The sequence below is a fragment of the Halichoerus grypus genome, chromosome 3 (genome assembly GCF_964656455.1).
Source record: "Halichoerus grypus chromosome 3, mHalGry1.hap1.1, whole genome shotgun sequence".
Classification (NCBI taxonomy): Eukaryota; Metazoa; Chordata; class Mammalia; order Carnivora; family Phocidae; genus Halichoerus; species Halichoerus grypus.
Window position 1 is genome coordinate 122,347,017 of NC_135714.1, and position 72,089 is coordinate 122,419,105.

General features: G+C 36.1%; 1 protein-coding gene across 2 annotated transcripts; it reads left to right on the top strand.

Moving 5' to 3' along the window:
• The first annotated feature begins 408 nt into the window (after nucleotides 1–408).
• Nucleotides 409–32,449, top strand: USP38 (ubiquitin specific peptidase 38). Of its 2 annotated transcripts, XM_036098837.2 has the most exons (10): nucleotides 409–1,694; nucleotides 3,274–3,409; nucleotides 9,915–10,044; nucleotides 11,751–11,852; nucleotides 15,283–15,441; nucleotides 17,743–17,936; nucleotides 20,485–20,578; nucleotides 22,978–23,084; nucleotides 24,258–25,620; nucleotides 30,735–32,449. In XM_036098837.2, the coding sequence occupies exons 1-10, from the start codon at nucleotides 1,013–1,015 to the stop codon at nucleotides 30,894–30,896; spliced, it is 3,129 nt and encodes a 1,042-aa protein (XP_035954730.1). In that variant the 5' UTR covers nucleotides 409–1,012; the 3' UTR covers nucleotides 30,897–32,449. The 2 variants fall into 2 exon arrangements, with proteins under 2 accessions (XP_035954730.1, XP_035954731.1); XM_036098838.2 differs by lacking the exon at nucleotides 11,751–11,852.
• The last annotated feature ends 39,640 nt before the right edge of the window (nucleotides 32,450–72,089 follow it).

The window sequence follows — 72,089 nt, forward strand, 5'->3', positions numbered from 1 at the left end:
TCCTCAATCACAGTTTTGAGTTCTCTTCCTTCCTTTCTCCCCGAAAGTTTTTCTCTCGTTTCCAAAACTTTCTCATTCACAAAATTTTACATAAACAGCACTTCCTCAGGCTTTCACGAGTAACCTGACCTGCACAGAACCTACAGAGGTCGGAAGGTGGGAATACTAAAGTCGTGGCCACTTCCTCAGCGTCCACTCCCGGCCGCGCCTCCCAAAAAACCGCCTGTGACTCGACACACGTTCCCCAATGACGCGAGAGTCGCCGTGCGACTCGACTGGAAGCGGCCACACCTGCGCAGCAGCGGCGGAGAGAGGCGGGGCGGGGCGGGGAGGGGGTCGGAGCGTAGCCTGGAGTGTGGCCGGGAGTTGGGGAGGAGAAGGGGGAGAGGGGTAAGAGGTGGTTAGAGAGTTGGAGGGGCGGAGGACCGGAGGGCGGGCCTTTCCGGAGGGACCTCCGTCCTTCACTTCCTGTTTGCGGGAACTTCTGAATCCGGGTCAAGGGGGTTCACCTCCTTATCTTCTCCGGGGCTGACCCGGCACTTTCAGTGACAGCGGCTTCTGACTCAAGCCAGGGCTGGTTTCATCTTACGACCTGCTGAGCCCGGACGTCCACACCTGCCTCGGGACCCTAAGGCGCGCTTCCTCCACCTACTGGCTAGCAGCCACGGGCCTTGAGTGACCGCCGCCGCCGGGGGTCCTCGCCATCCCCTTCGCGCTGATGCTGAGAGGGAGCGCGGGCCCGGGGCGGCGGCGGAGTGCGAGCCGCTGGCTCCCTAGGCCCGCCGCGGGCGGTGCCGGTTCCGACGCTCCCCAGGCTTGCCACCTCCCGCCCGGGCTTGGATGGGCCCCTCTGCCCGATAAATGTGGCTGCTGAGACTGCGGTGGCGGTGGTCGGTGCCGCTGCTGCTGCTGCGCTCCAAGTTCACCTTTGCCGCGGGACTCTCCTGCCCCACGTCGGGACTGTCGCCCCCCGCTCCTAACCCCCTGGCCCTGGCCTTGCAGTTTGGCGACAATGGACAAGATCCTGGAGGGCCTGGTGAGTTCTTCGCACCCCCTGCCCCTAAAGCGGGTGATTGTGAGGAAGGTGGTGGAATCGGCAGAACATTGGCTAGACGAGGAGCAGTGTGAAGCCATGTTTGACCTGACCACCCGGCTCATCCTGGAGGGCCAAGACCCCTTTCAGCGGCAGGTGGGACACCAAGTGCTGGAGGCCTATGCGCGATACCACCGGCCAGAGTTCGAGTCCTTCTTCAACAAGACGTTCGTGTTGGGCCTCCTTCAGCAGGGCTACCACTCGCTGGACAGGAAGGACGTAGCCATTCTGGACTACATTCACAACGGCCTGAAGCTGATCATGAGCTGCCCATCGGTGCTGGACCTCTTCAGCCTGCTGCAAGTGGAGGTGTTACGCATGGTGTGTGAGAGGCCGGAGCCGCAGCTCTGTGCCCGATTGAGCGACCTCCTGACCGACTTCGTGCAGTGCATCCCCAAGGGGAAATTGTCGATCACCTTCTGTCAACAGCTTGTTCGAACGATAGGCCATTTCCAGTGCGTGTCCACCCAGGAGAAGGAGCTGCGGGAGTATGTCTCTCAGGTGACAAAAGTGAGTAACTTGCTGCAGAACATCTGGAAGGCCGAGCCCTCCACACTCCTGCCTTCCCTGCAAGAAGTTTTTGCAAGCATTTCTTCCACAGGTAAGTGTCATTATATTCCAGAAAAATCTCTCTTGGAAATTCAGTGTGTCTCTTAGACACACATCATATTTGCTTCTCTGCCCTGAAAACATTCTTAATGGAGAACAAATCTTAATACCCTCATCCAAAGTTTAATTCCCATCCACTTCCGCATTTAGGCTGTCCCTTTGTACCTTTGAAAAAAAAAAAGTAGTGTTCCTATTCTAAATGTTGAAAACATTGAGGTCTAAGACCTTTGGCACTAAATAAGTTGCTTAATTACCCAGCCTCTGCTGAAGTTATGGAATGCTTTGAGGATGATAGCTACTAAATAAAGCTTCTATTCATTAGTGACTAATGATAGCATAATAATGTTTACCATATTATTATTGTACTGTGACTCTGTCATCTTGTCATTATAAGTTTTTCCCCTGTTTTTTAATTTTCCCACTTTTTTATTCCTGGGCTGTGTGGTTTGTTTTATTACTGGATTATCACAGTTAACTAGTAGTTTTTGAATACTGACATTTTTTCCTACAATAGTGTACAGGCAGAGAGGGTACAGGTAGAATGAGGGAAAGGAAAGAGTATGAGGACTTAAATAGGTGTTTTTGTACTCAGTGTATAGCCCATGAACTACATCCTTAGAAAGTGGGAAGAAGTCAAGTGATAATTGGCAAGAAAATACTTTCTCACCAGGAATTTTACCTTGCATTTACATTCCTTGTTTGGACTTGGAGCTTTCAGCTCTGTAAATTGTGAAACAATAGACCCAAAACTGTGTTCGCTTCCTCTCTACTTGGTACAACCATTCTCCTTTTCTACTGTTTGAAATTGAACTTGTGAAGGAGGTGTCTTTTATCTTGGGAACCAGAAACAAGAATAGAGTTTTAACAAGCTCCATGTATTCTGATGAATTAAATGTGTTTAGGAAAGAATTACCAACTATATATTTGCAGTATCTGAATTGTTTTAATTTTTTAATTGTAATTTTTCTTGTATTGCCTGTGTTGCTAGAACTGTTAGATTTCCCCAGAACTTTTTCAACAGTGGCAGTAAAGGTGCTTGCCTTGAATTGGCTTAATTATTATATAGTTTAAGCAAAGTCCCCTCAAAATTCACCTTAATTTTTACTTCTTTAAGAGATTTTTTTAAATCTTCCTTAGAACAATGTAATGACTACTGTAATTAATAGTTATAAGTTACTTTGTCTGAAGTGGGAATTTAAATGATACCTTGAATTTCTTTTCTGACTGCTGACTTACAAATGAATATTTTAACACAACAGTGACTTAATATTAATAATGCAGGAAAATAAAGTAACTTATGAACTAAATATGGCGTAGTGAACAGTAGTTTTTATATTGCAGTAGTTCTCTCTATAATGAGCAATCATTGCTACTCACCCTTCATCTCTCATCTCTGTAATTTAACATTCCTTGTATGTTAGAGTCTACCCATGAGGTAGAGCCTAACAAGTGCTTCCTGAGTAACACCTTTGCCGCAAGTACATTTTTTTTTTGTAAATTGTTGTTTCTCTCTAAATACTTCACTTGAACCTTCTTGCCATATTCCTTTTTCTTTTTAATTAAAAAAATAGATACATCATTTGAACCTTCTGTAGCATTGGCAAGCCTTGTGCAGCATATTCCTCTTCAGATGATTACAGTTCTCATCAGGAGCCTAACTACGGATCCAAATGTAAAAGATGCAAGTATGACCCAAGCTCTTTGCAGGTACTTCTTCATGACACTGTAGATGGTGGTGTAGATTTGGGAGGAGGAGATATTTTGTTGTATTTTGTGGGTGATGAAAAACTTAGATGTTTAAAACTGAAATCATAGAATGAAATACATATTCTCCAAACTAATTGGAATGAATTATTTACCTTACTATATAGGTTTGACAGGCCTCCCGGTAATTCAAAGTCCATTTTCAGTTCAGCTTTTTTTAATTCCAAAAATATACACGTGTATACACTTACTGTACAGTAAGGAGTTGGTTGGATTATCAATATGTTTTACTAATTTCCTTACTCATTATGGTTTCCTGCAACCTGTTTCTTCTCCCTGGGTTTTTTAGTTTTTGTTTTTTTAAGCTAAGTACGTACTTTTATGTTCTCTTTCAATCAGAATCTCTGGATAATACACTCTACCTTTGTCTGTTTAAAATATGTTTTTTCTTCCTTATTCTTAAATAGATGATTTGGTAAGATGCAGAATTCTAATTTGATAGTCATTTTCTCTGCATTTTGAAAATAATACTGCATTGTCTTCTGGCATTTATTGTTGCTGATACGGAGTCTGCTGTCAATCCAATTGTCATTCCTTTGTGAGTAGTTAGGCTTTTTCTGGTACTGTTTATGTCTCTTTCTTCTTGATGTCTTTCAGTTTATTCTTATATTTCTAGGTGTAAACTTAATATTTATCCTCAGCATTTTCATGCTTTTATTAATTCATTTGTTCATTTATTCAAAACGTATTTACTGGACACTTACTTACCATGAGTGCTAGGCAGTGTTTCAAAACCTTGAACAAATGGATAAAAAAATCTGTCTTCATGAACTTGCTTTCTAGATGGAGAGGAAGACAGTAAATTAGTAACGTATAAGATGTATCCTGATTTCAGAGATGTCAAAATGTAGAAATATACAGTCACTTGAATTCTAGTTTAATTGGCATGACTTTTCCTTCCTTAGTGGTACATAAACTAATTATACAACCTAAAATTGATTTTGTTTTAGATTTTATTAAATATGATAATTAAAATTATAATTTAGTATTTGAATAGTGATGAGTGTTTTGGAAAAAAAAGTAGATAGGAAGGACATAAAGTATGAGGGAGTGGTTTGCAATTTTAAATAAGATGGGTTAGGAAGGCCTCAATGAGAACATGAAGATGAAGTAAAGACATAAAAGAAATGAGGGAGCAAAGCCTGTGGAGATCTAAGGGGAAGAACATCAATATTGTCTTACAACTCACTAATTTTTTCTTCAAAGGTACCCATTTGTAGAGCTTATTCTAGCTATTGAGTTTCTTTATTTCAATGACTCTATTTTTCTAATTGAGCTTTTCCTCTCTTCCAATTTTTGTTTCACATCTACCTGGGTTTTTTTTGTAATTTTTTTCTACAGTGTGCATGCACATGTATGTGTATATATGTGGCACATCTAAATAAAATACAAGGATTTGGAACAAAATGGTTTCTGTGTACCTGTTATAAAATTGCAGTCATGACATATAAACTTAAGTATTTATGTTGTATTTTCCAAAAGCCACATGTATAAATTTTACTATCTGTAACACAAACTTTGGGGACTTGGATTTTTTTCCACCTTTTCCCCCTTTTTATGTAGTGTTTGAAAAGACCCTTCTCTTCTAGCTTTCCTTCTTTTTTCCTTGTGGTCTTAAATTTAACTGAATCAATTTAGCTGTAAATATTACTTTCAGTTTCTTGTTGCTCATTCTCTCAAAGTTCCACAGATCTATATAAATATTGTTCCTGCTATATGGCCTCTATCTCTACTACTTTCAATTTATGGTTATCTCCTTGCCATATTTAGTGTTCTGTATTTTTGTTTTCATCTTCTTGATATCTTTGTATTCATAGTTCTTAAAATTCTAGAAATCCTGTGACACCATGCTGTTAGGATTTTCTTCATATTGTCTGTTCTTTTTATTTTTCCTTTTCCCTTTATTCGTACCACTTTTTCAATTCTCTTCTATATGTGGTTGATTTCCAAGTCTTTATGTAAAGTTCTCATTGTTCATTTACTTTTAATTTTAAGAAACGCTCTTATCAGGGCACCTGGGTGGCTTAGTCAGTTGAGCCTCCGACTCTTGATCTCAGCTTAGGTTTTCATCTCAGGGTTGTGAGTTCAAGCCCCACATTGGGCTCCACGCTGGGCGTGGAGCCTATTAAAAAAAAAAAAGAAAGAAAGGGCACCTGGGTGGCTCAGTCCGTTAAGCATCTGCCTTCGCTCAGGTCATGATCTCAGGGTCCTGGGATCAAGCCCTGCATCGGGCTCCCTGCTCGGTGGGGAGCCTGCTTCTCCCTCTGCCTCTGCTGCTCCCCCTACTTGTGCTCTCTCTCTCTAATAAATAAATAAAAATCTTTTGAAAAAAAGAAAGACTCATATCCCATCCATCTCTCCATAATGAAATTCCTTATATGTCCTATTTAGCAGTAACACTACTTTATCAGTGTGACCTCAACAGCACTAAAATTTCTTTCTCTTTGAGATGAATGTATCATAAATTATGTTGTCCTTAAGCAAAATAGGAATTCAGAGAATTACATATTTCATAGCTGAAAGTGAAATTAGAAATCAGTTTGTCCGTCACCTTCATTGCCTAGGTAATAATATCTAACATTTTTCATTACATGCCATAAGTCATTGCAGCAGAGTCTTCTAGTTGGTCTTTTTGCCAGCATGACTTATACTTACTTCTCTCTCTTCTCTAAGTCATCCTGATCTATTCAATTTTCCCTTCTGATCAACAAACTGCAGTGACTTCCACCCCTTACTAAATCAGGTGCAAATTCCAATTCTTGGTATTTAGCACTCTTCGTCTTAATTTTTCAACCTTTTCAAAACAGCCATGGTATCCAACTTCTGAATTTGTTTTGTTTTTAAAATATATTTGGTAATTAATTTTTACCTATTTGTTTCTATGGGAAGTTGTGATCCAGTTTTTGTATTGCATTTCTAATTTATCCTGCATGATCCTATTTAACCCATAGTCTATCTGGAGTAATTATTCTTATATTGCAAATGTAACTGAACAGGATAGCAGTGTTTATTTTTATCATACTCCCACCTTCTACTTCCCCATAGTCTATATTTCCCCACACATAGCACTTACCATACTTGAACTGTTATTTTCTGTAATCCAAAGAAATGCAAATACCATACCAGAAACAGATAAATAACATTAAAGTATGAAATTGGCCAGATGTAACTGAAATAATAAGGAATGGGGTACACAAGCACCTTCTAAAAGAGAATGCTGATCCTCAACTCCAGTTTTCTTGTTGCCACAAAGAAATTTGAATTCAGGGGCGCCTGGGTGGCTCAGTCGGTTAAGCAGCTGCCTTCGGCTCAGGTCATGATCCCGGGGTCCTGGGATCGAGTCCCACATCGGGCTCCCTGCTCGGGGGGAGCCTGCTTCTCCCTCTCCCTCTGCCTGCCACTCTGCCTACTTGTGCTCTCTATCTCTCTGTCAAATAAAAATAAAATCTTTAAAAAAAAAAGAAAAGAAATTTGAATTCAGTGTTGCTGATCTGATTTTTCAAAAGAAGCCTATAATCCAGTTTTTTATGTGAAATTTCCCAATTTTTAAAACAGTGGAACAAGGTAAACTGAGGCTGGATCTAGCCATGAAGGTGCCATCTAAAAGTAAAAATTGATTTTATTCTGTACAAATTAAGAATAAATCTATTTTTTTGTCTTTTATAATATTGCCAATTTTAATGTTAAGATTTTCAAGTTGCATTTTTTTGCAACTTGAATGGTTTCATTTATTCAACAAATTTGAACTCCTTCTCAGTGCCAAGCACTGTGCTAAGTACTGGGGATCCACAGATTAAAGATTAAAAAAAAACAACAACAAGAAGATCACTGCTTTTAAGCTCATGGTCTAATGGAGGAAAGAAGATTTCAAAGTACATAAATTACAACTATAGTTAAATGTTCTTTAAATAGTAAGAAATTAACTCAATATATCAGGGTTAAGTGTCCTTAAAATTCATGTAGTAACCAATACATGGTGGACAAGATTAGCGTAGTTAACCATAAAAATAACTCATCCTACAATGCCTGTGCCTGAAAGGATTTGGGCATATATATGCAAGTCCAATCAAATTGAAGCAGAACTGGAATATAACTAAAGTGTAGCTAAAAGCATTGCATTTATACACTAGCAGAGCTTAGTTCAAACACCAGTACTTCTGTTTATTAATTGTGTAACTGTTGACAAATTTCCTAACTTTTCTTACCAGTTTGAAAGCAGAAATTGTAACTATTATGTTTTCAGCACTTAACAGAGTAACTGTTATATAATAGGCACTCAAATATTTGTTGAGTGAATGGCTTCTAATTCATGTTACTTCTGACTTGAAGTTTCTTTAGGATGGTCAGGAGATTGCGTACATATGGGATAAGGTAAAGAGTGAAGGCTTTTGAGATGGGAAGCTAGAAATGGGGAGGAGAGGAAAAAGCTGATTGGGTGATTAGGTATAATGATTAGATATAATGAAGCTGATTGGGTGATTAAGTATAATGAAGATTAGGTATAATGGCCAAGTGGAATTTTCTACTCTGCTCTTAGATCTGAGCTAAGGGAGTTCTAGCCCAGGGCCCCGTGTTCTGGAGAGCCCAGTTTCTTTCTGCTCTGGAGGTACCATTCCCCACAGGGCAGAGTTCACAGAGCCAAGGACATGTGCTCACATATAGTTCTTCTCTCTGAACCACATCTTTTTTTGTGTGCATATTTGTACTAAAAAAATACAAAACGTGTCCTAACGTGATTTTTTTAAACGAGAACAGTTTTTAAAAGACTTATTGTCACTTTTTTTCTTCTTTAATTGAACAATATCTCAGATCTTTCCGTGTTAGATCCTCACGGATAGATTCATATAGATCCATCTCATTCTTTAAAACTCTACATGATGTTCCATAGTATATTTAGCCATTCCCTTATTGATGGACATTTAGATTGTTTGCATTTTTCCATATCCTAGATACAGTGCTACAGTGAACTTACTCTTTATACACAAATGCAAGTGTCTCTCTACTCCCTGTAATGTAGAGTGGCTACAAACTTTTATGAAAATCAGCTTAACAACAGTTAGAATATGTGGAACAGCTGTCAGAGGCTATTTTAATGATTTGTAACCATCATTATTTGAAGAAGATGGCCAGAAAAACAAGAAGGGAAATAAAATATGTGTAGGCAACATAAGGAACATACAGATAACTTGTAATTAACATAAGCATGTGGACTTTGGGCCACTCTGGTTCCATCTGATGGAACATTTTAATCTTAAGAGCAAAAACTTTAAAAAAAGATAACACTCTAGTGTTAATGTAGTTAGTTATAGCATAGCTATTGTGAAAATAACTATATCAATTTTGAACATGTCAATTTTTTTAACATGTTAGTTGCTCTTTTGGGCAGTGCTTTTGTACTTAGTATTTATGTTTGACATTTTGTTCAATTATTTATTTATTTATTGCCACATATGTTGATATTTGGTAGAAGAGAGGCATTCACAATGAGTATTTCCGGTGTCATATATTAACTCATGTAGTCTTCAAATCAACCCTGTAAAATAAACATGTTTATCTATAATCTACAGATAACGAAACTGAGACACAGAGTTTAAATAACTTACATAGGTATTAGGGCCCCCCAACTAATAAATGGTAAGTTGAGATTTTGAAACCAGATCACTCTGATTTTAAAAACCTTTTTTTTTTTTTCCACTACTATTTCTTATTGTGTAATCCCCAAAACTGGATTATTGGATCAAATACTATGAACATTTGACCCAAATGCTTTCCAAAAGGGTTGTACCGCTCTTCATTGTGATTCATATTTAACATTAAGGACAGTCTCCATCACATCCCATATTACTTTGTCTTTATTTCCATTAAACTGAGTTGATATTCAAGAAGAACACTCACTAATTCAGTATGAGGCCATTTAGTGTATTTACACATTCAGTGCCCTTTTATCTATGTAAAGCTTCCTTTCTTGTCTTGGTATAGTAGGATAATGAAAGGGATGAAAAGACCTGTTTCACAACTCAAAATAGTCATTTTTAACGGTGCATTTCATATTTAGACTGCAATCACCAGAAAGGAGAAATTTTGTTTCCATGTATCTTAGCCCAATAGCTACATTTGAACTGTTCTTCTTTCAGTAAATTTGCCTTATAAATTCTAGATAGCAGCACTGTGTAGAATCAACTTAAAACTGCATTTATGTGAAATGACACTTTATCAGAAATTCTTTTTATTGAAATATGTAAGAAACTGTCAGCTTACAAGATTGGAAACTCCTTGATTACAAGCACCTTTATACTCATTTCTGCATCTTGAACAGTGCTTTTCACAAGCAAGCTCAGTAAATATTGAGTCACAAAAGAAGGGGTTATCTACTGTAACTCTTGTTATTCCTAACTAAAAGATGTTGAAAATATTTTCACGACTGATAGTTTTGTTTTTAAATTTTCAGAATGATTGACTGGCTATCCTGGCCATTGGCTCAGCATGTGGATACATGGGTGATTGCACTCCTAAAAGGACTGGCAGCTGTCCAGAAGTTTACTATTTTGATAGATGTTACTTTACTGAAAATAGAACTGGTAAGTGGGAGTATATAAATCTCTTAGAATGAATGGTCTCAATCTTTTAATCTTTGGGTAGTCCCCTCTAAAGCATGTTGAATATGTTCTTGTTTTTGGTTTGGTTTTGAATCATAATTTTGAAATAGAAATTAAGAATGGTATTTAAGTATAGGTAATTAAAATAATTTTGCTGTTTTCAAGTATCTAATATGAAAACCTATTCCTCCCATTATCTCTTAAATCCAACTAATCAAGCTTTTACCACCATTAGTCTACCAAAACTATCTTTGACACCAGTGCTTTCCCGTATTGCTAACCTCAGGAGTTACTGCTCAGGCCTCCTCTCATTTGACCTATAAGCAGCATTTGACACAGTTGATCACTCCCTCTTGAAACACTTGCCTCACTTAGTTTTTGTCCTAGTTCTCTTGGCTTTTGTCCTAGTTTACTGGCACCTCAGTCTCCCATGATGGATCTTTCTAACTTTAGAGTGCTTTAGAGTTTCATTTTTGAGCCATTTTCTTCTCAGTCCATTCTCCCAGCATATGTGTCCCATGGTTTTAAATAATGTTTCTAAATTAATGACTGCCAGGTATATATTTCTTGTTCATTATTTTCCCATTAACTCCATAATCATGTATCCAAGTGTCTATACTTAAATCTCAAATTCAACTTATCCACGATCTAATTTCTGATTTTTCCCTCCCAGACCTGGTCTTCCCCATCCTAAATAGTGACTCCATCCTACTCTCCCAGGACAAAACCTGAAAGCTATCATTCTTTCTTTCCATTCTCTCTCAGCCCTTATCCTACAAATCCTATCGACTCCACCTTTAAAATGTCCAGAATCCTACCCCTTTTAACCAGCTTCATCAATACCACCTTGGTCCAAAGCCCTCATCATCCCTTGCTGTACAGATTGCAGTAGTCTCCCTGCTCCTGCCCTTGGGCCCCTACAGGTGTCACACAAGACCTACATGATCTAGCCCACTGCTGCTTCTCTCCTTGAGTCTCCCACTATTATTGCCTCAGTCTCTGTACTTTGCTTACACTGCTCTCTTTGCTCTGTCTCTAGTACACCAGGCTGGAGACCTCAGGGCTTTTGTAGTGCTTGGCCTTTGCCTTGCTTATTATGCTCTTCTCCCAGGTATCTGCAGGCTTACTTTCATTTCCTTCAGTTTTTTATAGTCAGATGTCACCTTTTAAATGACACATTTTTTTAATACCCTAATAAAATAACAGACCCCTTTGCTACTCAACAGTCCCTATTCTTCATACCCTGTTTTCATAGTACTTATCTCCATGTTACATTTTATTGTCTACCCACCCTGGAGACAGTAAGCCCTATCAAATTAGAAATTTTTTTTAATCCACTGTTGTATCCTCAGTACCTAGAACAATGCCAAGCAATAGTAGGTACTCAATCAATGTTTGTTGAATGAAATCGAATGAAGCATGGGCCAAGGAACAATCACTTTGTAGGTAAGGCTTGACAGATTTGTATTTGATCAAGGGGTTTTAAGAGTTTTTTAGGCCACTATATTCCCTTGATCTCTGTCATGTTGTTATTTCCCAACTTTCTCTCCCAAAGTGACGTATTATGGTAGAACTTTCCAGGAAGGGGAATAGTCACATAAATATTTTTGGTCCAAGGAAAATAACCACTGATTGTGTTAATGATTTCCCTACAAACTCATAAGGTGGATGTCTTATCTTTTTTGAAGGTTTTTAATCGACTTTGGTTTCCTCTTGTGAGACCTGGTGCTCTTGCAGTTCTTTCTCACATGCTGCTCAGTTTTCAGCATTCTCCAGAGGCTTTCCATCTGGTAAGTTAGGACACAAGCTTTCTGCACTGAAGAACTTTGTGTTAAAATTTAGTTTAATATGGAGTCACATTTGTATATAGTGAAAAAGATTATAGGTTAGTCCTGAATCTATTTTCTTGTAGCTTTATGATTTCTTAGAAAATTGAGGTTGTGGGGATTTCCCTCTAAAGAATATATTTTCACAATGTTTTGAGTCTCACCAAAACTGCCGCACTTACAACCACTATCAGCAGTTGAATATTATTGCTCTACATGAGAGATATCACGTGTCAGTGTCACTGATGGTTGTCTGTTGCACGTAGAACAGTGTAGAAGAAAAATGCTTTAGAATTTCAGAAATGTGAAAACATCAGGTGTTGTTTTATCGCCCCAGAATTAAGACTTCATTCTCTTCCAACCCATAATGTACAAATGCTATTAACTCTACCTTTAAAATATATCCAGAACCCTACGACTTTTAATGAGCTACATCACTGGTTTTGATCTGATTTGATTTGACTTCAGTTCTTTGATTATCAGTCATTACATGTGGAAATGACAAAATGTTATTTTGAGAACCTGTCCATTTATCTATCTAGTGTATCACAGGAAAGCAGTGCTTTATGTGGTTATTTGCTTCTCCTAGGGTCTGATCCCCAGGACTAGACTCTCATTATTAGTACACCCACAAGGTAAATATCCTAGGAATGCTGACTCAGTACAAGCAAATTCAAGGGAGACTGATGAAGAAGTGCTGAATTCCAGTTGTTGATTATTAGCTAGAAATAGAACTAGCCTCAAAGAACCACATGCATACTTAGGCTACTTAGTGCCTCACTACTACTGAAGGAAAATCTGCAGGCTTTATAGAAAGTAATCCTTATCAACAAGTAATTATATTATACATTGTCACTTAGAATAGGTTTTTCTGAGAATTTCTACAGTTAATTGCATAATTGATGATCTTGACCATCAACCAATAACCTTATATCTGTCACATAAACAAAACTCAAAACTCGAGCTAAGATAGCACGTGTACTAGCTAAGTCTAATAAGATATAGAACGTCAATCATTTGTGTCAGTCTTCAGGCACAATCATGTGTGGGCCATTTGAGAAAAGGTTTATTTTCAGATTTTCTGAGAAGGAGATTCTCTAACCTACTCATCCATTCTAATGTTTATTGCTCTTCACACTGAGGACATTTCTTAATCTCTCTGATTAGCCATTTATGCCATACTCTAAATCTGTTTTTTTTTAAAGATAGAGTTTTTTAAAAGATGGAGGATATCTCCATATGTTGTATTGCTTTTTCTGAAAAAAAAAAAAAAAGATAGTTAAAATAAAAATGGTTGACTCTGAAATATTTGGCTTATTGAAATATTGATATGAAACCATTTATTTAAGGATTAATTAGATCTGAAATTGAAAATTGTCATCTGGCTTAGTAAATTCTAAAAACTAAGATCTAATTATTGCCTACATACTGTGTATAGCCTGACTGGCTACTCAACTAAATTGAACTTGGGCATCTAGTGGTGTGTCATGTAGTAGTTAAGTCAACTATAATTCTCAGTGAAGGACACAGGTTTAGAAGTTGTTAAATATGATCAATAACCTGGAATCACCAACATGGCATTTTAGAGCAAACCAAGATTGATGTTATAATATGTGTTATTATAGACCAAATCGCTTTTTATATGCCTCTTATAAGTGGAAAGAAATTTATTTTAAACAAAACATCAAAGTTTCTAATAAGTTATACACATTTTCTCAAATAGTAACTTAAATTTAGTGAGTATTACAGTAAATGTCCACAAATATTTAGATTTGCTCACTCAAAAAAAATCAACTTTTAAGCAGTTAGAAGGTAATAGCTTGCTTGGACATATATTTATACGCCTGTGAAGAACTTAGTCTCATTTCTATGTTAGTAATAATTCTGACCATATAGGATATAATAGTAGACAACTATATTACCTGATTGCAAAGACCAGATCTATACTAGGAAGGCTTTTGGAAGATTTGGAATTATAAATTAAATAATCATTTTTTTAAATTATTTTCTCTTCTTCTCTTCCATTTCTCTCTCTCATTTCACCTGTGAGGAAACAAAATAATTTTGGATTTCTGCTACTTTAGCAAGAGAGTATCTGAAAGATATGGCTTTATGGAGCAGAACTATAATTCAGCTTTGTTTAGAAATGAGAGATGAGAACAGTAGAGTGAACTTATTAGGAACTGATGGTTTCATGGTCAAATTAATACCTTTGATGGAGGTAAGAACAAAGAAGGTAGTGCAAAAGTTAAAATGCGATTTTAAGACTTCAAGCATAAAATCAGAGCAAAATGAGAATAGCACTGTTAATTTAAGAATATGATTGTTCCTTTTAGGAGGAGGGAAAGGGAGTTGATCATGATGCTACTATAATTGTTGTTACTGCCATTGGTGATAAGACAATAAGCCATAACTTCACTTTTATCACAAGTTAGCAACCAAAAAATGTTCTACAAATAGAACATAATATTATTAGAAGCCTTTTACATATGAAGTATAAATGTGTATTATCAGATTGTGATTAATAATTAATTGGAACAAGGATACCACTGCACTAATGGAATGAGCCATTTCTGCAAAACCAAGTTTATCTTGTTAATAACCTCTTGAATATGTGATGACTCTATATTGACTTTAGTCTAATTTTATAATGAAAGGACACTGTTGTGCTTATTATCAATACTAAGTCTTCTACATGTTTTTGAACAATGAGCATTTTAAATTTCCCTTTTATTTTTAACTCCAGTTTCTTAAAAATAATAGAAATTTCTGATTCCATTTATTTTTAGAACCATCTCCTCCTTTTGGAGGTGGGGAATTGAAGGCATTAATAAGGATAACCATGCTAACATAAGACATCTTCCCTATACTTATCTAAAAGAAGAGCCTGAGCTGTAATTTTAGTTATTTTAGTTACTTTCTTGAAGTAGACTTTAATGTGCAATGTACAGTGTTTAATTCTTTCAAGTGAAAAATCTAAAATTCACACTAGATGGAGCTCTTAAGCTAATTCTAGGTTTATATTTTAAAAGTTTGTTCCTATTAAACAATCTGGTAAATATAATAGTCCTAACATTTTTCGACTTAACATTTTTCAGAATGGTAGAGGTGACTAAGGCTTCTATTTTGTACCTTAGTTTGTGTTTTAGATGGAGTATAAGGAAAAGGGGAGGGGTCTTAATATGGAATTAAAATTATATGTGACTTTGAAACTCAATTTACCTTGATATTCTAGAAATTTTAACTTCATAACTTTTTTAGAAAAAGACTGACTGAACATACGGAAAAGTACTTGCTGATCATGTAACATTTGCATTCCATTTGTAGGCTAGAGAATTTGTTGCCATTTGTATAAATAGAGGGATGTTTGTCTTTTTGTCTTTTTTCTCTTCAGATTATTCCTTACATAGTTAATTTGGTTCACTCCTTCAAAAGTGATGGTCTGCCTTCCAGTACAGCTTTCTTAGTGCAGTTAACAGAACTGATACACTGTATGATGTATCATTATTCTGGATTTCCAGATCTCTACGAACCTATTTTGGAAGCAATAAAGGTATGATGGTAGTTGCACCAATATTTGTATAGCTGCAGACCATGATTTGATAGATGAATGTAGTGAAACATTTCTATAACTATTCAATTTACTATTCTATGGTAATATGCTTTTTATTTGAAAAATGTAATTGGAATCAGGGTTCATTAATATTTGGGAGTAATCTCTTTCTTATTTGTTATAACTAATCTAAATAACCATATTTCTTCAGTTCTACAGTGCCATCAATTATAAGGCATATCTTTAAATTTATAACAGCTGTTGGGGAAATTTGTTTAAAAAGAAATGCTACATTAAGTGAATACATACGATGTCCAGTATCAGAATTGTTAAAATATTTTTTTTTAAGATTTTATTTATTTATCTGGGAGAGAGAGAGAGAGCATGAGCAGGGGGAGGGGCAGAGAGAGAAGCAGCAGCAGACTCCCCACTGAGCAGGAAGCCCAACATGGAGCTTGATCCCGGGACTCCTGGATCATGACCTGAGCAGACGCTTAACGGACTGAGCCACCCAGGCTCCTATAGTAGTGTTAAAATATTTAAAAACATCTTAGAATCAAGAAAAGGCAATTCAATAAAATATTTGACTTTGTTTCCTTACTTGTTTTTATTCCATTTTTGCTATGGACTGTTCATGAAGATCCATATTTTATAGAATCTTTACTTGAGCTCTTTGTGAACTTACCCTGTTTTTCAACTTTGTGTAGATAGTAGACCTAAAAAGCACTGATTCTGTTTGTCTTAAAGAATGGGTCACGATATACATACTTCACTCTTAAATTTACTGCATAATCAGGGTGTCGCAAAAGAATTGGAAAATTTGCCTCAGGCAGACCGAATCAGAAGTTATTAGAAATCAGTTCTATTAATAATGTTCCTTTTTGAGATCTGAAATACAAGATAAGTCTCATTATCTTTATTACCTCTTCTGTATCTGAAATGAATACAAAGTTTATTCTTTTTACTATGTAGCTAGCTAAATCAAACTGATTTTGGTTGAACCCAAAACAAGACTGTTGAGCAATTAATGTATTCCAGTAGTGTGACATTTGACCCTCCAGAAATAAATGTTTTTATGTATAGGAGCATTTTATCTTGAACTTAATAGTAATGTTAATCTCTTTCTACGGTGTCTCTCTGTGAAGATAGATGATTCACCTCTTCCCATTAATTGCCGTTTTTCAGTGCTTTACATGTTGAGAACTCTGACAACTGAAATAGGCTCAGAAGAAGCAAGGTTCTCACTCCTAATCCAAGAGCAACACTTTTCTATTAGCTGTCAACAACAAGAAAATTAAGAGATAAAAATTCCTTCAGAAAATATTTTCTGAGGTCTAAGTACCAGATGGTAGTAGCAGTCAAAAAAAAGGCTTAATGATGTTACCAACTTTCATTATTCTCCATTGCTCTATTCATGCTTGAAATCACTTAGATTTAAAATTTTATCTCAGGGCACCTGGGTGGTTCAGTCCATTAAGCTTCTGCCTTTGGTTCAGGTCATGATCCCAGAGTCCTGGGATCGAGCCCCGCGTCGGGCTCCCTGCTCACTGGGGAGCCTGCTTCTCCCTCTCCCTCTGCCGTTCCCCCTGCTTTTGCCTGCTCTCTCTCTCTCTCTCAAATAAATAGATAAAATCTTTAAAATAAATAAATAATAAAATAAAATTGTATCTCAAATATCATAGAGCAGATAAAAGAATCTGTATCTTTTAATAATTTTCTATATTGTTAAACATGAGATTGAGTTTTATTTTTCGAAGTCAGAGGTCATTGTGCTTAGGTGCTTTCATTTTCATCCCGATTACTTTGAGCTTTTATTTCTAAGGGTTAATACTTAGTAAATAGTAGTAGTGAATGAAAAGGAGATATTTTTTACTTTCACTAGAAAATTTGAAAGCAAATTGTCTAGGTTATTCAGTTGTGTGCTAATTTAAGTCCTCATTCTAGTCCCTTTGAGTAGCATTGCAGTATACTCTCTGACCTCAGTTTTATTCTTAAACATTTTCCTGCCACATTGGAAACATAAATAGTTCAAGTGTGACTTGAATTCCTCGTTCTTGAATATTTCTTAACTTGATAAACTCTACTTTTAGGATGTACTTATTAATTTTAGGAGACAATTATTTTTGCCATGTAATATAATGTAACTTTTTCTGATGACTGGTCAAGTATTGGGGTGATTTCAAAACTAAGTGGAAGAAAAGAAAGGTTAAATGTCAGTGGAAGAATCTTTATGGTGTTAATTAATTTAATAACAAAAATAGTTTATATTTTTAAGCTATTTCTCTTCTTGATGATCTACAGGATTTTCCTAAGCCCAGTGAAGAGAAGATTAAATTGATTCTCAATCAAAGTGCCTGGACTTCTCAATCCAATTCTTTGGCCTCTTGCTTGTCTAGACTTTCTGGAAAATCTGAAACTGGGAAAACTGGTCTTATTAATCTAGGAAATACATGTTATATGAACAGTATTATACAAGCATTGTTTATGGCTACAGAGTAAGTTTAAAATTGAACCTTTTTTGTTAACTGTAGAAATTGATGCATACTGATGAAATGTAAGATGGTGGGATTGTCTTCACATTATTTCTTATAAATGGCAGAAATATTAATATTTGTATATAATTGCCTTATTTAGAAATGAAATTGCTTTCAGTGCTCAGGAACTATTAAAATGTTAACTTACATAAATTCTACTTTGTTTATATTATATATTGCATTGAGAATCTTTTGAATTATTCTGGCTGGATATTTATTAGTGTAACAGAAGGATTAAGTGGGCTTATTCCAAAGAGTTTAAGTGTCCTCAAGTACTAATTTATTATTATCCTATAAGACAGTGTATTTTTTTTAACCTATATATCTTTTAAGGGAGTTACAGTTAGTTTTTTCTGCTTATAGATATTTTGCTGTTCATCAGATTGATAACTTCTTTGTTACTGTGAAAGAAGCTTAAGCTCTGTTTCCCTCCACAAGTTGTAGACACTGAACAAATTTACAAACATATATGTTCCTTTGTCCTCTTACAGATTTACTTTCAAATTCATTTTCTTTTGCAGCCAAGCAAATATAAAATCAGAAGTTGTTAGCTATGTGATTGCTATCTGTAAAAGTACAAAATAATGATAAACTTTTCCTAAGGACAACAACATGGTTGGATTTTTCTCTTCATCGCCAGGAGAGTATTTATGGAACTTGACCAAAGGTCTTTACAAATTGAGTTCCATGGCTTTGTAAGTTTTTATGCCTACCTAGAATCATAAACTAAAAGATGAAGAGTTAGATTTATTTTATTTTCTGGACCCAGAATATACTGTCAACACTAAGGTGTTTTTTTGTTTGGCACAGTGTTTTATTTTTTTTTATTTGTTTGTATTTGAGATTTTTAATTTAAAAAAAAAAAAATGTGTACACTTAGACACAAGTGATACTAAGCATGAAACTAAATTCAAATCTGTATGTCACCACCAGATGTCATCTAGTCCAGCCAGATGATAGTGAAAGGAGAGACCCAAAGCAATTGTAACTAGCAACAGCAATTCAAAGAGTCATCTTATTGAATAAGCCAACGATACTATCTAAGAATAAGCACATAGCATATTTTATTTCTTTGGTAATATGTGAATTCTTTGTGGTTTAAAAAAATAAATTTAGAAGTATATGAAATAAAAATCAGACATAAAAAAATTTTTTTAATCAGACATCCCCATTTGCAAAAGTAATTTGTTAACAGTTTTGTGTGCCTTGTTTCAGATCATTTTTTTACAGTTATAAGATTTTATCTAGAACAAGAAAAAATACATTGTTTTTAAAAAATATTTATAGTCTTATTTATATGGTTTTTCCAGCACTTGCTTTTATCTTTTAATGATTCGTGTTGGAAGTATTCCCATGATAGGGTAGTGACAGAACTGTCATTCTGAATAAATAGATGTACTATATTTTATTTAACCATACACCTGTTGATGAACATTAGGTTGTTTTGCTCATAATTAACGTCTCTCTGCCCATATGCGGATGTAGAGGATTTGCTTTGAAAGGGGTATGCCAAATTGCTCTCCAGAAAGACTGTAGCATTTGAACTTGTATACTAATATGTAATTGTACCTGTGACCCCATACCTTTAGTAGTCTTTGAAATTTTTTCTAATCGGGGGAAAACATCTTTTTGCTTTAATTTGCAATATTGCTGACCATTACAGTTTTCTCTCTGTATTTTTCTTTGTTCATTTGTGTTTGGTTTCTAAATAACGTGTTCTTTCTTTTGTGCACCTTTCTATTGAGTTTTTTTGCTTTTTCATATTGATTTTTATATACGCTGGATGATAATCCTTCATTACATGCTCTCTTCCTGTTAGTGTGATTCAAATTTGTAGAGTGTTTCATTTGTAATTTTTTATTTTATATAGTGAAATCTGCTATTTCTCATTTGTAGTGTCTGAATTGTAGGAAGGCTTCCCCCTCGACATTCCCCCCCCTTTTTTCTTTTAAATACTTCAGTAGTTTTCTATTTTACATTATCTCATTACTCCTGTGTGGCATTTGTAGTAATGTAAAATTTTATTTAATTCCATTTTTTTCCAAATGGATACTGAATTGTTCCTATTCTCTTGTTTGAATAATTTATCCTTTTCCCATCCTGTACTTGTACCATAGTCTTAAAATCACTCTAACGTTATAGTATGTTTTGTTGACAATATATTTTTTATTTCATGCAGGTGTGTGAAAGAATTTAAAAGTTGCTTATTTAAGTCATTAATTAATAGCTTAATCCATTTCTATTTGCTAATCCAGAAAATAGGAATAATATGTGACAGCACATAGGCCGTTGCCTGGTCCCCTAGTAACTGTTTTGTTTATCGCCATTCTTCCCTTCCTTCTTCACTACATTGTAAGTAGTAAATCTGCTAGGTAAAGGGCCATCAGGTGAGTGACGTTTTACTTTGAAGATAACAAGTTCTTGAACTAACTTCCTTTTAGCTTTTAAAAAAATGCATGTGTGTATGTATGTACATGTATACAAGAATCACTGTTTTATTCTCTTTCAGTTTCAGGAGACAAGTATTATCTTTAAATCTAAATGGGTGCAATTCATTAATGAAAAAATTACAGCATCTCTTCGCCTTTTTGGCTCATACACAGGTGAGTGTGTGTGTAGTATGTATGTGTTAAGTTCATTGATAATATTCTTTAAACTTCACATTATACCAAACTTGGTGAATCTTTTTTAAATAATACATATTTGACGCAGCACAACAAATCCACTTAGATATGCTTAAAGAGATTCTGCCTAAAATCAGGATATGCTCTAAGTTTTTATTTCTTCCCCCTGTTTTCCATTCTTGTAGATGAATATTATGCTGACCCTTTGTTCTAATTATTATAGATAAAAGCTGATTTTCTCCCCTGATAAATAAGCTTCTTCATGAAGAAATCTTTTTAAATGCATCTTTAATAGCTTGTAGATACTAAATTGATAGATTTTTCACAATAATAAACAATTAAAATAATCTTGTGGCACATTGGCTTCTTTTTTCTCCTATTTCTTATATATGTGCCCTCTCATTCTCATTGTGACCAAAATTTTAAGCTCTAGAAGTTAACAGATAAACAACTTTATCTGTTAAGTTCTAAGGCTTAAAATTTTATGATGATCTTTTATGTCCACAAATTAATCCAAGAAAATGAATTTATGCTGCTGGCAAGAAAGTCATATATAGTAAATATTCATTCAAGAGACAATTATTGAGAAATACAATGTAGAGTCTGATAAACATTCAAAGGGGAAGGGAATTCTTATGCTCAAGGAACTCTTAAGTTTTGAGCAGTACGTATGAATAATATAAATATCACTTATAAATAATGTATATTATTATTTTCTGGTTTTACTCTGATTGTCTTACTTTTACAGAGTTCTAAAGGAGTAGGTGGGAGAGTCAGAAGAGAAGATAGCTTTAGTGGGATTGAGTTGATAAGAATGCCTTGTTTCTATCTATATGCTGTGAAATAGCTCAAGTATAACTTCTTAAATGGAAAAAATTAACATATGAGTGATAGCCTATAAGTAGTAATATACTCAGATAATTTTCTCTTTCTGAAGATAAATTAAAAAGAGATAATTATTCTCTTTCTGAGGAAAATATGTTCACAAATTAAATTTAACATCTCAGGACCAAGGGAGATGAAATCTCTTCCCTCCAACTGCCAAACATTGTTTTCCTAGTAAATTGATTTCTGTACTTGCTTTATCACTAGTCTATATTTACCATATACTATATAAAATGTATATGTATCTATGTGTGTTAATGTAGATATAAATACATTATATATACTATATTACCTTACTGAATCAGAACTGTTAGAAAAAAACTATAGGAGGGTTCCATGCTCCCAAGGAAAGAAGAAAGGAATTCACAAGAGAACCTAATGAAAGTTATGTCACAGTTGAGACCTTGTCTGATAGCAAGCTAACAAGGATTGTTTTAGGTAGATAGATTTCCCTATATAACTGAAAAGGCTTTTTTTCTTATAATTGAGAAAGCTAACATTTATTGAGCATTTAAATTTGCCTAGCTTCTATCCTAAGTAGTTTACATGTATTATTTCTTAATCCTCAAAAACAATCTATGAACTAATAAGGTAGTATCCCCATTTTAGAGATGAAGAAACTGGGTTTACATTACCTGCTTTTCAGGGTCATGCAAACAAGTGGCAAATTGGGGTATGAACCAAATGACTCTAGAGCTCATGCTCAATTGGTATGTTAAAGTTCCTTCCTTCAGAATGCTATCAACACCCCTATTTTGATAAAATTTTTCTTAACTGAGGACTCTGTTATATACCACAAATATTCAAAATGTCAGGAGAATTCTAAGTTTTCAAGTTATAATCACATCTTTTCAGATGCCTTTTCAGTTCCTTTTTGTTGTTGCAAAATCTAGGATTTGAACCAAGATTGCTTCGAAGTCAGTGAGCAACCACTTCACTAAGCCTCCTCCACACCAAAAAAAAATCAGCAAGGACCCTAAACAATATACTTACATTCTGTGCATTTATGAAATGTGTACCTAGTCAAAGAAATTTTCACTTAAAGTAGATATGCATGGCCCTATACAGTACTCCCCCTCGTTATTTTATCTAAAATACATACTCTTCAGCCTGTCTTTTCCTTATAATTTCCAAAAAATTATGGATGCAAGCATATGACTGTTATAGAGAGATAATGCCAGTAGCATTATATTAAGTGTTCGAGAGACCTAGGTTCTAATGTGGACTCCCTCTGGCACTACTTTAGCTGTATAACCTTGGGCAAGTAACATGTTTCTCTAGATGTTAATTCTTATCTGCAGAATGAGAAGTTATGACTGAAGCTTACCTAAATTTATTTCTAATTTTATCTGTCCCCATTTCTGGTACTTTGTAGTAGGGTTAAGTGCAATGTAATTTTAATTAATCTTTATTAAACATTGTAAATTAAGATTTCAGTTATTTGATTCATGGTGTGAGAATCATTTCCTTGTATTTTCTCTGCTGATATCAAGAGAGAAGCATATGCACCTCGGGTATTCTTTGAGGCTTCTAGACCTCCATGGTTTACCCCCAGATCACAGCAAGACTGTTCTGAATACCTCAGGTTTCTGCTAGACAGGTAAAAAGTATTTTGAAAGTTATGATTTGAATTGTTTTCTTTCATAACACTGTGGCATATTGTTTGTGCCTTTAAAAACATATTTCAAATGTTAATCTTTAAAATACCTTGCATTTACTGTATATATTTAAGTGTTCTTTGTTTTTAATTTGGTGTCTTTTTTTTATTTTCTTACTTTGGACCAGCTGTTCTCGGAGTGTGGTACAAAGACCCCCTAGGGGTTCCAAAACATTTTCAGGGGTCTTCCCTTTTCTAACTGTATATCTGTGTATATGTAATCAAGGCCAGATTTTCTTCATATGCTTCATCCAGAACAACATATCACAATAGATTGAATGCAGAACAGCTATGAGGATCCAGCTGTCTTCTGTTAAGCCAGATACTTGAAATATTTGCAAAATGTAAAACAATGCCATTCTTCTCACTAAATTTTTTGGTTTTAGAAAATATAACTTTTTCATAATGAATGTTATTAATATTAACACGTAGTGGGTTTATTATTGTTTTCAAATGTATTATTTTATTCTTAGTTTTTGAATACAGTAAATATTGATGGATATAACCACATGAATTAAAGCTGTTGGGTTCCTCAATTTTCCTCAGTTACTTTTAAAGAGTATAACGGGGTCTGGAGACCAAAAAATTTAATAGTTGCTCCTTTAGATCAGTGCATAATTAGATGAGTTTGGTATATTTTATTGTGTCCTTACTACTTAATTAATAAAACCTCTATCTTCTCCAGATCTTTGCCTCCCTTCTATTACGTGGATGACTAGTAAAGTTAGTTGAACTTAACATGTGCAATCAGCTAAGGACATGTCGAGTGGCTTCTTTGTACCAGGCTTTCTATGAGATGTCAGGCAGACAAAGATATATAAGATTATTAGCGGACATAAGATAATCACTTACTATCATGTAATAAGTGCTATAAAATAACAGTATGAAGAAAGAATGAGTCTATAGAGTCGTGATAGCCCCTCACTTCTAATTTACATTCTCAAATTGTTCAATATTCCTCTTATTTTAAAAGAGGAAAAACTGGATTTTTTAAAATTAAATCTTATATTTGATAAAAATAATTTGGCTGTTTATATAAGCCACCAATATTTTTAAATAGCAATGACATTGAAACGTAAGTGAAGTAGCGATATAATGGTATATACTCTCCTGCAGGCTACATGAAGAAGAAAAGATCTTGAAAGTTCAGTCCTCACACAAGCCTTCTGAAAGTCTGGGGTGCAATGAAACTTCTTTGCAGGAAATAGCCAATAAGGCAGCTGTACTAACAGAGAGCCCTTGCACAAGTGATGGTGAGAAGACTTTAATAGAAAAAATGTTTGGAGGAAAACTACGAACTCACATATGTTGTTTGAACTGCAGGAGTACCTCACAAAAAGTGGAAGCCTTTACCGATCTTTCACTGGCCTTTTGTCCTTCCTCTTCTATCGAAAACATGTCCTTTCAAGATCCAGCATCATCACCCAATACACCAGATGGTGGTCTAATGCAAGCCGATATACCCGGTCCTTCAGAAGAACCAGGAGTTTATAATCCAGCAAAAGCTGCCTTTGTTTGTGACTCAGCTATGAATGAAAGAATGTTAGGCAGTCCTTCTGATGAGTTTTGCTGTACTGAAAACACCTGTGTCCCCAGTGAATCTAGCAGGATTCTTGTTAATAAAGATGTACCTCAGAAACCAGGAGGTGGAAGCACACCTTCAGTAACTGACTTACTAAATTATTTTTTGGCTCCAGAGATTCTTACTGGCGACAACCAGTATTATTGTGAAAACTGTGCCTCTTTGCAGAATGCCGAGAAAACTATGCAAATCACGGAGGAGCCTGAGTACCTTATTCTTACTCTCCTGAGATTTTCATATGATCAAAAGTATCATGTGAGAAGAAAAATTTTAGACAACGTGTCACTGCCACTGGTTTTGGAGTTGCCAGTTAAAAGAACTACTTCTTTCTCTTCATTGTCAGAAAGCTGGTCTATAGATGTTGACTTCACTGATATTAGTGAGAACCTAGCTAAAAAATTAAAGCCTTCTGGAACTGAAGAAACTTGCTGCTCCAGATTGGTGCCATATCTATTAAGTTCTGTTGTCGTTCACTCTGGTATATCCTCTGAAAGTGGGCATTACTATTCTTATGCCAGAAACATCACAGGTACAGAGTCCTCATACCAGATGTGCCATCAGTCTGAAACTCTGGCATTAGCATCCTCCCAGAGTCATTTACTGGGGAGAAATAGTCCCGGTGCAGTTATTGAGCAGGATTTAGAAAATAAGGAAATGTCAAAAGAATGGTTTTTATTTAATGACAGCAGAGTGACATTTACTTCATTTCAGTCAGTCCAGAAAATTACAAGTAGGTTTCCAAAGGACACAGCTTATGTGCTTTTGTATAAAAAACAGAATAGCACCAACAGTTTAAGTGGTAACAGTTCAACCAGTGGACTGTGGGTAAATGGAGACCCACCTCTACAGAAAGAACTTATGGATGCTATAACAAAAGACAATAAACTATATTTACAGGTAAGTTGGAAATAAAAACTTCATCATTTGTGGAAAATATTTAAACAATTGGTTTAACAGTGGTTAAATGAATACCCTAATTTTGAAATCCAACTTCTGCATTTTGAAGGAAATTTAAGAGTGGCAATTCTGAAATTTGAGTCTGGGTTTATATGAAATGGGTTCAGCCTATATAAATTATCTTACTTTCTAGTGTTATGAATTAATTATGGAAAGTTGCAATTAGATGCAGTATAAAAGACCTCACTTGTTTTTAATTACAAAAGATGTGATCATTATCAAATCATTCCGTACAGAAATATAGGAAGCTTAGTAAAATGGAAAGTGTCTTCCCTCTCCTCTTTAGTCCCACCTACCAGGGGAAACAGTTACTGAATTTGGTGTTTATTCCATTCTAGACTATTTTACAGATATTTTAAGGGCACTTATTAACATTCAGGTGGATAAGATAAAGGACATTGAAAGGTAGAATATATTTAAAAATGCATATTTGTATTCTTTAAGGAACTGAGCAATAAAACCAAGAAGCTAATAGAACAATTAGTAAATAAAAGCCATGGAACAAAGGTTTCATATGAGCTAGATCTTGCTGCAAGTATTTTTCTCTGAAACCTGCCAACTTGCTAATAGCATAAAAACCAACACTAAATTATCAGTGAAATTGTAGGTGTATTAACTGTATAGTCCAAGTGACTTTATGAGTTTACATAAGTAAGTTCTAAAAATTTTGTGTTTGAAAATCACAAAGCTGAAAGATACAGATTAAGAGAAGAAATGGGTCACTATAGTACTGATTTTTAGAAGGAAATTTTCTCAAAAGTTTTCAAATTTACCGTACTATAAAATACTCAAATAATGATACATGATACATTGTTAAAGGAGTGTGGCAATGTTCTAGAGTAACACAAAAATAATGTATTTTTCAGGAAAAAAAAAAATAGAAACAATATTTATTAAACCAGATTCACCACCAAAGATTCTTACATCCAGTCAGAAGGCTTATGATTTAGGTAACAAGATGTATTCAACCATATCCTTCTTGCTAGATATTAAATAAGCACCAGATATTAATAATCATGATTCTTGAAGATTAGAAAGGAGGAGTAAGGGCAAGAGGGTTAGGTTAAAATAGAAAATTTCTGTGATATAAGATACAGATAATAAGGCCTAGTACAATATTGACTTGTGAAAATATGCAGATTATATATCAGTGATTGGGTAAAATAGTATATTTATCAAAGGAGAGAGACATGGGTTTTAAAAAGATGAGGAACTGCTTTATTTCTGTGATTGGATTGCCAAAAGCTCTTGTAACCATAACAACTACTTTATTACAGCCTTCCCCCAAATGATTTTCTCTTTCTTAACTATTTACCCCATTACAATATTTACAATATCTGAGTGTGATAAGCCGTTCTTTTCATTATTGTTTTAAGGCCCGTTGTCACTATAAAGGAAAGCATTATGTACTTTGTTAATTCAGTTTTTCAGTGCTTGCAGTTGTTCTAAATTCTGTCTGAAGTCTCAGATTGGCAAGTTATTGAATGTAAAAAAGATACTGCCAAATTTTACAATAAGATATTTATGTTCCTGTATTAAGACCGGCTATTAAATCAATGCTTATTACCAAACTACCTTTTTGAAGCAAATTATGATAATAAATACTCAACTCTTACTTAAAAACTTAAGTACATTTATACTTTGTATTACTTACTTTTAAATACAATAATGTAATTGATTCATGTTGAGGTTTGAATTGTAATGGTTCTCATACAATTTAACTGAATCATTCTGGTATTTTAAGTTGTGTTAAGAGACTATATTGTTTTGAATACATGGAGCATATATATATATACACACACACACATATATGTATACATATGTTTTCATTCCTATTTTCGTTTTTGTTTTTACATTTTTGAGGTATAGTTCAAAATTTGTGCTCATTTCATAGTAATGCTTTAAAATAGATTGCTATGTCAAGAATACAACTTTGGGGGCACCTGGGTGGCTCAGTCGTTAAGTGTCTGCCTTCAGCTCAGGTCATGGTCCCAGGGTCCTGGGATCAAGCCCCGCATCGGGCTCCCTGCTCGGCGGGAAGCCTGCTTCTCCCTCTCCCACTCCCCCTGCTTGTGTTCCCTTCTCGCTGTGTCTCTCTCTGTCAAATAAATAAATAAAATCTAAAAAAAAAAAAAAAAAGAATACAACTTTAGTTTTAAGATATAGCTTTAAACCTCTTTATAAAACAGTTGCAAAAACTTAACCAAATTTTAGTAAAAGTAAGGATGTGGAGTGAACATTTTGAGTTCCTTTGCTCTTGAGTAGTACTGCAAATGAATTTACCATCATAGTACATATCAGGGTAGCTACTTTCTTTTTTAATTCTTCGTAATCAAATTAGAAATTCATCTTGTATAATTTTAACAAGCTGTTTTGGGGATTCCATTTTTAAATTTTACTAAAATCATATCTAGATTGACCTGTGTTAGAAAGAAACTCTTGCTCTTTCTGGAACTGGTGAGATTAGTGATTTTGAAAAGTCGGCAAAAATTCCCATGTGACCAAACCATTTTCTGCTGTGTATCATAGCCTGACACATAGGACAGCAGTGCAGATTGTGGATCTCAAAGTAAATTTTGGGAAGGGCTTTTTCTTCATTTCTTTCTTTCCCTTCAGTCCAACTTGCATAAGGAATGTCTGTATTATTTTAGTGTCTGGACGCCAAAATTATGCTTTGGGTAGGATCCAGAGAGAGAAAGCTGGTGTGAGTAGCACCAGCACCGCACTGTGAAGATCACCACCTATCCCCACGTGTCCCACATCAACTACAGACAGAGCTTCTGTCCTTTCTTGTTTGGTTTCTTTCCTTTGTTTCTTTGGAGGAGGTGATAGTTTAATGTCTTAATATTTTTCTTCATCGTACATACAGAAAAGTATACATAATATATCTGTGTAGTTTAAAGAAAAATAAAAGATGGATTAATTTAATGTTAACATATTTACTTAAATGAGAGATCTAAATATTCTGCAAGTTATTTGTCCCAAAGCAACAGTAACTCCAGGCCTATAGTCCACTACTGAAATAAGGATTAATTTTAATACTTGATATAAAATTGGGATATAAATTATATACACTATGAGAATCATAATTTTTGACATTATACATCTGTATTAAAAGAAGTAAAATGAGAAGCAGTTTTCCCCGCTTCATCCATTAAGCTTGTCTTCTGAAAATAGGATATCATACATTTTTCTCTGTCAGCCATACATTTATATAAGTAGATAAAAAGCAAAAAAGGAATATTCCTTTCTTGGGAAGCTGTCTTGAAATACAATGTAGCTTTCATGCGTCTTAGAAGCAATAGACTTAATTTTATATTGTGTGTGTCCTTTAACACTGCTTCTGGGGGGGAGTTCCTTTCTAACAAAATTTGCCATATCTTTTGGGAGCAGAACTTCTTGAACTCTACCTTGCATATTCAGTTTTATTTATTTCATTAGGGAACATGATCTATATCTGAAACCAGTCTTAGATACAGAGTCATTTTCGTTGCTTGTTTGGATAGTTTAACAGGTTATAGAGCTAGAGCAATGAGGATTTTGTTTCTCATTTTTGTGTCTATTTCTTACATACATACCTATAGCTTTTATAGCTTTTATTTTCTATCTATAAAACTAAAAATTTTAGTTCTATTTTAATTCTTACTTTAATTTTACAGATTAAAAAATAGATTATATCTTAAAAAACATTATACAAAGGAACCAGCACAGTAAATTAAAAAGTTTTTGAGAAGTATCTTGCAAATTAAGTTTTAAACCTGCCTGAGACTGGCTAATTAGGCCATTCTGTTACAAGGATTTCTTATCTAAGGTCACATTCAGCTATAAAAATATGTGATTCTTGATCATTTTTTTGTATTAGCAATTGCACAGCTGTCACTGTATGTTACTGAGAAATAAGGTATTCATAATGTGAGAAATAGATGTCCAAGTAAGCTTGGCTTTTTACTCCATAATAAAAATTGGGCATCTTGTGAAGAGGGGAGAATAGTTAGCTAAAAAAATTTAGCTAGAAATTATAAAATAACACTACCTTGTCAGTTGGAGCAAAGTAACTGGGCTTTTAGTTGAAAATTGGAAATAGTATAGTTTTTATGATTACTGTTAAGTGTGTTTTTAAAGTTCGTCGGATGATTATGCCTAACAAATTATAAGAGTAGCTTTTAGACCTAATTGGCACGTCATTTGAAAGTTATAGAACCTTTCCCAGAAAAATGGGTACATGCCAGAGTATTTTACATTTTCTTCCAAGGAGTTTGTACCAGTTTTAGAATGCAGTTTGACACCTTGCCAAATGAATTCGCCATTATTTATTTACATTTGCTCCTTCTGAAGCTAAGTAGCTAATAGTGTTCTAATCTGAGATCATTAATATTTATTGAGCACCTAATATGTGTCTGGCCCGTAGACCGGTATGACTGGTTCCTGATAAAAGTTCTGATAATCTGGTAGGGAAACGTTGTAAGTAATACTGTAAGGAGATAGGCACCATTTTCCTTAGCAATGTTACTGAAATCCTACCTTAATTTACTGAGAAGGATTCTGAGGAAAGGGTAGGCAGCATTCAGCCTTCTTTCATTATTTATACCTTTTACTGTATCACCCACATACAAAATAGTCCCACTGGATAAAGAGTAGATGACCCATTGTCATAACCTTTAAATTCTACATTCTGTGTATTAGAAAGGAAATCTGTTCCTCTGTGTGTTGATGAGTATTTACACGAACTATAGTGTTCCTGTAGAGGAATTTTAGGATATGGGACTTCAATATTCTCTTCCGCAAACTGAAGTATTGAAAAAGAACGGGCTTTAGGATCTGTCATTCTGTAGAGTTACACCAGGATTTTGCTCTCTGTATTACTTGCTCTATCTGTGATTATGTACTTTAGTAAGATTTGGTAAGGATTAGTGTAGTCAATATTCTTTAAATTACTGAGATTTGAGGGATGCTTATTAAGAATTAAGTCAGTTTTAAAATATTTATGTAGATGATATACTCATCCATTAAAACCCATTAGGGTTTTAATTTATAAAAATTCTTTTTTATTTTAGGAACAAGAGTTGAACGCTCGAGCCCGGGCCCTACAAGCTGCATCTGCCTCCTGTTCATTTCGTCCCAATGGATTTGATGACAATGACCCACCAGGAAGCTGTGGACCAACTGGTGGAGGGGGTGGAGGAGGATTTAATACAGTTGGCAGACTCGTATTTTGATCCTGAGAGAATCCAAAATGCACTGGTCACAAAACATCTAATACTATGACTGTTAAAATGTCAGACTGTAACAAATATCATACCTATCTTTTATTTTTCTTTTCATTAGACCCTGTACTTTAAGAAAACACACTCAGTGCTTGTTTTTATTTTCTTGACAATACATTTATTAACAAATGCATCATGGGAAAAAAATCTACCTCTTAAAATTCCATTTGCTTTTATGGTTAGACATGCTTGACCAAAAATTTTCAGAGGAAAATGTGTACCCGGTCCCTAATTAAGCTGCATTAAATTTAGCAGAGGCATTTAAATGGTCTTGTCCTCAGTTTACTAAACAAAAAAATATAATTCATTTAGCATCTTTTATAAAAGAATTGATGCTAGAAATGATGGAAATACTGGTTAAAAAGAAAAAAAAATCCTTTATTTCATGCATAGTACCCCATTATTAAATTCAAATCTTTTAAAATGCTAAAGATAATACAGTCTCTAATGAAGGCAATAACATAAAATTTATTAGGCTATAGTACTTTTCAGGTTTTTGTTTAGTGCTATCTTCAGCATCACTGTATCCGCATTTCAAGTACAAAATGTTTTAAAAAAGGATTATTTATACATATATGCTGAACTGATTTTAAGAAAGGTGCATGATCCTGTAGGAACATTTTTACCTAAAATATTGCTAACTTTGTAGTATTTCTAATTGTTTAAGGATTTTTAAATTCTATTTCAGGGAGTATATCTTCTGTGTGTTTTGAAGGAGGTGAGTTCTGTATGTGCCTTGCAGTACTGTAATTCAAAAATAGGAATCTTTGGCTGCGGAAAAGTTTTTTAAAAATGAAATGTTAGGAAGTAATTTTTTTGTGCTAACATTAAAATTATAACTTTTTGAAAGATATTAGATTTTCCTGAAGTAAAATCCAATGGTTCTAAATCAATAAGTGTGATAGATTATTTTTAAATCATAGAAGAATTCAGAGGAAATGAGCCTAGGCAAGTAAAAAATCTTTTTTGATTTTGTTACTTAATCCTCAGATTATTAAACATCAATTGCATATTTTTAGCGTTGGACATTTGTTTGGTTTTTTTTTATTTGAATCTTGTGCTTTGCACAGTTGTTTCTGTTTCATAGTTTCAGATAAAATGGTGAAATGTCAGACCCTACCATCCCGCATTTTCTTTTACCAGGGAGTGGGAAACAAGTCAGTTCTCCTGGGTCTTGATTATATGTATTCTAGGAGTTATCCCGGTTGTCCCGTTTCCTGAAAGTTTTAACTTATCCATGGTTGTACATTGTTCTGAAATCGGTCTCATATTTATTTTGAAAACATTTTAAGGAAAGAGTGTTCTTTGGTGATTTGGAGTTTATCTTTTTCCCAAGCTTTTAACAGTCATAGTTAAAAACAGAACTCCTCATCTTCATTCCACTGTGTCCTACTCCTAACTCGTTTCCAGTCACCGGGAAGATTAGGAAAACTGATTGGATTAAAAGTGGAAATTCTTTGCAGAATTGATTGAGATTTGTCTTTTCTATAAATGAATGAAACAAATTTTTATCACACTGTCTTTCCTGTGTGCTTCCTCTTGTCTTAATAGTGTATTGCTAAGCTACTCTAGGTATTCAGTTATCCCCTGTGTAATTAATGATTTATTATCAGATTATATCAGTGTTAGCATTTATTGAAATTGGTAAAGTCATTTAATACCTGGTACATTAATATTGGGCTCAGGTGTTCCTGGGAACTTTCTTAAAGACAGACCTACACATGGGTTTATCTATGAATACCAAATCATTCAAGGATTTTTATCTGTCAAAGTAATACATACTGAATTTTCAAAATGATAAAAAGATGGAATTCTAGTTATAGAATAATACTGGAACTATTCAGATAATAATTTCATACCAGTAGCAAAGACTTAAAGACTTCCTTTTCAGATTAAAACTATAATAACAATCATTTGCTGAATTTAAAGTATTTATATAAATGAACTTGAAACTTGAAACTAGAATAACCAGAGGCTCCATTTCTCACATTCCTAACCTCTTATAGAGAGGTTTTTGCCTCTTACAGATTCTGTAAGGTCTGACTCTGCTAGGGTACTATTGCTGCTTCTCTTTAGTTCATTCCAAGGTCATCAGTTCAAATGAAGCTGCTCAGTGCTCCTCAAAAGAGCACATTAGGCCCCATCACCAACAAAAATGAAAAATTGGATATCTAAGTCTGTTCCTTTCAAAGATCTTTATTGACACATTGAGAAAAACAGAATTTTTCTTCAGAGAGATATGCAAAGAAGAAAATATATATAATGTGGTCACTCATGCAAGCCCTTATAATCCATTCACTAAGCAGGTGCCTATGCAGCTCTGACTCATGACATTTACATAGTTCAAGTTGGAGAACAGAATCTAATTCATTCTTTGTTCAAGCTTCTTCCCACCATCTCTCTTCCAGCTGAATAATCAAGAGAAAGAGCGGCATTGGGCTTAAGATCCCTGATTTTTGTCTCCATACCTTAAGACTCCAGAAGAATCCTTTGGATGTAGAAATAAAGATTCCTCATGATGTCTAGAGGTATTGGGGATCCTTATAACAGGTTCAAAAAAGCCTACTATTAACTCAAATCTAGAAAGAACAAAAAATATTTCAAAACTAAGTTTTAAGCTGAAATCTGTAACGTTCCTTCTCAATTAGTTCTACTCTCTTTATGATAATGTTATTTACAAAAGTAGTTGTCTTTTCATATACTACCTCTTTAAAAACTTTTGCTACCCTCCTATATGAAGGGGTTGAATGCTTCTTGTGTATGCAACACAGTTGAAGAAAAACAAAATTGGCATAGTCTGTCCACTACACAGATGTTAATGGAAATCACCATTTTGATGTTGTGTACTTTGTTCCAGTTCTTAATTCCCAGTATATCTTTTTCCTGTGATTGTGCACTTCACATAATATACTCAATACAAAGAGAGCTTTTTAAGTGACTATTTCAGAGGAAATAATACCGTACATTTATGTATAGTATCTTTGTCATATGAATGCTATACTTTCTATATCCTTTCATCCTCTGCTTTTCTCTGAGTTTAGATTTCTAAAACTATTGCTGAAGTAAAGAAGGATAAGTTATTTACATTTTATAAAAACATGAGAAGTGTTAACTGACTTCTATTAACAACTCAGTAACGTCATCTGAGGGAGTAAGGCTAAACCTTGGGTAATGTAATATGAGCGCTTAAAGTGCAACAGCTAGCAAATTTAAATTAAAAATTGTCTTAAGGAAGCTTAAAAAATAAATCTAAAATATAAGTTGCTCCATATATACATTCTTAAGTATTTACCAAACTGTCACATACCATCATATTGTTAGCCTTATTTTGTTATTACTAAGTTAATTTTCTTAAAGAATTCTTTATAGGAGTGAGTGAATCTCAAAATGAATGGGGGATTTAAAAAAAAAACAAAGATTTAAAATAAACGGCTTTTTTTTTTTAAAGCACTATCTTGTAAAGAAACTGCAGCTCCCTTATAAAAAGAAATCACTATAGAACTAATTTTTAAAGACATGAAATAAAGATTTTTATAAAATCAACAACCTGGGTTTTACAGATTCAAAGGGATTTGTTATGTAAAACCTTCAGCCCCAATGTTATATAACCAGTGTGGATTTGACATTAAAAATAGAATCTAAGAAGTCAGCCAAGTGTGTTGCCAGCACTCATCAGTGTCAGTTATGGCCTGCAGTTGTTTTTCTCTTAATAGATCTCATGTTTTCACATTTTGCTTTGTGTGCTAGACACACACACACACACACACACACACACACACACACAACGTACATACACACACACGTTGATTTCAGAGAGATGAAAAAGCCTTCCCTAGCTAGATCAGCAGTTTTCAACTTTGCATTCATGTTAAAATCACTCAGAGAGTTTATAAAAAATAAGAGCATATCCAGGCCTCACCCCAGACCAATTAAATTATGTGGGGACCACACATCAATATTTTTTGAAGTTCTTCATGTGATTTTGATGTGCAGCATTGGTTGAGAACTTCTGGGCTAGAAAAGGAGTTTTTTCCTAGGGCTTTTATCCAAGATAACTAGTATATTGACTGTCTACCATGTGCAGGAGACTGGTTGATATTTCTATGTCTTTTTGCTCATAACTTTGCTCTCTCTAACCCCATTACAGATCAATAAAATCTTACTAAGGAACTTGCTCAAAATCATGCAGCTAAAAAATAAAAAATTGAGATTTTTAAAACTAAGACTTGAGATTTTAACCAAAGTCTTAAGAACTCCAGAGTCAGTATTCTAATGGAAAGATAATAACAAGTGGGAGAAAAATGTGAGCTAAAGACTTACGCAAATTACATATTAATAAAGCCTTGCCCAATAAATTTTTTGAAACAAAATTTCTATAATGTTTCACTTCTCCTTGTGCCCTTCAAATATGATTCCAAAAAAATAAAAACATAAAGTGAGATCTGCTTTGTTAAAACCTGTAAGTAATGATCTAAATGGTTGACAAACATGGTTCTTAGCAAACTCATTTGCTAAGCCAGTTTAATTCTGCTTACTTGCCTAACTTCTTCCATTTTTCCCCTTCTGGCCTCCCTCAGTCATATTGGATCTTGCATAGTTCTTATTCAAACATCATGTACTTGTCATCTCTAGGCTTTTGTACATGCAAGTCTCAGTAGAGCATACCATTTCCCTTACTCTACTTTCCCCTCCCTGCTTTCTGTTGACTAATTTCTGCTAACCTTTTACTGTGCTTAAGTCTTCTCATACTACACTCCCAAACTGATTAGTCTCCCATTTTATCCTGGATTGTGTCTTACTGCTTTTGCCTTGAAAAGGCCATGGCCTAGTAGTGGAGTGAAATTAGTCATAGAGTAAAGGCTGATCATTTACACCCAACAAAGATTAAAAGCAGGACTTGAAACAGTCACACTCATCTGTGAGTAATTTAATTGTCGTACAAACTAAACACTTTTTAAAGGAGTACAATAAACCTAGCATTTAAGAAAGTAAAATTTCAGCATCTGGTAAAAACTTATCAGGCATTCAAAGGGGGAAAATATATCCAGGGGGGAAAAGACAATACAAACAGATTCAGAAATTATGAAAGGGAATTGACAAACTAAGAGCTTAAAAGAATGTAAAGAAAAACATGAACACAATGAAGAAAGAAGTGGAAAATTCAAGAAACTCAACCCTAGCAGAATACCATGGAATCACATGATGACATCATAATCAAATTACTTAAACACAATGACAAAGAAATTCTTAAAAGCAGCCAAAGAAACAGAACACATTACATACAAAAAGGTCAGCAAACTATATACAACCCTCAAGCCAAATCTATCCTGCCTCCATGTTTTTCATAAATAAAGTTTTATAGGAACACTGCCACACCTACTTGTTTACCTATTGTCTGTGGCTGTTTTCACACTACAAAGGCAGAGTTGAGTAGTTGTGACAGAGACTGTATGGCCTGCAAAGCCAAAAATATTTACTAGAACACTTTATAAGAAAAAAAAAATAGTGACCCCTGAAAACACAGAAGAAAAACAGTCTTATAAGAAAGTAAGCAAGCTAAAAGGCAATGGAATGACTCAGATCTAAAAAGCACAGAAAGAAAAAAAATTGTGAACCTGTGAATATTCACTGTATCTGTGAAAATGTCATTCAAAATGAAGATGAAATAGATACTTACAAAAGAATTTTTCCTTGAAGTTTGCACTAGATGATATGTTAAAATTCTTCGGGCTGAGGGAAAATGATACCAGATGGAAACTTGGATCTACATAAATGAATGAAGAATACTGGGAATAGATTTCGCACCAGTGACTCAATTTACAGAATATCCAGGAATGGAGGAACAGCTTTGGAAAAGCTCAAGACTCACACTGTGCCCATGAGCAGCAATTTAGATCTCCTGCTGCATCCACCATGCATCTAGCACACACCGTAAAGACAAGAGACTCCCTTCCAGGAAAAGAAGTATAAACATGGACTAGAGTAGGGTTTGGCAAGCTATACCCTGTGAGAGCCAGTCACTTATTTACATAGAAAATCCAAAATAATATAAGAATGTCACATATAACTTACATATAAACTTTTAGAATTAATAAGTTTAACAAGTTCCCTGAATACAAAGCCAATATATAAAATTTAAGTGTATATCTATACATCAGGAACAAGTATTAGAATATAAAATTTAATAATGATAACATATGCAGTAATATTAAAAAGTCCATTTTTTAGAAACCTAACAATAGATGTATAAAGACCTCCACACAGAATACTACAAAACATTTAGAAAATTAAAGAAGACCCAAATAAATCATGGCTTAGAAAGCTCGATAGTATAAATATCTAAATTTTCTTTTTTTTTTTTTTAAAGATTTTATTTATTCATTTGAGACACAGAGATACAGAGAGAGAGCAGGAGCAGTGGGAGAGGCAGAGGGAGAGGGAAAGGAAGAAGCAGACTCCCCTCCGAGTCAGGAGCCTGACGTGGGGCTCGATCCCAGGACCCTGGGATCATGACCTGAGCCGAAGGCAGACGGTCAACCATCTGAGCCACCCAGGCGCCCCAATATCTAAATTTTCTTAAACCGACGTATAGAATCGATGCATTCCCAACCTTAGGATTCTTTTTCTATTTTTTTTTTTTTTAGAGATTATTTATTTATTTGACACAGAGAGAGACAGCAAGAGAGGGAACACAAGCAGGGGGAGTGGGAGAGGGAGAAGCAGGCTTCCCGCTGAGCAGGGAGCCCGATGCAGGAGTCGATCCCAGGACCCTGGGATCATGACCTGAGCTGAAGGCAGACGCTTAACGACTGAGCCACCCAGGCACCCTGGGATTATTTTGTTTGTTTGTTTTTTCTTTTTTGTATTAATTGAGAAGCTGATTCTAAAATGGAAAATTTATAAAAAATAGCCAAGATTCTTGAAAATGAAGAACAAGTTAGGATGAGTTTCTTTACAGGATAACAAGTCTTTTATAAAGCTAAAATAAATACAGAGTGGGCTAATTATTTCTGTTCAGAAGAAAGAATTCAGAAATAGACCCAAAATTATATGCATATATGACTTATGACAAAAATAAGATGACCATACATCCTGGTTGGCCTGAGACAGGCTGTTCCCAGGTCACAGAACTTTCAGAACTAAAATTAGGAAAGTTCCAGGCAAATTGGGATGAGTTGATCACCCTAAGCAACAGTGGCACTTTAGAGCTGTAAGGAAAAGATGGTCTTTATAATAAATTATAAAGTTATAAATTTATAGTGGGGCAATTGGATAATCATGTAAAATTAAAGAAACTTAACCCTCATCTCTGCTATATACAAAATATACTTCAGGTGGATTATAAATCTAAAAGGCAAGATAACACTTCTAAAAGATTACTTAGAATATCTTCAAAACCTAGGAATATGGAAAGATTTCTTAAATAGAACTCAAAAAGCCTTGGTCATGAAGGAAAACAATGATAAAATGGATGACATAAAATGAAAAACTTATGTTCATCAAATACACCATGAAGAATGGGAAAGAAAACCATGGAATGGAAGATATTTGCAACTCATAAGTGAATATATAAATAACTGCTGCAAATCAATAAAAAATAGACAGTTCATAGAAAAACGAGAAAAAGACTTGAGCAGGCACTTCAAAAGACAACAAATTTCTAATACAAAAAGATGCTGAACTTTATTAAACATCAAGAAATGTAAATAAAAGCACTTGGTAATCCTTTAAATGCTCACAGAATAAATGTAAAAAAGGTTGACAAATCAAACATTGATGAAGATGTAGGATGTAAGCTCTCATATACTATTTATCGGAATGTGAACTGATAACAACTACTTTGGAAAACTGTTTGGCAGTATCTTCCAAAACTAGGCATAAGCATACTCTGTCACCCAGTAACTCACTTCTAGGAATAGATCATACAGAAATGTGTGCACAAAACAAAATTTTAAATGTTCTAAGTAGTCTTATTCATAATAGCCTAAAACTTGAAATAACCAAAGGGTCTATGAAGAGTAGAATAGGTAAATAAATTGTGGCATATTCATGTATTAAATTCCTAGACAGCAGTGAAAATGAATGAAGTCCAGATACACATCATAATATGGACGAATTGCCAGACATAATATTGAGGAAAACAAACCAGACACAAAGGAATGCATAATCTTATAATTCCATTTATATAAAACAGGTCATTTGTGGATGTAAGAAGTAAGGATATTACCTTTGGAAAAAAAGGAAGAGGGAAGTGATCAGAAAGGACCATGAAAGGGGAACTTCTGCAGTGTGATTAATTAATGTTAATTAATGTTCTGTTTTTTACCTGCTTGTTCATTTATCAGTCATGTTCATTTTATGATATAACATATCAAACCGTATACTTACAATTTTGTACTTTTCTGTATGTCTTGTATACCTCGAGAAAAGTTTGAAAATTTACTTATAACAGGAAGTTCTTTTAAGACTGGCCTAGCAGAGTTTAAGACTAGAGGCCAGAAAGCAGTTCAGAAGCTACCACAAGAGCCCCAGTGATGAATGACGGGTTTGGTCTAAGAGAGTTGCAGAAAATTGGAGAGGATGAAAATGAATTGTTTACATACAGCTAAACTGAGTATTTTTAAATTTAAATTAAATTAAAATGTCAGTTTCTCAGGTGCATTAACCACATTTTAAGTGGTCATTGGCCCCATGTGGCCATGGCTACCATAATGGACATGATTGAGTGGTGATAAACTACATTTTGTAATTGTATGCCTTGTTCCCAACCTGGATACCCATTATCTGGGTACCCTTTTAAAAAATTAAATACCTATCTATTCTCTAATTCTGAAATAAATGAAAATACTTAAGAAAATAACTCTGGGTACCCATCTTCCTGGAAATTTCAGGCTGAGTCCTCCTTAGAGAATGAACCATACATGACTTTTAAAAGAGGAACTTATGACAATATTAATGACTTGCCAATTATTAAGGCTACAGAGCAATAGACTTAATGCTGTTTCTGTTGACCATTTATTAACCAACCATTCTGCCCATGGCTTTAAGAAAAGAAATAGCTCATAATGCTTGCTTGCCTATTAGAACATCTTGTCCTCTTTTTAATTTTATTTTTATTTCTTGAGCTTGGGGTTATACTGTCTTCCACTTGCTAGCACTGATCCTAGTTTCTTTAAGTGGACAATAACAGATGTGGTATGTGCTCTTGATATCAAAATCACAATATTCCAGTAGAGAGCACTGCTGCCGTTCAGTTTCTCTAGGGTGATCTATATACACTTGGCCAAGTCCAAGGCACATGTTTATAAATACTACTCAGGATGTATTTTTGACAGCTTATATTTCCAGAGAACTTCATCATTTTCAGGTGTGAAAGGCAGGCTTGACCTTCATTTGGTTCCATTTGGAGCAGTTTGTTTTCAAACACTGTCCAGAGTTAATGAGGAAAATATTGAAATCTAGGTTCAAAACATGGAAAAGTAATTTGCTATGGTAATTGATGGTACACTTCTATATGTCTCTGCTGAATAAGTTCTTGCATTGGATAATGCCCACCCTCTTGGTTTTCAGTAATAGCAGAAGCAACAACTAAACAAATTAGCCAATGATCAGAGACAAGTTTATTACTTTCCTCACCAATGGCTAACTAAGATGAGCACAAAACTAAAAGTAAAGCAATAATGATAATAATACAAAACTTGCCTCTCAGTCTCCACTGGCCTCCCTTAAATCCTGCCAAAATAATAATAAAATATTCCTATCTAAACTAAGAATCTTGCTTTGGGAAATGATTGCCCAGGATATTCTATTTTGTCATCAGCAAGGACACTGGCTGCCAATATAAACGTCAGCAGTTTTCTGAAACAGTTACAGAATACTCACTATCCCTTATTGGAATATCATGGTTAGATACTTGTAAGTATATAAAGTATGTAAGGGCGAAGTTTGTATTAAATACTAGAGACAAAATAATAGATTGGTTGCCATCTGGCAAATAAATTATCTTCCCAGATCTATTATTGACTCAGAATAAGTGCCTTAATCCATATCTCCATTTTCTAGGCAACCCAGTGTCAATTAACAACACCTAGTATATTGGAGACTTGCTTTGAAGGAAGAACAACAAGAGAGTTAATAATGTTTTTTATAAAGAGGATCTTCATAAAAAACACATATGATCACAATTGGCAAGACTTCAGTGATAACCCTGTAGTCAGTGGCTTACCTTACTCTCTCCACAGAAATTGAACAGAGCTGCTAGCAAGGAGTTACATGACTAGCATAAGTATACTTGAGCATTGCTCTAACCTTCATTTCCTGTCTCCTCCTACTCATCTTAAGGAGAGATTTTAATTAAAAAATAAAGTCCCCCAAAAATAGGCAACAGAAAAGTGGAAAAATTAAGGATCTGAATCATCTATAGATGCAATAACCAGGCACTTAGAAGAGTGAGTTGGTTTTCCTTCATCACTAGGAAAATCTGTAACAGATGGAGGAGTGTTTTTATGGTTGTCAAATAACTTTAAACATCAATCATTAATATATTGAGTTATTTGTAAACACTCTCCTCTGATTTTTTAAGTTGGGAGTTTGTTTTTAATTTTCAGACTTCAAATAAATTGATTAATGTGAAATTTTTTGCCATTACAGGTTTAAATATATATATAACACAATCCCCATTAAAGTGATGAGTACATGAAGACAGTTGATTGTTAACTCTATTTGAAAATATGACTGTAACTAGATTGAATTCCCTCTGAAGGAATGCCTTCTTCATCTCTTCATCCCAATGTCTACCATATACCTGATATTTAGTGGGTTTTCCAAACCAAAGAAAAATATAAATGTGAGGTAAATATTTTTTCAGAACTGCTTCTTCTGAGCTGATGATAGTCCAGAAATAAAAAGAAGTGCTAAAAAAATCAGACTGGGAAAAGTTAAAAACTATTCAATAATTATATTTAATTTTCTACCATTTATGATATATAATTATATTTTCTGCAAATATATTTAGAATATCTCTGGAAATATACACAATAAACTGTTAGTATTAATGCTTCCAGGGAGAGAACTGGGGGACTAGAGGTAGAAAGGAGACTTGTTTTTACAGTATATTTTTTGTACTTTTTGAATTTTCTCTCATGTGTATATAATTCCATTTTTTCAATTTGTTCTTTAAAAATCACCATTTACTGGGGCTCCTGGGTGGCTTAGTTGGTTAAGCGATTGCCTTCAGCTCAGGTCATGGTCCCAGGGTCCTGGGATCGAGCCCCCCATCGGGCTCCCTGCTCTGCGGAAAGGCTGCTTCTCCCTCTCCCACTCCCCCTGCTTGTGTTCCCTCTCTCGCTGTCTCTCTGTCTCTCTCTCTCTCTGTCAATTAAATAAATAAATAAAATCTTAATAAATAAATAAATAAGTAAAAATTAAAATCACCATTTTACTGCATTTACTTACATCACTGACTAGACAGTAAACCTAAATAAATTCTGCCTCTCCATTCTATGACTTTTTGGTTAGACCCTTTTTTAAACATTTATGTTTAGGGAGGTCTTAAGTGTGTTATTAAATAGAGATGATTCTATTCTATTAGCCTTATGCTATAGAAAAAAATAATAAGATAGTGACTATAATTATTTAAGCATGAATTAGCAAAAGGATAGAATTAGGCTGGTGGCAGCAGCAAAAAAAAAGATGAATGAGAGAAGCAAATTGTGGGGCCATTTTAAAATCGGCAGACCCCATGAACCTCTGAATTCTGATCTCCTAAAGCCTTCATTATTCTCTTGTGGCCTGAAAAAGTACATTATCTCTAGGGGTTTGAATCTCACAGGAGGGAACACAGATACCCAAATCTAACTAAAGACCTCAATCGTGTGAAGAAAACTTTGCTCATAAAACTTGCAAATGTACCATTCAATGAGAATTTTCTCTCCTGCTGGCTATATATGACTTATTTTTTAGACCGGAAAATTTCAAAGATATAAAAAGATAAGATGTATAATGAGCCTCGGTGTACTATCACCACTTCCCCTCTCGCAGGATTTTGAAGCAATCTCAGGCTTCATTTTGTCTTCAAATAGTTCTATTTATATCACTAAGTCCTAAGAATTCTTTTTAAAATAAAATTTAACCAATAAAGATTTCATATATGAAAAATTAACAATTGTTTCTTAACATCATGAAATTTCCAATGTCATTTTCCCTATTGTCTTAGAATGTTTTGTCTTATACATTACTTAGAAATGTTTTGTCTTAGAATGTTTGTTTTTGTTTGAATCAGAATCCACATGTGATCAATACATTGCAATGGATTTAGATACGCCCTCTCAGACTTCTTAAGTCTATAGGTTTCCCTCTCCTTCTCTCTTCCTTTTATTTTCCTTGGAAATTATTTGTTGTTGTCATTGTTGGATAAAACAGTTTCCCTGTTTTATAGTTTCCCATAGAAAATATCCCTCTAGGATTACAATCAAATTACTGCTATAAAGAATCACTTAGAATAGTTACTTACTAAATGGTTATGCCTCTAACTTGATTCAGAGTTAGATTCACTTGTCTTTTTCTTAATTTCTATTTTTGGGAATTGATTTTTAATTTATTTTCTTATTTTATAATTATGTAAAACATACATGAGTCCAAAATCAAAACTATAAAATAAGGTATATTCAAAGATCAATTTCTACCCCTTTCCCCATTCTACTCCCTCCCCCATTAGTAATCCATTTTGTTTAATTTTATAGTTTATCCTCCTGTTTTTTTATTTTATTTTATTTTATTTTTTAAAGATTTTATTTATTTATTTGACAGAGAGAGACACAGCGAGAGACGGAACACAAGCAGGGGCAGTGGGAGAGGGAGAAAGAAGCAGGCCTCCCATGGAACAGGGAGCCCGATGATGCTGGGCTCAATCCCAGGACCCCAGGATCATGACCTGAGCCGAAGGCAGACACTTAACAACTGAGCCACCCAGGCGCCCTATCCTCCTGTTTTTTTAAAGCAAATTTATGTATACATTAGATAAAGATAGATGATAGATGGTAGATGATAGATAGATAGATAGATGATAGATAGATAGATAGATAGATAGATAGATAGATAGATAGATGATAGATAGATAGATAATAGATGATAGATAGATATAGATAGAAACACACTTAGATAAATGGAATTTCACTATCCATGATTTTATCCACCTTGCTTTTTAAAAAGCATATCCTGGAGATCACTCTATAATAGTACAGAGAAATAGTGTTACCTCCCTTTTGGAACTGGAATCATCCCATCATGTGGATAGACAATGGTTCATTAGACTAGTCCTCATTGATGGACATTGTGTTGTTTGCCTCTATTCCTCTTTTCAAAGTGTTAACTCCTTGTGCTCATAAGGAATGCAGAGGGTTCAGGGCCCCACCACGTTACCACAAAGACCGGATGGCAGTTCTTTTGACTCCTGTCATTCCTTCTTAGAGGCCCTCCATTTCTCAGCTTTCTCCTTCTTCTGAGAGAGGCCTTATGTCCTCTCTTTTCTCCTACCTTGCCTATTTTCCCGCATCATCTTCACCTCCACTTGGTGGGTGGGGGGAGGGGGACACAACTGTACTCTGCAACATTCTCAAGAATCTCATCTTTTTGTCTCCTTTCTCTCTTGGTGGAAGGTTGAAGGAGGTCTTTATTTTTCTTCAGAAACCTTGTTATTTTGATAAAACAAGTGGGTTGTGGGCAGCATCACCAGAAAGAAAACCTCCTCAAAAAATGAAACTCATGTCCAGGACTTCCTGGTTTCTGAGAACATAAATCATTAAGCATTCTCATGTCAAACATTTCTAACCACAGCTCCCCAACACACTATGCAGTGTGATCTTCTCTCATGATGCTGGGCAGGAACAACGAGCTGCAGCTCCCAGTCAGCACCGTACTCCCAGGGGTGAACAACAGATACACTTACAGCCATTCTGTACGCATGCAACCCATTCTGTTTTTCACTCTAGTACAGTATTCAGTAAATTACATGAGAACTTCAACACTATTATAAAATAGGCTGTGTGTGAGAGGATTTTGCCCAACTATACGCTAATGTACATGTTCTGAGCACGTTTAAGGTAGGCTAGGCTAAGCTATAAAGTTGGGTAGGTTGGGTGTATTGAATTCATTTTTGACTTAAGATATTCTCAACTTATGATGGTTTTAGCAGGACATAACCCCATCTTAAGTCAAGAGAGATCTGTATTGTTGGGAGCAGCTTACCTCAGTCTGTTCACAGGGCCTGGGGGTCTTCCCTTGATTCTCACTCTTGTTAGAATCTATTCACATGCAAGACAAGAAAGCAAGGCTGTTGAGAATCCAAAAAACAGGACATGGTGGCTGAGCTATCACGCCAGGCCCATGTCTCAGTGAACAAAATAAAGGTAAGTCTATAGAAGGAGACTGAGGTGTGGCTTCTACATCAGAGGTGATGTGACTTGGAAATAAATACTCAGGAGAATGACTTACAGTATTGAGCTGGTATTTGTTCCTCTTTAATCTTCCATCATCTCCTCCTCTCAGATGGCTCAACCTAAATCCAGGGGGATTAGGAAGGGGCAAAATAAGAACATAAATAGGCCACAGTGAAGGTGAGGCACAGACCAAGCCCTCACTCACCTCTTTCCCTCTATTGCTAGTGTTCCTAAGTTATTTTTATATTATTATGAGTCACTCTTTATATATACATATATGAAGAGTACAAAGGAGTATAGAGTGAAAAGTAAAACTATTCTCCTGCCCCCACCCCACAGCCTACACAGGTTCAACTCCCCAGAGAAAACTATTAAGGGAAAAACTCCCCATTCCTGATTTTTCCTTCCATGTGGGGATGTGTCAGTCCTGGTCTCTCTCCATTCCACCATGAAATTTGTTTTTTAAATGGCTTAATCTGAGTGGTCAATTTGAGAAAGAGAAACTGGGGGCTGGAGCTTCTGGGGGAAACTGTGCTCTGCTGCTCATCCAGATGTGGGCTCTGCCTGCATGGAGGAAGGGCTACCTTGGTCCAGGACTTTTATCACTGCATGGATCAAGTTCCTCCTCCTGACATGCATTAAACAAGGCTTTTAGCTCTCACAGCCATCATATACTCCAGCTTAGCCTTTATGAATAATAAAGTAGCATTGGAATCTCCCATCAACCCTACTCCTAGCCTTATTCCCCAATTTGTTCAGAAACTGGTTGGGAAAGAGGAGTTCCATTGGTTAGTTCTCTTCAGAGGCTCCAACACCACTTACTTATGATTCTACTATTCATAATCTTGTAATATTAAAAAACTGTATCTTCTATTTCTCTATCCCCCCACTTCAGATAGTATTTCTCAACTCCCCAATTTATAAAATGAAAAATCAGTTCCCTACATTCGTGCTCCAACTTTCCTTCTACATCATCTTCCAGCTTATCAGCTCTACATTTAATGTGTACACTATTGAAGTTTATGGTATTTTTACTTTATGTGGATTTACATACATGTACATACATACAATTATAATTCAATGTTCTAAACTTTGTCTAAAAGCCAAATTATGAAAACTAAAAAACAATTATAAATATTTAAAACATGATTAAGGAAATGTTATTCTCAGCAGAACAAATGAAAGAATGAAACAGAAGCTTATGTCAATAAACATGTGCTGCTTGAAGGAAACTTTTCCAATGTCGAGATCAAATGAATATTCTTTTCTTATATTACATCAATCATTATCATGCCACATTTTTTGTTTGCTTCATATTTAGACAATGAGTTTTATACAGTTTTTTACAGTTGTAAAATTTCCAGGCCAAATTACTCTTGTCCTTGGAGAAACACAAATTCTTATCTAAATCCTAGAGCTCCCCATTGAATGATCTAGGACCAGACAGTTGTTCTTGAAGACACCGAGGACTATGCCCTCTGCCCCAATCTACTTTCTCCACCTCTCTCACATCCTAGTAAAGTTATTTATAGATACCATGACCTACATCCAGGAATGAAGAGGCAATGACCCAGGCAATCACTCTCTTCATAAAATCATAGAGTGAAAGGCATCTTAGATATCCACTTGTCCAAAGTCTCCATTTTATAGTTGAGTAAGTTGGAACCCAGAAAATTTGGTTGATGTTTTATGCCCAACTTACAGAGCAAGGTATATTAGCCTACGTTGACCTGTTGCAATAGTATAACAAAGAGGTAAAATCCTAAAAAGCATTGGCTCCCTCAGTGTTCTGTTTTTGCCTGTAGGTCAGCTCTAGGTGAGAGCTAGATGTATTAGCACAGATGAGGAGATTGTCTCACTATTTGGGAAGCTCTAGATGGGGAGGAGGACAAGAGTGGAAAAGTACTAAACACTGAGCCAGAGTGTAGAAAAGGGTCTTGAAGTCCCCTTGAGAAGGAGGCCTCCGAATGGAGGCATTTGGACCAGGAATGTCGATACGTGCAACAGCACAACTGGCCTGTGGGGGAACTGAGTGTCTGAAACACCCTCCAGACTGCACCACTGGTGGCAAGGGCAGCTTTCCCCAAGAGGTCTACCAGATAAAGCCTTTCTAATTGCCTGTGATTGGGCTTGAAAGATCGATCACACATAGGATTTGGGTCTGGAGCCAGACTCCTCAATTACATATGCTAACCGCACTTTTTCATGTCCTTAGACATGTTTACAAAAGGTCTCTAACTCCCTAGGTATGACTACTGCTTAATGTGTATTTTGATTATCGCAGTTAACAATAGTCAGAATAAAGCTAATTATCGCCAAATTTTCTCCAGTGTGAAGATACGAAAGATGATATAATTGGACATTATTATGTATTATTATGAGTGCTTTTCTCTGTTCAAATACAGAGCTGGGCACATTGCAAAATCTCAATAAATACATGCATATTTTTTCTTTTCTTGTTTTAGTTACTCTAAAGATCTAAATATAAGCAATAGTCCATTATATTTTCATTTCCTGCACTATATGGCCTTTAAATTTGCTTTCTAATCTTATTATTCCATTCATTGTATATGGTTTTAATTATAATCTCACATCTTTCTTAGTAGAAATAATCTTGGTAGAAATAAAGAAGACATTAAAGATAATGTTGATTGGTATGTAAAAAGTTGTGGATACTGCCTAAGGAGATTGCATCCTAAGAAAAGATACCCGATAGTATATAGAACCACCCTTCCCTATTCTTGCCTCTAGACCCCACCTGCTTCCCTGCCTCAACACAGCCCCTAAATCAGGACAGGAAAATCTGGAGAAAAAAGAGGTGGGAAAGAGAAGAAATTCACAGCCTAAAACAAGCCAAAGCATGTTCCCACCCATTTCATAGGACTTTTCAAAACTTGCTAAAGTAAATTTAGCCTGTAAATGTTTATTTTTAAAGGTTGGATATTAAGTATGGAAGGGAAATTGAACTGCAGAGCAAGATGGAAGTGTTGTGTGAAATTTTGGTAATTGTTCCCATTAACTGAAAAAATATTTGCTTAGGATTTCTTTGCACTACCGCCCTTTGGTTAGCCAAGGGAACTGGAATGTGCTGGCCAGGGGAGCTCCACTGCCATTTTACCTACCACGTTTTCAAAGCTGGAACATCTCCAGCTATGCCTTCCTATATTATATAGTATATTGTTATACCTCCCTCAGTTTGAATAAATAACATGCAGAATGTTAACAGATTGAATTAAAATGGAACTACACTACAAAAGAGAGAGTAATCATTAAGCCTCATCTTTCTGCTTCTTCCAGCTCTGCCTCAGGCTTGGAACACTTTTTTTTCCTGAGTTTTAAAAAACTTTATTATGATTTTATTTATATGACATACAGTAAAATTAATTTCTCAGTTGGTGTACTGTCCTACAAAGTTTGAGGTGTTTTTGTTTGTTTCTTTTTGGCTTGGGTTCCTTTGTTGGTTTAAGACAATTCATAAGCATTATTAAAAGTAAGCCTCTAGTATTTCCTTTCCTTGTATTTTTTTTAAGGATTTATTTATTTGAGAGAGAGAGAGAGCAGGGGGCAGGGCAGAGGGAGAGACAGAATCTCAAGCAGACTCCCCACTGAGCACAGAGCTCTACGCTGGCTAGATCTCAGGAGCCTGAGATCATGACCTGAGCCAAAATCAAGAGTTGGACGCTTAACCAACTGAGCCACCCAGGTGCCACCCAGGTGCCCCATCCTTGTATTTTTTTTTTTTTTTATAACTGATTTATGAGTCTTCCCCACTACCTTGCTCTTTTTTTCTCTGCCTACTCCCTTCACAATTTTTTGGTCTTTTTTTTTTTTTTTTAAAGATTTTATTTATTTATTTGACAGAGAGAGAGAGAGAGAGCACAAGTAGGCAGAGCAGCAGGCAGAGGGAGAGGGAGAAGCAGGATCCCCGCCGAGTGGGAAGCCTGACATGGGGCTCGATCCCAGGACCCTGGGATCATGACCTGAGCCGAAGGCAGACGCTTAACTGACTGAGCCACCCAGGCGCCCCTTTTGGTCTTTCTTCTACCTTGCTCAGTCTGTTTCTATATGCAGCTAGGCAACATGATATACACACTGTAAAATACAGTTGTCCTGACTTGCTGTTTTCTACCTTTATGTCTGGACAGAGAGTAAAAATCTGGAAGTGTATATTTCCCATCTTCGGGGGGGAAAAATGCATGCTGTACTAATTGGCCTAAATTGTTAAAATCCAAGTTCAGTTGGCCTATGTTATGACTTTAATCACAGGTTCTTTTGAATAGAGCCAAACCCCAGCTGCGCAAACCAAACATCTTTTAGGCTGGAAATAAGCAGTGCTATTGCCTCGATCCCCATTGCTCTTCTGGCCCAGATCAGCAGATCTCACCTGGCCCACTGCCAGCCCTGCCCTTCTCAGCCCTGGTCAGAGTATCACACCTTTGGTGCAAGGCAGGAGCTACAGATTGAATAAGGAAATAAAGGCAAAGGCATTATCTCCAGGACTCTATCAACCAGAAACACTATCAGTCCCTGGTTTCCTTCTGGCCACTCTTTGAGACCACCAGGAGTATAGTGACTGCTTCAGCCTCCTTTATTCATGAATAGCAGTAAAATTAACCTAAATGATGTTTGGGTGAATTCTCCACCTCATGTATTAAATTTACTAAGAAGGACCACATATATACATGAAGTCAATACCTTCCCATCATTTACCCACAATTAAATTACTCAATATTTCAGAATTGTTATATATTAAGATTAACTGTGATCTTTTCCAAAGAAAATCTACCAAACATAGTCATAAGCAGTGAGTCAGTCTCATCCCAGAAATCACTCAGAAGTGGTATAGGAGCAAAGATAATGAGGATGTTTTCATGGAAATATGCCAAAAACAAGAGATAGAATAAGAAACCACTGCAGACTATTTTATGTCTAAATATAAACAATAAGAGCTATATTATAAATCATAGACAAGAAAAAACTTGAATGAGTGCTACTGCATATTATCCATCTCAGTAGAACAACTTGCTAAGATTTGGGGAGAAATGATGCCTTACTCTTCTACTAATAAAGAGGAAGAAGTTTGGATTTTCACACAGGAAAAAAATTTGTCCATATATGTATGTGACATTGAGTAGCGAGGAAGATAGAAAGTGTCAATCCTGTATTAAGCATCCCACGAAGATGAGGTTCACAAGGCTTTGGACTCTACGCTTCTTCTTAATATGGGAACTCTGTTTTCCATTTGGAATGGCAATCAGAACACTTGTTATCCCACCAAGAATAATTGCCTTAGTCACAATGAGACACTTAACAAAGAAAGGAAACAGCATCCAGTCTCAGGTTTCAAAATCAAATCAAAGCAATGAGATGAATAGGGCAGCGATTTCTGCCACTTTTGTTCCCTGATACATCCCAAGTACTTATAATGATTCCTGACATCTAGTAGGTGGCCAATAAATATTTACTGAGTGAATTATATATGCAAAAATGAATAAGCAATAATTCAACATTATTCACACTGAAGGATAAACTGTTTCTTGTTGTGTATAACCATCAGACATTTTGCAAAATGTTTTGCAAGTATAGCAGCCTCCTTTACTTGCTGTTCAGCTACCAAATATTAAAGCTGAAATGAATTTAAAGCAAAAGCATAAGCATAGTTTTTTTTAATTCAACAAATAAGTATTGTGGTCCTACTATGTGCAGAGCATTGGAATAGAGTAAGAGCTCCTACATGAAAAGCGAATCACAATAGAAGTATGAAACAAAACAGGAGTGAAACACACAAAAGAGGATGAGCAGAGTGGATAGCATCCGAAAAAGCATGACTCTTGTTTTAATCATCTGAGCCTTAATAAGTAGTAACCAAAATCTCATATCAAAAATCCACCCTTTTGCCCTTAATGTCTCTTCTACATGATTATATAGATTGTATCAGTCAGAATTTGGTCAAGAAAACAGAAACCACTCTAGGTGTTTCAAGCAGTAAGGGGAATTTAATATGGAGGGGCGCCTAGGTGGATTAGTCGGTTAAGTGTCTGCCTTCAGCTCAGGTCATGGTCCCAGGATCCTGGGATCAAGCCCTGAGTTGGGCTCCCTGCTCGGCGGGGAGCCTGCTTCTCTCTCTGCCTGCTGCTCACTCTGCTTGTGCTCTCACTCTCTCAAATAAATAAATAAAATCTTTTAAAAGAAAAAAAAAGGAATTTAATATGGAGAATCAGAGCTCTTACACAAAAGCACTGGAAGGATGAGGAGAATAAAGGTCAGGGAAGCTCCCCACAACATTCAGAAATCAGGAAGTTCAAGATTCAGAAGAAACCTCTGCCAGTGATCTCAGATTTCCACAGCACCAGAGTGAGTGATTTCCAGAAGAGTACTTAGAAACTTCTGGCAAAACCTCATGACTGCCCATTGCTAGAGCTTACATACTAGTCCACAGTAGCTGAGTCAGTGATAGCTTCTACTTCTCTTTTTTTCTTTCTGTTATGTTCTAAATCTCAAGGAGTGCTTCCCATTTCTGGAACCTATACTAGAAGCCTGATGGCAAAGCAGCTCGCTAAAAGTAGTTTCCAGGCCTCCAAACCTTACAATATGGAATATGGGGTGGGGGAGGGGGTGTGGGCGGGGGCAGAATATTGTGGAGTTGGAATGTTGCTTAGATCCCAACAGAAAATCCAGCACAGAGATTTAAGTTAAGACTATAGCCAAGTGTAAATTGTTTTCATTCGTCATGTGGATTCAGTCATCTTCCTTTTGTAGATTTGTTGCTGTTGTCTTTCTGAAAATCTCAAGTTCAAGAATCCCCCTATAGGTACCATCCCAGAAAGCTATGGGGACTGGGTGGGCCCAACTGACTACTTGATCTGTTGTCCCAGACAGGACAAAAACCTAGTAAGTAGCTTGCCTGTGGGCTGCTTAGAGAATGCTGTTTTAATAAAGCTTTATTTCCACCAAGGTAAGGCACTGGGAAGTCATAACAAGATGGGAAGGAAATGCTCTCAGGAAAGGTTTTGCAGAGGAGGATTGAAAATTTAGTAGCAGTTCTCCAAACAGAAAAGAACTCAGTGGACAATGAAAGCAACAGAAACAGCATAAGCCTCTACTAGAATTTTTTTTTAAAGATTTATTTACTTGAGAAAGAGAGAGAGCACACACATACACACACACACACGTGTGGGGGGCGGGGGGGGTGGAAAGGGAAAGAAAGAGAACCTCAAGCAGAGACTCCCTGCTCTGCACAGAGGGGCTTGATCTCACAACTCTGAGATCATGACCTGAGCCAAAACTAAGAGTCAGACGCTTAACAGACTGAGCCACCCAGGTACTCGGCCTCTACCAGAATTTATCAGGAGGGAATTGTGTCTCTTCTGACTACCTTGCATGTTTTCTTATATCCGCTCAAGAAACCTTCATTACAAACTCTTTTTAAGTTAGCACTATCAACTGAGGAGAAAAAAAAAAAAAAAGGTATATTCTAGAAATAGGGCTGAAGAGAAGATACAGTATGGAATGATACAGTCATATTTCTCTCACCTAAAACAACACAAAACAGAAATTGTTTCCATCAGCCCTCCCAACTTGAGCTCCCAACAGAAGCCCCCTGGGCAGCATAGGGAAGAATTAGCACAAACAGCTCACCTACCCAATGCTCTGGCCACTCCCTTACTCTCAGTTCATCTCTCCAGGAGGGAACTTCAGGGCCACCCAGGCTGTGAGCAATATTCTGCTCTGGAGGGAAGGCCTCTGGGAATGGGGTTATGACCTCCTAAGTGGAGAGAAATTCCCTGCCCTCCCTCTTCTGACTGGTTTCCTTGGGTTAGGGAGCACTGAAAACCAAGCTCAAGTATCAGGTTCTCATTTTGATCTATAAACTAAGAAGAACACTCTTTTATCTTTTCCCTCCAATCCCTAGAGAGTTTTTCCCCTGTCAGTGCAGTGGAAGTTCAGGCTCCAAAAAGCCACCTAGGAAGCCGACCCATAGCCAGCTCAAGACCCACACCCCTTTTCTCCAGAAGACCCAGAAGTAAATGTACCGGAGGACTTAGCCAAAAGCAACATGGCAGGAGTTGTACAAGGAGAACAGTGAAGGGGTGAGAAGGTGTGTTAAGATTTTAAAGTTACTTCTTCTTCACAGGGTTCCATTGCTCAAGATGGGTAAAAATAAAGCACTTGGAGAACAAAAATACATTGAGAAGTAGCCAAAGCACTAGAATCCTTTTCATAAAAAAAGAGGAAAAATGAAGGGAAGCAGAGAAAATGAGTGAGTGAGAGAAGATTTTGATTTTTCTTTAAGGGAAACTAAAGTCTCTTCTATGAGGAAACCTAGATTTAGGGTTGCAAACACTTCTTTTAAAATTTAAAATCTATTTAGTTAACATACAGTGCAATATTGGTTTCAGGAATAGAATTCAGTGGTTCATCACTAACATACAACACCCAATGCTCATCATAACAAGTGCCTTCCTTAATACCCATCACCCATCTAGCCCATCCCCCACCCACCTCCCAGGTTGCAAACACTTTCAAATACATTAGTAGCATATGAAAAAGACTGAAAAGAAGTTGATAATATTATCTCTTTTCAATGTGTTTACTTGCCCTTAGCTTGATGGGTGGTGTGCTTCAATTTATGGTTTTCCTCCTTATTTACAGTATAAAATGCAATTAAGGAAAGGTCATTACTAGACTAATCCTTCCCTTATATTAATCCTCTGTAATAACGAATAATCAGTCATAGGGAAAAGAAGATTAAAGGCTTAGCCAAACCCTAAAACTACAGGTTGAACACATAGCTGGAGCTGTATGGTTGCTAGAATGCCTTTGCATGAAGCTGACAGATGAAGAATATGTGTTACCGAGACATCCTTAGGCTCAGTAAGTTCATCATGCAATAGTTTTAATTAAAAGTCTATCATGCTGCATGGCTAAACACATTAGTACAAACCCAACTATCCCCAAATTGGACATTTGTAACTACAAGTTTGTACCATTTAATCCCGTTGCCTTATTTCACCCATCCCAAGATGGCCCTCCCCTCTGGCAACCACCAAATTGGTCTCTGTATCTATTAGTCTGTTTCTGTTTTTGTGTTGTTTTGTTGGTTCATTTGTTTTGTTTTGTTTTAATTTTTTTAATTTTAAATATTTTTTTTAAGATTTTATTTATTCATTTGAAACACAGAGATACAGAGAGAGAGCATGAGCAGGGAGAGAGGCAGAGGGAGAGGGAGAAGCAGGCTCCCCGCTGAGCCAGGAGCCCGATGTGGGGCTCAATCCCAGGACCCTGGGATCATGACCTGAGCCGAAGGCCCATGCTTAACCATCTGAGCCACCCAGGTGCCCCAGTTTTGGGTTTTTTTTAGATTCCACATGTAAGTGATATCATACCATATTTGTCTTTCTCTGTCTGACTTCTTTCACTTAGCATAATACATTTTAGGTCCATCCATGTTATCACAAATGGCAAGATTTCATTCTTTTTCATGGCTTTGTAATCTTCCATTGTGTGTATATACCACCTCTTTATGCATTGGATATTCTTTAGCTATTGGATTGTTTTGAGTAAGAATTAGGCTCAAAATAAAAAATGTAAGTGAAAAGTATTCTTTATCTGTTTGGTATTCTCTGTGTACAAATTTGCCATCCCAAAAGTCTAGGTAAAATTGTAAAGCCTAGGAAAATTATAAAGGTTGATAAAAACTGCAACAGGTATATTTTTGAAACCTGAGTTTTGAAAGCTTCTCTCTAAAATAAATCTCTCAGGGTGCCGGGGTGGCTCAGTCAGTTAAGCATCCAACTCTTGATTTTGCTCAGGTCATGTTCTCGGAGTCATGGGATTGAGCCCTGTGCTGGGCTCCACTCTCATCAGGGAGTCTGCTTGATATTCTCTCTCTCCCTCGCCCTCTGCCCCACTCCCTCTCTCCCTCTTTCTCAAATAAATAAATCTTTAAAAATAAAATAAAATAAAAATCTCTCAATGTCACCACTTTCAGAATGCATCTAACTGGGGAATTCCAAAGCAGCTGGTTTCTCCTTGGACAATGTTACATAAGGGTCTCTAATAAAGCCTTTCCTAACATACCCGGTACATTGCTGCATTGTTGAATTATTACCATCAAAACAAAAACTCACTATTCAGAGAAGTGTGTTTTTCTTCTGCATTCCCCCTCCTCTTTCTATTTTTGATGATAATTTCATGATTATTCCCAGCTTCAATCTTCTAGTGTTTTCTGTAGGGCCATTACTGGAATTTTATGGGGGCTGATTCTTCACTGTTCAGGACAGTCTACGACATTGTAGGACAACATTAATATTCCTAGCTCACTACATTGAGCAACATCTGCTAGTCATTCTGACGTCACACATTCTCCCTCACATTTCCAAATTCTTACCAAGAGGTGGAACTCATGTGGTTCAGAACCACTATACCTCTAATGTATGCTTCTGTATGGACAACTACTATTTCTCACAACCCTAAAAGGCAATTTATACTTCTTATGGCTGGGACACAAGATTTCTTACTCATAATGCAGAGGTTTCTCTCCAGAGGTGCATTCCTCTCTGCTGAAGGTGTGGTTCCTACTGAACATGGGCCCATTCTGACCATGACACATGATTGTTGTTGTTTAGGGTTTTCTTATCTTCTATAGAGACACAGAGCAATGTGGAAATAAAAGTGGATGTATTTGCTTCACCTTGGAGTTCCCTCTCTGTTGTCTTAGCCCAGCTCTGCCCACATTCACCATTTTCCAACACTTCCTCATCCGAAAGGGCAAATGAAAGTGTTTTCTAGATATTATTGCACCGATCGCATTCTTTCAAGAAAAGCACTCTCGGTTTTAGTAAGAAGAACTACTTTTATTCACTGAGATCTTTTCCCAGCAACATATGTGGTGTGTCTTGAACACAACCTCCTTGTGAGTGAACTACAGCAGGCCTAGGAGAGGACTTTTTAAGCTCAGGAACTTCCTCAAGGATAAGAGACAAATAGCTGCCTGGTAGACAACAGAGAGAAATTAGGGATTACGAAGAATGTAGGCCACTCTGATCCCACTTGGACACTCTATCATCAATCTTGCTAAGGCCTCAAAGAGCTTTGTGTTGAACATTTCTGTCCCTTATGATGGTGGTCCTGTCAGTTTTCAGGTCTGTACTCATCAAGAGTTTTCCATCATTCAGATTATTCAGCGTGAGAACATAAAACAAGCAAATTCTTAAGTCCACATGATGTTTGGAGAGAGGGAAAACATTCATTTCTATGCATAGGTGGTGATCTTGGCATGACACAATGCTTGGCATGAATAGTAAAACACCTTGGCATAAGATGGAACAAATGAAAGAGATCACCCTTAATTCCACCTTGCTCCAAAAACTATTTTTATTTTTTCATGTAACTTCCAGATCCTATCTACGATTGCAATCATAGTTTACATGTCATTTTATATATTGCGTTTTTAAAAAAGCACATTTTCTGTATTCTTACGTGCTTACATAATCATTATATTTAATGGTTGTACTGGAGTTCCTCTTGTTTACAATCTGTAATTAAACACACTATTTCCTTATTGTTGAATATTTAATGTTTTTCTTTTTCTTTTTTTCTCTTACAGATAGAAACATCTGTCCTACATCTGTCAAAATATTTCCTTAGGAAAACTTCTCTAGTGTAGGATTACTTGGTCAAAGGACATGAATGTCTTTGTAGCTTTTATTCAGTGTTATCTTACAGGGAGTGATGTCAATTTGAAATGCTCTTTGCCACATATTTGTATCTAAACTTTACCTTCAACTCAGGTGACATAAAATGGTAACTCTGAATTGCCTTTCTTTGGTTACTAGCAAGAGCACCTACCTTTGATTAAGCTATGCTCAAATCATCTCCTTGCCCATTTGCAATTCTTTCTCAAAGTGGAGAGTATCAGAGCAACAACAGTTGATGAGCTTGTGTTGCTTTCATCCAGACTTAAGTCAAATTGCAGAGGAAAACACTCAAAGGAGACAGAGGAAATATCATTTATTCTTTATGTTTTGATGAACCTTTTCCTGACTTTTTCCTATGATGTAAAAAGAAACCTCAAATATTTTGTGAAAAGCCTATATAATGAGTTAAAAAGCCTATATAATAAATTAATGTTTCTTTGACTGCATAAAATATAAATTTACTTTAGTTATCCAAGGAGGAAAAAGAATCTGTAGGAAGTATATTAGTGAATCTAATAGAATGTAAGGAAGATCTGGGTCACTATGGTCTATCATTTAGGATACCTTTTATTGCAAGTAACTAAAAATTTAAGAGGGGCTTTAGAAATAAAGAGATTTAATTGTTTGGCAAAATAACATTCCAGATTTTCCAGGGCTGGTTCTGTGATTTGAAAATGTCATCAAGGAGACATTGATGTCTCAAAGTCATCAAAGATGACATTTCTATCCTTTTACTTCACCAGCCTCAGTGTGTCAGCCATTTTTGTGCTTAGTTGTCTCATGGTACAAGATGGCTGCCTTGACACCAGGCACTCCATTCAAAGGCAGGAATCAGGGGGTGAGGATGGTGGCTAAGGTAGAAAGAAACTTACTATTCCTTCTCTTTTTCTCAAGGAATAATAAGTATTTCTCAGAAGACACTTAGCAGACTTTCTATTATGTCTTATTAGATAGAGCTGAGTTTATGATTATTATTAGAATGAGTTTGGTTGTAGATTTATGACCATCCCTAGACTAGAAGTTGTACTCATTTTCCATGAGATCAAGGAATCTTCAGCTAACACTGGAGGGAAATTGTGATGTTTGATAATGGATAAAAAGAGAAGCTATGCTTCTAGGTACACAGCCAGAGTGTGTGTCACATTTGGGAACCAGGGACTTTGTGGACCTTCCTTTCTTCTATAAATGGGTTTCCACTGGCAAGAAACTCAAATGTCTATTTTCCTTAGGTCAAACTACAAATGTCTAAGAAAAAGAATCTTATTAGTTCCACGTGAGGTTCAGGGAGAACCTCAACATGAAGGTATGGTTTCTGGTACCTCATCTGGTGATTCACAGGTGGGAAAGGGGAGCACATCAGCCCTAAAAAATAAATGGGGGATGCCTGGGTGGCTCAGTGGGTTAAGCATCTGCCTTTGGCTCAGGTCATAATCCCAGGATCCTGAGATGGAGTCCCGCATCGGGCTCCTTGCTCAGCGGGAAGCCTGCTTCTCCCTCTGCCTATGACTCCCCCTGCTGTGCTCTCTCTCTCTCTCTCTCTCTGACAAATAAATAAATAAATAAAAATCTTTATTTAAAAAAATGGGAATTGTCTTGAACAGGTGATAAGCGCAATGGACATCCCTTACATCTAAATTAAACAAAATACCATCAAAAGGTATTTATTGACTTCCTAACTTGTAGAAGAAATTGTACCAAATCCTGTGGGGATGCAATCTATACCCCCTTGTCCTTGTCCCTAAAGCAACTACAATATATTTGAGGAGAAGCTGGTGTAAATAGCCCAAGGAATAGATGAGAGCTAATTCTGAGATACAGACAATAAATGCTTTGACTGCAACAAACTTTGTTGAAGAGAATGCCACATAAACTATTTCAGGTGGAAGAAGAAAAGGCTTGGAAATGTTTAATTCATCCAACCAACCCTCATGTAGTCAGATATGCCACAGCTCTTTTTTGGTTACCCATCACCAAGGGTCTCAGCCTCTTCTGATGTTATATAGGCCACCATTTTGGCATCATGGGCCAATGGTGTGGCCTTAGAGATTGCTTCAAGAAATCCTGCTTCCTTCAGGAAGGCTTCATCTTCCCCACCTCTTCTTGCCTTTTTCAGGACATTCATTTTAACTTCTTTATCTCCCACCTCACAACCTCATTTTCTGAGTGGTTAGTGAAAACTCTATCATTAGGGCAAAGTTTTTAAATTCTTTTTTATAGCCACAAAGCAAGCACATAATATAGCATACAGTTAATGATTCTGCTGTGTGATAAAGAGCAAGTCTCTTAAACTTTCTGTGCTGAAGGAATCGTTTAAAGAAAAATAATATGATTTGTCTCTCTTTCACTTTTTCAGCCAGGTTCCTCATGTAAACCAGTGACATAGCCCACCAAAACTTGTAGTATTTTAGCAAAATATTTTATAAAAATGTGTAATCGTTTTATAAGAAAGTACCAGAGTTCAAATGGATTTCTTATATATTCTCTCTTTTTGAGAGAGGTAATAGCCCTTCAGTTGGAAAATCCAATTACGGAAATCTGTATGTTTTCTCTTGGTCATCAGAACATTCAGAAACACAATGAATCCAGTTTAAAAAAAAAAAAAATGTTCACACCCTTGAATGAATTATAGTAAACAGACTAAGATCTAATTAGAAATGCTGCTATTATCTGAGATTATTTGTAAGCCAAAAACGAATTGCTTAAACCAAAGCAGAGAGACACCCAAAGGCCCTGGACTAGCATCTGGGTTGAAAATTTCGTTAATATTTTCCTACCAGACTGAAGCACCCAGATCTGGATCTATTATTATCACACAGAGGTTCTTGTTTTTAAATCATTGAATACTATTCAGGGTTTTCCGCAGGAAGCAGACCCTTAGTAACAGGAAGACCTTCTAAAAATTTCTCCTTTCAGGAAAAGGACTAGAAGTCAGGAAAAAGGGAATGCACTCTAGAGAAGGAATCTACCATATATTAGACTGCATTATTTCCAGATGCAGCTGAAAAACACTTCCTTTGTAAAGCCTTCCTTGATCCCATAAATTAGCAATTAACTTCCCTATTTTGGAGACTACAAGAGCTGATCATTTTAATCTCGTCCTAACATTTATGTTAATGACTTACACTACCGTTAGTTATTTTCCCATCAATCTTCCTCACCAAAGTTACAAGTTCTTGGGGAAACAACCAGTTCTTTCACATTTGTGACTCCTCCTTACCCCCACAGAGTCTGGAATAGTTAATAATAACTCCTACTGTGTGTCAGGCATTGTGTTAACTACTAGACAGAAAATGGATAACAAAATTAGCACAGTTCCCTTTGCCCATTGCTTAAAGTCTAGAATGCATAAGAGGTTTGATTGACTAAGCAATAACAACAAAATGCCAGTGCATCCTGGGATAGAATTCGAGGTGTTCAGTGATGGTTCATTTCCATGGCATGCCTACATTATGAATACCTCAAGGGTATGAATACCTGAAGTGTAGTTTGTTCAGTAACATTCCATATGAAGTTGAATATAAATTCATGGGAAGCTGAGTGAGTTCGGATGTCAGTTCTTAGTCTGAGTCTGATAAGAATCATGTGAGCTTCATACCCAGACTGTGTATGCACCAAAATGAAAAAGGTCCCTGCAGGCATCCTGAGGCTTTGGGGTGGGGAGGAAGAAACTTTAGCTCCCAATGCCCCAGCTTTGCTGATTATTCCTTTTAATGAATGTCTTTCTAAATATTCTTAAAGTCCAGTGTTTATTTGTGCTAACACATGTGCAAGCTCCATCTTTCATGAGGAGTTCAATGTACTGGGCCGGTAGATATCCCTTGCGTGAAGGAAAGTACAGGAAACTGTGGAAACACACAGAGCATACAACTTAGTTTCAACACACATTCATTTGTATTATGAGTAAATGATTATCAAAACTTGAGAAAAACAGCGTTCAGAAAACACAAAGAAAATTAAGATGGAAATGGAAAGTATGAATTATTCATTCAAATAATAATTATTGATGACCTGTTACATGTAAGTTATTTTACAACTATGAGATCTGTAGTTACTTTAGAGTTTAGGGATTGTGTTTTTTCTTTTCTTCTTCTCCTCCTTCTTCTTCTTCTTTAATCCTCAGAATCCAGGAGGGCTCAAGAATCTGTATTTTAAAAAATATCCCTGATGTGGGTGGTCTAGTACCTGGGTACTTTGAGGAAGTAGGTCTAAATTCTAGAATAGGTCTAAATTCTCTATTCTCAGCCTGGCATTTCTTGATGCCTTTTTTAAAAATTTAATTTAATTTAATTATATATCAATTTATTTAAACTAAAGCAAAAAACAAAAGTTCACCCATTTCTCCCACCTTCCACCCTTTGCCTCTGGCAACCAATCAATCTGCCTCTGTTCTATGATATTTAATATATACTATATATAAATAATATAAATATGTAAATAAATTATTAATGATATATACATTGTTGTTACAAATATATAAATCATTAATATATAATTATATTATCTTAATATATACATAAGATATATATAAGATATCCATTGTTACAAATATATAAATCATTAATATATATGCATTATCTTAATATATATAAGATATATATATTAATATATTAGTATATATATAGATTCCACATGTAAAAGGGATCATACAGTATTTGTCTCTCTCTGTCTGACTTATTTCACTTAGCATGATGCCCTGGTGATCCATCTATGTTGTCACAATGGTGGAATTTCCTCATTTTTTGTGACTGAATAATATTTCATTATTTCTTTATCCATACATCTATCAATAAACACTTGAAATCAGGGGGTGTGATACCTCCAACTTTGTTCTTCTTTCTCAAGATTGCGTGATTAATCGAGGTCTTTTACAGTTCTATACGAATTTTAGGACTGTTTGTTCTGTTTCTGTAAAAATGCCACTGGTATTTTGATAGGATTTGCACTGAATCTGTAGATTGCTTTAAGTAGAATGGGCCTTTTAACAATGTTAATTCTACCAATGCATGAGCACAAAATACATTTCCATTTATTTGTGTCTTCTTCAATTTCTCTTATTAATGTTTTGTAGTTTTCAATATACAGGTTTTTCACCTCCTTGGTTAAATTTATTCCCGGGTATTTTATTCTTTTTGATGTCATTGTAAATGGGATTGTTTTCTTAATTTCTCTTTCTGATAATTCATTATTAGTGTATAGAAATACAACAGATTTTTATGTATTGATTTTGTTATCATGCAACTTTACTGAACTTGTTTATTTATCTATTTTTTTTTAAAGATTTTATTTATTTGACAGAGAGACACAGCGAGAAAGGGAACACAAGCAAGGGCAGAGGGAGAGGGAGAAGCAGGCTTCCCGCGGAGCAGGGAGCCCAATGTGGGGCTCGATCCCAGGACCCTGGGATCATGACCTGAGCCGAAGGCAGATGCTTAATGACTGAGCCACCCAGGTGCCCCTACTGAACTTGTTTATTAGTTCTAATAATTTCTGATGGAATCTTTAGGGTTTTCCTCATATAATGTTATGTCACCTGTAAATAGTGACAGTTTCATTTTTTCCCTCCTAATTTGGATGCATTTTATTTATTTTTCCTGTCTAATTGCTTTGGCTAGGGCTTCCAGTACTATTTTTGGATATGACCCCTAAAGTACCGGCAACAAAATCAAAAATTAAAAAATGGGACTATATCAAACTAAAAATCCCCTGTACAGCAAAAAAAAAAAAACATCAAAAAAGTGAAAAGACAATCTACAAGATGGGAAAAAAATATGTGCAAACCATATATCTAACAAGGGGTTTATATCCAACATATATAAAGAATTTATACAACTCATAGGAAAAAAACAAATAACCCATTTTAAAAATAGACAAAGGACCTGCATAGACATTTCTCCAAAGAAGATAAGTTTGGGTTTTTTTTAAGATTTTATTTATTTTTGAGAGAGAGCAAGCATGAGCTTGTGGGGGGGGGGGGGGGCATGCAGAGGGAAAAGCAGATTCCCCGCTGAGCAGGGACCCTAATATGGGACTTGATCCCAGGACCCTGGGATAATGACCTGAGCCCAAAGCAGATGCTTAACCGACCACCCAGACACCCTCTCCAAAAAAGATATATGAAAGGCCAATAGGTATATGAAAAGATGCCCCATGACTAGTCATTAGGAAAATGCAAATTAAAACATAATGAAATATCACCCATGTTTTTTAGAATGGCCATCATCAAAAAGATGAGACAACAATGCCAGTGCGTATATGGAGAAAAGGGATTCCCTATGCACTGTTGGTGGGAATGTAAATAGGTGTAGCCACTATGGAAAACAGTATAGAAGATCCTCAAAAAGTGAAAAATAGAACTACCATATGATCCAGCAATTCTACTTCTGGGAATATATCCAAAGGAAACAAAAACTCTAACTCAAAAAGATATCTGCACCCTCATGTTCATAGTAGTATTATTTACAATAGCTAAGATATGGAAACAACCTACGTGTCTATTGACGGGTGAATGGATAAAGGTATATATGCAATGGAATATTATTCAGCCACAAAAAAGAGGAAATTCCACCATTTGCAACAATATGGATGGACCTTGAGGGCATTATGCTAAGTGAAATAAGTCAGATAGAGAAAGACAAATACTGTATGTTCTCACTTATATGTGGAATCTAAAAAGAAGAAAAAAAAGCAAACTCATAAAAAAGAGATCAAACTTGTGGTTACCAGAGGAGGATGGGAGGGGGCAGAACAGAAGGAGGATGCTTGAAAGGCACAAACTTCCAGTTATACAATAAATACGTACTAGGGATGTAATGTACAACATGATGACATAGCTAACATTGATGTATGACACATAAGGAAGTTATTAAGAGAGTAAATCCTAAGACTTCTCATCACAAAAGTAATTTTTTTTCTTTTTCTTTTCTTCTTTCTTTTCTTTTTATTGTATCTATATGAGAAGATGGATGTTAGCTGAAACTATTGTGGTAATCATTTCACAATATATGTAAGTCAAATCATCGTGCTGTATGCCTTAAATGTGTACAGTGATGTGTGTCAATTATTTCTCCATAAAACCAGAAAAAAATAAAATGCCCAAGATTCAAAAAATGAAAAGAAACTAAGAAAATCTGAATAAAGTATGAACTTTAGGTAATATTTTTTAAAAAGAAAAGAAAGCCAAACAAACAAAAAACCCAATTCCCTCAATCTATATATATCACACTTCATATTCTGATGTGTTGTATGTGATTTATTCATTCCTTCACTTACTCACTCATTGGACTATTACTATATATAATGAGTTCTATTCGAGGAGGTGAGTGGATGGCAGTATATAAGACAGACAAGGTCTCTGTTCTTATGGAGACCATGTTCTAGTAGTGCTGGGGAAGATTGATGATAACGCTATTAAGAAAAAACTAAGAAAGATATGGAGAGTGAGTGGGCTTATTTGAATGGGTGAACAGGGAAAGCCTTCAAGCTACGACTTGGAGATGAAATTGCCATACGATTTCCAAGCCAAACATCCCAGGCAGAGAAAATCCCAAGAACAAGGGCTCTGAGGTAAAAATTAGCTTAGTGTCGATGGACAAAGGCTGAAGCACGGGAACAAGAAAGAGAGTGGTAGGACATAAGATTGGAGACGTACATAGTAACCATACAAAGAAGTTTAGTTTCTGGTTTATGTGCATGGGATGCACTGGACGATTATAAGCACAAAAGCAACCAGTATCTTATTTATGTTTTTAAACAATTGCTTTCAGAAGAATGGACTGTTGGAAGCAAGAGAGAAGCAGAGGACAAGTTAGGAGAATATTTCAGATTACAGCTTGGACCAGACTTTTATGGCATGATGCATTTTGATTTCCCATAATATGTATGAAAGACCATTATGTGAGCACAATGGCTGAAGTAAATGGGAGAATAGAGGAAAAGTGTAGCAAGGACGGAAGATGAGAGAAATTGACAAAGATCTGACTCTATGAATGGGCATTGTATAATGAGCAGAGAGAGAAGGCCTTCCTTCCGTGACCCAGGACATCTTATTGTCGAAAACTAAGGAAGTGTCAGAAAGTAAGGTAGTGCTCAAAACTAATGAGAACATTTTAAAATATTGTAGGAATCAGCATGAAGGGACAACCACTGGCAATATTCTAGACAGTGCTTTCATCAGAATGAATACCAACTGGAATGGATATTACACACTGAAGAAAAAGGATCTGTGAAGTTTATATTGACACAGATAAAAAAACTTTTAGAAAGTCCAGGTGGAGTAAGAGTTCTTTGCCAAAAAATGCCAACGATTAAATGCAAAGGCACAATGGAAGTAGAAAATTTACATGTTTACAATTTTACAATCACTAGAGGAATAACTGATTCAGCAAGAGCCATAAATGGGTGCCAAACCTACTGGGTAAAAGATTAAGTGAGAAAAAATATTTACATGGTCACAAGATTTCACCCCAGTATTAGTTATTAATTTGAAAAGGAAATGCTGCTTTTACCATAGAGAAATCTGGCAGAAACTACCTTAACCAAATGATCAGATTCAACATTACCCATAATGACACAACCTAACCCTGTTTGCCTATGATGTGATTCACTGAGAAGGCCCCACATTGCCTGTATGGTACTCCTTCCCAAAATGTTTACCTGCATCGAATCATGAGAAAATAATCAAATAAAACTAAACCGAGGCACAATCTGCAACAATAACTGTCCTGGGCTAAAAAAAAAAAAAAAAAGTCAATGTGATTAAAAAAAATAAGGGATGGGAAACTGCTCTGGATTAGGGACTAAAGAAGTACAACAGCTAATTGCAATAAGTTATCCTTTTTTTAGATCCTGGATTTTTAAAAAAAATGAATAAAGCTATAAAGGATACCATGCAAATAATTATAGAAATTTGCTAATGGGTCATGAATAAGAGAAGCTATTCTCTTATTCTCTTGAATTCTCTTATTCTCATGAAGCTATTCTCTTATTCATGACCCATTAGCTTCATATACAAACTACTTGTACCTCCTAAGGGTTGATAGATTATGATGTTTGCAAATGGCTCAGAAAGAGAGAAATAAAGAAGCAAAAGATTAAAAATGAGCGAGTCTAGATAAATATATAGTTGCTCATTGTCCTCATCTTGCAAATTTTCTGTGGGTTTGAAATCTTTCCAAATAGGAATGATGATGAAAAGAAGACAATGCAAAGACTCTACCTCCTGAAGTGGAGATTTCTTTTATTTATTTAATATTTATTCTCTGGAAGTGGAGAACAGCTCTCTCCATCCACTCTCTGCGCAAAACAAGACGAAATCAGAGAGGGAGACAAACCATAGGAGACTCTTAACTATAGGAAACAGGGTTGCTGGAGGGGAGGTGGGTAGGGGGATGGGGTAACTGGGTGATGGACATTAAGGAGGGCACGTGATGTGATGAGCCCTGGGTGTTATTTAAGACTGATGAATCACTGACCTCTACCTCTGAAACTAATAATACATTATATGTTAATTAATTGAATTTTAATTAAAAAAAAACCAGCATGGTGAAGTGCAAGATGGTGTGGTGTTAAAGGAATAGGCTCTGGAGCCAAACTTCCGGGTTCCTATTACAACTTTTTTACATAGTTAACTGTGTGGCTTTGAACCAATTATTTAACTTCCGTGTGCCTCAGTCTCCTAACTACAAAATGGGGATAAAAATAGCACCAAACGCATAAAGTTTTTGTGAGGATTAAAGCATGTACAGTGATGCGGGCAAATAGTAAGCAGTCAATAAGGGTAAGTTCAATCTATGAATCAGCATTGGCGGTCTCTTAAGGCAAGACTGAATATCCTCAAGATATGAATGAGAGAACACATCTTCTAAAATGTAATAATTGTGGATCTCACCAATAATAAAAACAATCATCTGGGAATATTTTTATCATTTCTTACTCCCTGGTGATCTCAGAACTTCAGTTTAGTGTTTTATGATTTTTTAAATGAATAATTTTAATAATATCTGCCTTGTTATGATTAGAAGTTCAAGAATATTCACAATGATTATTCTGAGTAAGCAAAAACAAGTTAAATTATGCTTGCTACCCTATTTTTTTTTTTAAGATTTTATTTATTTTTCAACAGAGAGAAAGACAGCGAGAGAGGGAACACAAGCAGGGGGAGTGGGAGAGGGAGAAGTAGGCTTCCCGCTGAGCAGGGAGGCCGATGTGGGGCTCGATCCCAGGACCCTGGGATCATGACCTGAGCCGAAGGCAGACGCTTAATGACTGAGCCACCCAGGCGCCCTGCTTGATACTCTATTAAACATGACAGGAAAATATTTTAGAAATATTTTCACTTAAAATAGTTTTAATTTTAATGTTCAAATTCAATTATGCTTTTAAAAATATTCCCTTCAAGACTTTTCTTTCTCTTAATCCCACAATGGGGAACTGAAATAAAATCCAGGGACAAGCTAATGTATAAACCTAACAAATATATTCTTTCCCTTCCCCAAGCTGACTCTGGGACTTAGAGGGTTATACTCTCACTGTAAAGGTAAGCTCAAAGTAAATCTGTTCTCGACCCCAGAGAATTGCAAGAAAAATCAATTCTGTCAAATGTGGCACTGAAAAAAAGGGGGGAAATGATGCTAAGAATTAGATCCACACTCAGTTTTCATTGTGGGTTTGTATCTGAAATCACATATGTGTAGTGCAAAAATCTCAAGCCAAGAATTCAGCATAATCCCTTACTGGTAATACCCGAGATTCCTGACAGAGGCAAATGGAAATAAACTCTGCAGAAATTCAACTTCCAACCAAGCCAATAAGAATCCTCACAAACAAAATTCTAAGGAAAATGAACCGTCCACAGTCAAAAATAACACAGTACATTGTTTTAAAAAGTCACCAAGAGGGGCGCCTGAGTGGCTTTGTCGGTTGAACGTCTGCCTTCGACTCAGGTCATGATCCCGGGGTCCTGGGATCGAGCCCCGCTTCGGGGTCCCTGCTCAGCTGGGAGCCTGCTTCTCCCTCTCCCTCCGCTACTCCTCCTGCCTGTGCTCTCTCTCTCTCTCTCTCTCTCTGACAAATAAATAAATAAAATCTTAAAAAAAAAAAAAAAAGGCACCAGGAATGAAAACCAGTGCAACACTATGGCCCACAAAATAGTCCTGTAAAAAATTCAGACTGTGGGGTTATCTCTGATGGATTTGTAATGTGTCAGCATCACTAGGCTGAAGTGCTTTTCCCAGAATTCTCTTTCTTGAATGTGTCCGGTTACTGTTTCCTGTAGCCTTACAAGGGAAGTCCTTGGGATGCGGAAAGCAGGAGGCAAACAGCAAACATACTGTAGTGTGTGTGTAGAGTTGCTTTGCCGACTCACCTCTTGATGTGAAGCATTAACTGGACCTGCAATTGCTCCGTCTTCCCTTCCATCTTTCAACAGCTTTCCTGACTCCTGGGGAAAGCATGTGTACATAGTTCTGTGACAAAAGACCCCCGCTTCCGTAAAATACCCTTGTCACCAAGAGCGGAGACAACAAGAATGGACATGTGTTTCAGTCCACCCTCATGGGAGTCCAGTTCACGCTGGTGAGTTCCAGCTTGCTTGTGATCTTCCATTGCTGCCATGTAGACTTAAACTCCAGATTCAGAAGCAGAGAACAGCTTTGCAGAGACTGTTTAACCAGCTCTCCCGATTTGCATGAGCCAATTCCCTGTAAAAAAAAAAAAAAAAAAAGTGTGGGTGTGTATGTATTTCCTAGTGGAGGATTTATGTTGCTGTTTGAAACTTGACTATTACGTTATCAGACACAGATTATAAAATGACTATGTTTCATATGTTTAAAGAAACATGGGGGTGTTGTGCTGGTGCTTTGGATGTAAAAAGCTGCTAGAGACAGTTGCTCCCATTCTAACAGGAAAGAGAAAATCAGATAATTAATAAAATTGTAACTTTTCTTAAACTCATCAGAGAGGCGAGGTCACAAGATAACCAAGTAAATTGAATTCTAAAGACTGACAATCCCCTCTGTAGAGAAACAGAATTGTTTTGCTTTTGAGAGGACATGGGCAGAACTGACTGCCATGAGGGAGAATAAGAAGAAATTGGCTAAGATTAACAAATTCTTTTTTTTTTAAGATTTTATTTATTTATTTGAGAGAGAGAGAGAGCACATCAGCCGGGGGGGGGCGGGGGGAGGAAGGAAGGAGATGGAGAGAAGCAGATTCCCTGAGGAGCAAGGAGCCCAATGCAGGCATCGATCCCAGGACCCTGAGATCATGACCTGAGCCAAAGGCAGACGCTTAACTGACTGAGCCACCCAGGCGCCCCAGATTAACAAATTCTTAAAGGCTAGTGAATAGTCAGGAGCCCCAGACACAAAGATAATCTACACTCACTTGCCTGCAGGCTTCCTCTAGGTATTCACAGGAAAGACGAAGCATAGGGCAGAAGATTCAACAGAGTCCCTATTGGTGAAACAAGTCTGCAATGGTAATGGACTGATGGTAGAGGAAAAGGCGAGAAACGCTGCCTGCTTCCCTAGATCCTTCTTTCATATGACGCAAAAGCTCTATACCATTTGGGTAGGGGAAGCAAACCCTTGTGCAAAGATCCACTTCTGGAAGGAAGGGTCGAAATAAAAGCCCTGCTCCTGAGAAAAAGACAGGAATACCTCTTGGGCTCAGATTCCTGTACTGATATAAATTAGAGGTCTGCTGCCACTGGGGGGAGGGTAAGAATATATAATGAACACTACTGAATTAATAAAAGAAAAAAGGTAACATTTGGCAAAAGATATGTACGTGTGTGTCATTAAAGAAGAAACTCAAATGACAAACATATTGAAAATTCTCAACTTTATTAATAATTAGGGAAATGCGGGGCGCCTGGGTGGCTCAGTCGTTAAGCGTCTGCCTTCGGCTCAGGTCATGATCCCAGGGTCCTGGGATCAAGCCCCGCATCGGGCTCCCTGCTCAGCGGGAAGCCTGCTTCTCTCTCTCCCACTCCCCCTGCTTGTGTTCCCCCTCTCGCTGTGTCTCTCTCTGTCAAATAAATAAAATCTTTAAAAATAATAATAATAATTAGGGAAATGCAAATGAAAACCGTAAGACACCATTATATACCTTTTGGGTTTGCATAATTTAAAAAACCTGGCAAAACCAAATGCAGAAGAAGTGAATCAGTAGGGATTCTCACGCACTTTGGAGGGTAGAAATTGGTATGACTGCTTTGAAAACCAATTTTTCATCGCTAGTAAATGTAAACTTATACATATACTGCAGTGCCAGTAATTTCACTCCAACATACATACCCTGGATCAATTCATGCACATGAGCACCTGGGGACAAGTATAAGGACAATCAAAGCAGGATCATTCACAATAGCTCCATACTCAAAACAACCCAACAGCCTACCAACAGCGGAATGGATAAATGAAATGTGGTTACTAACCAGCCATGAAAAGGAAGGAACTACATCTACAAGGATAACTATCACAAATACAAGGTAGAATAAAATAAGCAAGTCATAAAAGTATATATAAACCATGGTTGTATTTATAGAAAATGCAAAACCAGGCAAAACTAAAAAATATATTCTTTAAACATGCAAACGCTGGTGGCAAAAATATAAAGAAATAAATTGAATGATAGACCTAAAATTCAAGGGAATTGTTTTTTCTGGAGAGAAAGGAAGAGAACGGAATTGGGGAGAGGTATAAAGGGAAATTCTAATAAACTCTCAATGTTCTTATTTACAACTTGGTTGACATGTAAAAGGGTGGTTGTTTTATTATTAAAAACATACATATATATTTTAAATGCTCTTATGTATGTGTGATAGATTTCACAATAAAAAAGAAAAAACAAGTTAAAAAATAATGAATCTTCACTTCAGCCAAGATGGAGTAACAGGGACCAGATTTATTCTACTACTTAAAACAACAAAAACCAAAAAGCTGTACAAAACATAAAACAATGGTTTCAAAACACCGAACCTCAGGCATCGAAGGATAACGGTTCCTGAGAGACAGGAAACAAATAAGGTGGACCCTACAAATGGCCCAGCTTACTGCTTTGAGAGAGTTTCTAGCCCAAGGAGCAGAGCAGGATCTCACGCAGAGCCCTGGAGGCTCCCAGTGGTGATGTGGGACCAACATGACTAGAGTTCACAGCACTGAGTACCAGAAAGAGAGCAACTGCTTGGAGAGAGAACTCCAGAGATCTGCAGGGAGTCCTCTTTGAGAATGTAGCAAAATTCTGATAATCACATGCAAGTGAAGAAATCATCCAAGTTTGGGGAAAGAACCACCTGAAAGGATCAAAGGGGACCGGTCCTGAGCCACATGAATTTATGCCGTAGGATATTTACTGAGTGGCTCCTATATGCGAAGCAAGTTAACAAGCATCTCTCATCTTCACAATTACCTGTAAGATAGATAGAGGGTTATAGCTTTGGCAGGGCTACACAGCTAGAAAATGTTGGTACCCAGATTCAAGATTAAGTCTGCTGACCAAACCACACGTCTTTTGTCTTTTGTGATATAATGTGTTCTCTCTCCTTTCACTGCGGGTGATTGACAAAATTCCAAGAGGATTGATTAGCTCTTCTTTTTTACTTGCTGGAGATCTCCCTTTCTTAACAAACAGTTGTTTGAAACTTGCACAAAACACTTAAAATGTATGTATTCAACATATTTTAGGAGTGCTGTAGTTTTCCTTCGTCGATTTTTTTTTTTAAGTGGGCTCCGCACCCAGTGTGTAGCCCAACATGGCTTGAACTACAAGCAAGGCTTGAACTCACAACCCTGAGATCAAGACCCACACGTTTCACCTACTGAGTCACCCAGGCACCCTGCTTTCCTTCATATTTTAGTTCAAGGTCAACCATCTTTTAAAGAAGGGTTATAGTTTTATTTGATTTATTTAAAAAATGAACTGACTACCTATGGTGCACCAAAATAAACTGTAAGAACATTTACACAGAGTTTTAGCTATTTGGAGGGTTTTTTTAAATTATTTATTTTTTT

Excerpts from the sequence above, each read along its gene's own strand:
- USP38 (XM_036098837.2), top strand. The coding sequence starts at position 1,013 with ATGGACAAGATCCTGGAGGGCCTGGTGAGTTCTTCGCACCCCCTGCCC. Across the intron at positions 1,695-3,273 it reads TGCAAGCATTTCTTCCACAG|ATACATCATTTGAACCTTCT; the intron begins GTAAGTGTCATT and ends TTAAAAAAATAG. Across the intron at positions 10,045-11,750 it reads CTTTACTGAAAATAGAACTG|GTTTTTAATCGACTTTGGTT; the intron begins GTAAGTGGGAGT and ends TCTTTTTTGAAG.